The sequence below is a fragment of the Aegilops tauschii genome, chromosome 4 (genome assembly GCF_002575655.3).
Source record: "Aegilops tauschii subsp. strangulata cultivar AL8/78 chromosome 4, Aet v6.0, whole genome shotgun sequence".
NCBI lineage: Eukaryota > Viridiplantae > Streptophyta > Magnoliopsida > Poales > Poaceae > Aegilops > Aegilops tauschii.
The window spans coordinates 524,743,960-524,816,048 of NC_053038.3; the positions used below are offsets into that span (position 1 = coordinate 524,743,960).

A 72,089-nucleotide genomic window follows, 5' to 3' on the forward strand; every position below is an offset into this window, starting at 1 on the left:
TTAACATTTTTTCCAACATGAACTTTCATGCTTTTTGGAGTTAGGTTGCATTTCAAAATTAAAAAACAAAACTCCATGTTCGAGACGTATAGCGCCCGTCACGACGGCGCCACACCCTACGTTGCAGCGCCTAGCTCGGGGGCGTTGCACGCCAGTCCACCGTGGCAGCCCCTGGGCCCGCCTCCAGCAGTGCAGCGCCTCCGAGCTAGGCGTCACACGTGTAATGTGCAGCGCCTCCGAGCTAGGCGCCACACGTGTAATGTGCAGCGCCTAGCCCTCGGGCGTTGCAAATTGACTTAGATGCAGCCGCTGCGCGCTAGGCCTCCCCCACCCACCCCATTCTTCAGCAGTTACAGAAGCATCGTTGCAGCGGCTGGCTCCTCTCCCCCTCTCAATCCCCTCTTCAAAAATCTTCAGATCTGACGATTTGGCCCGTAGATTCCTTCACCAATCCATCCTAGAAGGTACTTTTCTCCGATCCCCTTCTTTTTATCCATAGAATGTATGCTATTTCGGAGATTTGGGGAACCCTTGTTTGAATCTTGCATGTATTATATTTGGGGAACTTTTGTTTGAATCTTGCATGTATTAGATTTGGGGAACCCTTGTTAGATTAGAATGTGGTTTGGATACATAGGTTGACATGTTATTTATATAGTTTGGATACATAGGTTGACATGTTATTTATATGGAAAAGATATTTGTATTGAATTTTGCATGAAGTAGGCCTAGTTTAGTTTATTGAAATTATATTTGTATTGGCAAGAATGCTTCGGATAGATATGCTTTGAATTTTGCATCTAGCAGCCGTACTTTAGTTTATTTGTATTCAAAAGATAATCGTGTTGACAAGAAAGCTTTCTTTCAAATTGTTAGGATGGTTTGGCTTCTCGATGATCACTGGGAGAAACAACACCGGTCGTACGCTATGTCGGTGGAGCAGCGGGTAATAATGAAAGTTGCCGGTGTTATGAATTTCGTGTTTTTTTCAAACACAAATCCCCCATATGTAATGATTTTTTTGTTTGTTTGTAGGAGCTTGCACCTCTGAAGCTTCGGTCTCACGGGGTCAACCTTGGGTGGATGCGCTATGACGAGTGGTACACACCGTATGTAAGGGAGACATGACTTCTCCATTTCATTCAGTTGGTCAGCCGGTCGACGCCATCCAACAATGCTCCAGCACTCACCGCGCTTATTGATCATTGGAGGCCGGAGACACACAGTTTCCATCTTCGGACCAGGGAGATGACCGTGACGCTCCAGGATATAGCTCTGATCACCGGTCTTCCTATCGATGGGAATCCTCTATGTACGAGCACCGATTCTGATGGGTGGCGCGAGCAGATGCATGCCCTTATCGATATGGTTCCTCCGGAGCCTCGGGAACCAGAAGTAGAAGGCAAGAAGAAGGAAAGAGTCGCAGCCGGTGCCCCTTTCACGTGGATTACATTTCACTTTGGTACTTGCCCTGAGGATGCTAATGAGGACACGGTCAAGACATATGCTCGAGTCTACATGTCGTTGTCCGGTCAAGAACGTGCCATCAATGGCGATGACCGGCCTACAGTGTTCGAAAGCCCTCACGCATTGCTCGAACGCCCAAAATGCACGGCCAAATACTCGGACTTTCCTTCCTTCATGAACCGTTGTTTGGTGCCCATGAGGCTCGACCACATGAACCATGCCCGGGTTTGTTGTGGCCATGGCTAACAACAACCTAGGGATTCAGTTGTATGCTTCCTCCCAAGTACCATACAACATCTTAAATGCGGCTTGCTTCGCCTTCCATGCCTTGCCGTACTTCACCTTGTAATGAAAGATGGCTTTCACAAGATCAATGACATGTTGGACGCTCATTGTTGGAAGTGTGGATATTGAGTTGGAGAGCCTGTAAGCGATAAACTCGGACGTGAGTTGTTTGTGGTCTTGGGACACGATCTTGCCATCCACCCTTTTGCCTTGGCACATGTGAGTTGGCACACAACTCACTACATGCCAAGTTGGACCTCCTTTCCATGGTCTTGCACGCACAATCCACGGACATATTTCATCTTCACTTGCACATGCAACCGTGTAGCGCACATTGACGTCCGAGTTCACCACCTTGTGTGGACGATAATGCGTAACCAAGTAGTTGTCGAGCCACATCTTCAATTCCAACAAGGTTTCGAAGTTAGACCCTTTAGCAATCCGGTTCTTGTCGTCTCCCAAATCATGGTGAGAGCTTGGCCTAACCCCAAGAGATACACATTGGCCACCATCTACCACGGCTTCATCCGCGAGACTAACATCCTTGAACAATGTAGTCCAATGATCCCGACCGAATACCTTCTCGAAAGCTTTGGCCTCCTTCACCGTGAACCCCTCCGCATCAACTTATTCATCGGGACCATCGTCATCCGAGTCCGATGCATATGCACGGGAAAAAGGGATGGAATGGTCCATTGTCTCTTGCAAATGATATTTGTCGAGATCACCCACATTGTTGTCATGGAGATCAACTTCATTGTCATCGTCCGCATACTCATCACTGTCCTCTTGCAAAGCTTCATCTTGGTTGTTTGTAAACGGACTCAATGTTGGCCCCACTTCTTGGGTCAAAAGAGGTTCAACAATTTCATCTCGCTTCAAGGGTGGGGGGCTACTATCAACCAAAGGGGAGGGGTTCCGGTTCAAGTCCAAATGCAAACTTGAATCAACCTTTTTCGTGGCAAATAACTCAAGAGCCTTGTCAAGTGATTCGGCCACCGTTTCCTTGTATGCAACCCAATGTTGCTCCGAGTTGACACGCATTGTCTTCCAACGGATGTGCATTCCAAAACCTACATTATGCCTTCCCTCCAACTCAACGATATCACTAGGGTCCATCCAATTCAAATCTTTCCTCACTTGTTGCAAGAGCTCCGCATAGCTAGGACTACTATCAAACACCATGTCAAGCTCATCCGGGTCCGGTTCAATATTGCCTTTCAAGAATGCGTCTTTGTCCCCATGATGAACAAACACACATGTTCTTCCCATCCCTATAAGCATTCAAACAACACAACGTAACATTGCTTCCATGAGTACCAATTCAAGGATTAACACGGAATACAAACCCTAAAATATATATCAAACAACAACCTAACTCTAACCATAACCCTAACCCTAACCATAACCCTAGCCCTAAACCTAACCCTAGCACCAACATAAGAACACCCATAAGAATAACCCTAACATACTAACAAAGCCTAATCATAGGAAAATTGGCAAACAAACATCTCACATCTCCATGCAAATCTCTAGATCCAAACAAAACTAGGGTTTCCCAAACTAGCAAAAAATGAGCAATTTGATAACATTACTTGGATCAAAACAAGGGGATCGGAGAAGATTACCTTGAGGGAGGGTTTGACTTCGAAATCCACGGACAAATTCTTCGAATATGCAAGATCTGGGAGAGGATTTGAGAGGAGGAGAGGGGCCAAAGCTCGGGTTGAGTGTGTGGGGTGGGGGGAGTGGGGGAGGGGAGCCAGCCAAGTGGCTGGATAAGTCACAGTGCAGCGCCTACGAGCTGGGCGTTGCACTTTAAATGTGTGGCGCCTAGCTCGGAGGCGCGGCACATTACACGTGGGGCGCCTAGCTCGGAGGCGCTGCACTGCTGGATGCGGGCCCAGGGGCTGCCACGGTGGACTGGCGTGCAACGCCCCCGAGCTAGGCGCTGCATCGTAGAGTGTGGCGCCGTCGTAGCGGGCGCTACACAAAAAGGTCAGGGGAGTGAAATAGTTTAACGGGCAGTTCATTCTGTGAATTGATTTCGTCCCGAGATCAAAATTGTCAAATTTGCCACATTTTTATACATGTATAACACTTTTTAAATACATGACGATTTTTTTCAAAATAGATGTCTGAATTTATTTCTCAAAAAAATGTTAACCATTTTTTTAAATACAAGTTGCCAAGTTCGAAGGTGCTAACCACTTAAAATTTATGTCTCAGGTTCGAGTTCCATTAATCTGGTGTTCTTTTTTTAATTAAAATATGTGGCATACCCCTATAAAATTGTCACATGTACTATAATAAATATATTTTCGTTTGTAGGAGTTTCAATAATTTTTTAGATGATTTAAATTTTCTATGGTTTAAATAAATTTATGTGTGCTTACTGGAGGTAGTGCAATTTGTTGTATATGTAAGTCAAATAAGGTTTAAACATTTCAAAAAAGATATTTAAGGAATTATTATTTTTAGCTCATATCCAAGAAATAGACAAAAATGTCAAAAGATACTTAGGGATAACTTCACTTCTAGTTGCAACCTATTAGAAAAAATGATAATAATATCAAAATATGGTAGACAATTCTTCCAAATGGACATGGAACAATGTTATTGATTCATAAGATGGGCACAATTTTTTTAGGAGATTTCGTAAATGTTTGCTATACATTGACATTAAGTTGTACAGTACATAACTATTGTTGTCTTTTCGCAAAAGAAAAAAAAACATATTGTTGCCTACACGTGAAAAGTACTATAAAAATCTTGAAAAAAAAACTTGGCTCGTTGTATGTAGGAACTTGGCTTGTTGGAACGTAGAGATTAGTGCTACGTGGTTCAAATCCCCGTTCAATCACCTTTTTTTATACTAAACAACTTTGCTAGTTTTATCTGTAAGTAAGATCTTAAAAAGGCATTTAACATAAAGATGGATATGCTCTAGCGGTATATAAGCGTGAGGTCCCCTAGTTCAATGCCTTCTGGGAGTTTTTCCTTTTTTTAATTTAAAGATAAAGGTTTATTAAAGAAATCACACAGTTTTTCTCTCAGTAAAAATATACTTAGCGCGGCCCAACGTCGGGACGACACAGCAGCAGTAGTCCTTTCCCCTCTAAAAAGCGAGCGCCAATTAGGAGAAGCGACGCTCGCTACAGCGCGACCTGGGCTAGCCCACGAAGGGGCACCGCACAAAATGGTGATAAAAAATGAGTGAAAAACATTCCAAAAATTACGTTACAGCGACAATTCAAACTCGTGACCTGCACTACCTACATTTGTCCAGCTAACCACTAGGGCATGTCTTTGCAACTGACAAAATGCAGCGCTAACACTTGAAAAAACTTTCATAGCCGCTCATATATGATTTTCTATAAGAAAAATGAAACTTCACAAATTTCAGACAAGGTTCATGAACATGCAAAAAAACGTTGCCCTATTAAAGAAAATTTCAATGATTTTGAAAAAAGTTCATCAATTTTTTTTAAAATAAATGCACAAAAAATTGAAAAATGTTCATAAAAAATTCGAAAAAAAGTTCACCAATTCGGAAAAAGTTCATCATTTAAAAAAAAATCACAAAACTTAAAAAAGTTCATCATTTTTGGAAAAAAAAGGTCATCCAATTTAAGAAAAGTTCATCCAATTTGAAAAATGTTCGTTGAATTTGAAAACAATTCATAGATTTTAAAAAAAGTTCATCAAATTTGAAAAAAGGTCATCGAACTTGAAACAACATCATCAATTGTTAAAAATAATTCAGGAAAAAAGAAAAAAGTTCATAGATTTTGAAAAGAAAAGATCATCAAACCTGAAAAAATACATCATCGATTTTGAAAATGTTCACATATTTTAGAAAAGAAAAAAAGAAAATCAATGAGGGAAGAAACCAGGAAGAAGAAGAAAAGAAATAACAGATAACGAAAAATGGAAAAATGAAAAAAGGAAAAAGAAAAAGGAAAAGTAAATAATAATTGAAAGAAAAGGTTGAAGCTTATTAGATCTTGTTGTGTGGCAGGATGGTTATACTATCGAACCTCAGTGCAGGAGGTCTCTGGTTCGAGTCGCGAGGGCACACTTATTTTTTGTGGAATGAAGTACACAGTAACAGGACGGCCCAGTGCGGGGCGCTGCAGGGGCCCGTTTACAGAATACACATTAACGGGCGCCTGCAACGGGAAATAGGATTTGCCAAAAAGAGCAACGTCGGGACACGCATCAGCAGCATTCCGTTTTCGTAAATAAAGCACCAGAAGGCCCATCACGTTTTTCTCTAAAGAAGGACTTAGAGCAGCCCAACCTCGAGACAACACTACAGCAGCAGTCCTTTTTCCCCCTAAAAAAAGCTACGTCAGGACATGCAGCAACATCAACACTCCGTTTTCGTAAAAAAAACACCAGAAGGCCGCCCGTGATGATTCAACAACTTTAGAAAAACTAAGGCTTACATATGTGAGTCGCACACGTGACACAGCAGCATGAGCCATCCATGACGGTATGTTTGGTGTACTACTGGTCGACTCGTGACGGTATCCGTGACGGTTCATCATAAGGGCGCCATTGTCGCTCGGTTTGTTCTCGTCACATTAATCTGTGACGGATTTCATGACGAACAGGAAGAATCCGTCATCGATCATGACGGTTCCTGAGAACGTCATCAGAAATCTGTCATGAATTAATACATTTCTTGTGGTGGATGCTTGGCCATCTCCAACTCACGAGCGTGTAAGAGAGTAATCATGAGACAGTAATGATTTAATTTGGTTTTGCAATGTTTTTATTTTAAAAATAGTTGGTTTATCTTTGTAAAATAGTTATTTACATGAGAATTATTGAACAAAATAGTTTTTAAAGAGTAATTTGCATTCAAACAGTCTTCATTCTTAATGAAGCTACGAGTTCACATTTGCTCTAACCAAACGGTCTTCAATTTTGGCCACCACAGGAGCCTTGTATTAGCTCTTTCGGTGCGAACGGGAGCTCGGATGTCCGTGCGACGAAGTTGATCTATGACAGTGGCCTTGGTGATCCTGTGCCCCGGTTGGTAAGTTGGGAGATAGCAGGGATGCAAACCAGCGCCAACGATGGGCGAAGATTGCACGACGGATGAGCGGCGCTAGCTAGAGATGGAAAATCTGCCGAAGCAGTTTAGGTGAAAGGATAAAGATGGAGTTTTCATTTTTTTTTTCTAATATAATAATGAAAGTCGGACTCACTATAAAGATCGACGTGGGCTTAGCTTTATGGAACTGGGCCTTATGACACGTAGGGCCCATCTGAAGCTTCTAGAGATGTTAATCGGTGGTTGAGAATGTGTGTGACAAAGCATGTGTTTGAGTATTTACTATCTAGGGAAGTATAAACAACAATTTACAATCTCACTGGACCCATAAGCCAATATCCTTGAATGTTTTTTTTTCTGTTTGTGTGTATATGTCGCAAGTTTTCTTGTTTTATTCTTGGTTTGGTACTCTAGCTAGGTCTAGAATTTTTTTTTGTTCTTTTTTTAATTTCAAAAAAATCGAGGGATGTCTCAGTTTTTATTAAAAGAAAGAAATATTTGATCCAAAGTTGAATGAGGGTGTCATGCAGGGTTAAATCACAAGATAAACTGATGAAACACATGATGCATTAGTGGATACATATGTAAATCTCACGGGTGATTTGAAGACAAATTGAAAAACATGATGTGTTAGTTAAATAAATAAATATCATGATACAAATATAAGTAACCATGCAATAAACTATATGTCCAATACTTCCACGCACGGGCATTTTTGCTACTATTAATAAATTGGTAAAAATCAGAAAATGCGAGGCGGATACACAATCAAACCTGGTCAAATGGGCCGGCCCGGCCCGGCACGGCACGGCCTGGGTTAAACGGGCCCTCCTATAAAAGCCGCCCGCCTCCGTCTCTCCCCCGCACTCCATCGCCTCGCCGCCGTTCCCCGCAATCTCACGGATATCACCCGACGCCTCGTCCTCCTCTCCAGATCAGATCCCTGCCCGAGGTGAGCACATGCTTGTACATCCCGATCAGCTTGGAGTTCGTTCCGATTGGTTGGTAGGCGCGGCGCTGGTTCGTAGGTCTCGGATCCAGCCAGCGTGGTCTCCCTCCGCCTCCGGAGTTGCTCGTTCCGATTGTGGTTGGTAGGCGCGGCGCGGGTTCATAGGTCTCGGATCCAGCGCCGTCTTGTATCCTTTCCTGCCTGGCTTTCATAGGTCTCGGAACCCTACCTCGACTAGGATAGTAGGATTTAATTAGTTAGGGTTTGTTTGTTTGGTAACACCACCTAGCTAGGGTTCGATTATCCGTAATAAGGAATCAATCTGACGTTTTAGTTAGGGTTTGCTTGGTTGGTTGTGGTCAGATTTTGGTTTCTCAAATGGTGTATGAATTCTTCAACTGTGCCTGTCGCGATTTTTGGGCGGAAATTGATGATTTCGGGGGCAAAATCCGAGGGATTTTGTGGATGAAAGATGGGGGGAAATGCTAGATCCACTCGAAACCAAGCAAATCCATGGATCAAAATCAACAAAACTTCATCATGCCAACAAATCACAAAAAAAAAATGGGGGCTATTTTTGGTGGGGAAATTTCGAATTAGGACGAAAAACAACAAAATCAAGCTAGAAAACGAATCTTAATTTGGATGGAATTCATGCTATGTTGTTCGATTTCAGTTTATGCCAGAATGTTAAATTTTTTGTTTTATCAACTGTGTTTGAGCGTAGTAGATTTGTTGCATATTCATGTTCTAGCTCTGTCTGTTTGGATAGGTAACAATATTTTTTGGGATCCTAAAATATTTATGCACAGGCAGCACTTAACCTGTAGTCATATGCGCTGCTTTCCAGCTCTGTTGTTTGGAAGTTTATTTATTTTATGTGATACTAATATTTGCCAATGATGATGTATCTTTTGCCAACCAACCAATCTCTAGTCTTCTTCTTGAGGAGTTCTGTAAATGCTGGCTGGTTTGGTTTTCTGTCCTCACTATGCCCTTGCACATGGGATGCAATTTTTTATTTCCCAGCTGTTTAGTTTATTGTTTCCTTTGATGGTGAGGCATTAATTCTGGAGATGCAATTTTCTTGCTCACAATAATACAATGAATGATGGCATCTCTATGCTACTTTGAACCAAATTATATTATATTCCCCCCTCTGTTAATTATTTTTCTGTTTTGGGTGATTGAGTGTATTCATTCATTTTGTTTAGTTGCCTATCAGTATAGTACATGGTTGAATTGCTGCTTTCACTTCATATTAATAACTATTCTGTCGCACAATGCAAATATATATATGCTGTCCTAACTAATTAAGTAGAAGCTTGGATTGGTGCTGTATGGTCTCTTCCTGACATTAAATCCTCCTCTGTTTGTGCTGTCTGTACCAGCTGGTAGCAGCAACCAACTGTTCTGCTGCTGCAGCCTTCTTCGCCGCCAAAAGGAAATGATGCTCTACGAAATCCACTCCCATGCCCAAATCCAAGACCTGCAGGCCCGCTCCGATGAGCTGGGCCACCCCGAAGGCATAATGGGTGTGGATCTTGTCTCTCTGGAGTCGGTGCGCATAGCGCGCGAGTCGTATGCACTCCTCTGCCCGCTGATCAAGGAGTTTGTGTTCTGGGGATGCCCGCAGCTGAAAAACCTCTCGGTCGTGGCACGCTTGTCGCTGGAAATCCAAATGCTCGAGCATGATGTGTTACCCCAGCTCAAGGTTCAGGAAGCCAAGCTGGAACAGGGCGCCCTGGAAGCCCTCCTACTCATGAAGAACTCAGCAATTATGCTCTTACATCTGAGGAAGCGCTTTATGTTAGCCTTGGGCGTATTGCTTGCCGAGGATGATCTGGTCTTAGCCCGAGTCAAAAAGCTGAGCATAATGCTAAAGGATACTGCTGATGCTGTACTCAAAGGTGATGGTAACATTGCCTGGCTTGAGGAGCGTGTCCTGTTGCTGGTCCAGCTGGTCACCAATGTGTTGGAGACCCCGGTTCGTTTCTATGATCCTGATGAGGACGATGAGAAGACCTATCAGCCAGCTCGAGGCTGTTGTGATGAGTATTTCTTAGGGGCGTGGCAAACAGTTTAGAATCAAATGTTGCGATGTATTTCTTGGACCCTCCTTTATGTTTGGATGTGTTATTAATGGATTTTAAATGATATGTATCTTGGGTAGTGTTTTCTCATTCTGTGCTAGTAGGGTACAACTTGCAATTACTTTCATTTTTTTTTTTTGAGAAACACCCATTCTGTGTTTTACTGTACAGTCACATGGAGGTATTCGCTCTTTTGGGGGAATATATGCCAGAAGAATATAGTATGTTAGAAAAGAAATCCCAAATATAAGTCTTTTAAGAGGTTTCACTAAAAGACTACATACATACGGATGAATATAGACATACTTTAGAACGTATGTAGTTTTCTACTAGTGAAATCTCTTAAAAGACTTGTATATTTAGAAACGGAGGGATCTGTGAGTGTTCATGATTAAAGCTTTGCAAATACCATAAACAAATCATGATTAAAGCTTTGCAAATACCATAAACAAATCATCACCTTGTACTTGAAGCTGAATTGAATTGAAATGTGATTAGCCCCCACCGTGCGCCATCATTTCATCCTCCATATCTCCATTTCCTCTTGTTGCGCCGCAATCCTCAACTAAACTAGGCTGCTCCACGTTGCTGTCACCAGCCCCTTCTCCGCCCACCTCCCCCTTCTCCTGACACGCAGATCTAGTTGCGTCGGTCGTCGCGCAACAACCCTAGCCACGACGAGCTCCACCACCGTGCGGTCCGGGAGCCGCGCCGCAGTCCTCAACTAAACTAGGCTGCTCCACCTTGTCGTCACCAGCCCCTTCTCCGCCCACCTCCCCCTTCTTCTGACACGCAGATCTAGTTGCGCCGGTCGCCGCGCAACAACCCTAGCCACAACGAGCTCCACCACCGTGCGGTCCGGGAGCCGCGCTGCAGTCCTCAACTAAACTAGGCTGCTCCACCTTGCCGTCACCAGCCCTTTCTCCGCCCACCTCCCCCTTCTCCTGACATGCCCTAAACCCTCTAGATCTTAAAAGCCCCCTATCTTTTATTCTGTTAGGTTTTTGGTGATTCTAAAAATCTTCAACGGGGTTCCCCCGGTTGAATTCGGATGTAACTTTTCGAGTAGATGATTTTTCATATAAAAAACTTTTTAATCCGAGTTCGTATGCAAAAGTTATGCCCATTTTACTAAATTCCAGAGAGATTTTGCAAATAAAGTCGAAATTCATATTTGTAAATTTTCCCAACAACTAGACCACATATCACATGGGAAACTTATATTCTTTTATTTTTTGACATTTCTATCATTTTCTTTTATTATTTTTAAAACTAAAAAGGCGGTCCCAGAGGGGTGCATTTAGTAATGGCGCACCTTCACAAAGTGCGCCATTACTATGTGTATGACTTGGTCAAAGTTAGTAATGGCGCACTTTGTATAGGTGCGTCATTACTAAGTTTGACATAGTAATGACGCACCTATGCAAAGTGCGCCATTACTAAGTTTGACCAATGTTTGACCCAATCATACACATAGTTATGACGCACTTTGTAAAGGTGCGCCATTACTAAAAGTGCGCCATTACTATGTGTATGACTGGGTCAAACCTTGGTCAAACTTAGTAATGGCGCACTTTTCACCTGGTGCGCCATTACTGTTTTGGTTACTAATGGCGTATCTACACATGGCGCGCCACATGTATAGTGCGCCATTAGTGTTCATATTGGCTATAGCTATTTTTCTAGTAGTGTGCTATATGCCTAGACTCATTGCAGCCTCGTCGGTCAAACTAAGCTGCCATCCAGAGGCTACGGATTCAAGTACACCGGTAGCAAGAACATATTGCAGAGAATCAAATTAAGCAAGTGGCAAGTAATGATGAATGAAATTCAGCAATCTTACCCTAAACATAGCTACGGCCGCCGTTCAGACGAGGAGAGCGGCGAGGGAAGCGTGGAGAACGGCGGGAAAGCGATGCCGCGACCATTGTCCTCCTCCTCTTGCGCTTCGGAGTCATCTCTGACTCGGTTGGAGGCTCCACAATCTGCAACGGCACCTCGTGCACCGTGGGTTCCTGATCCAGTGGATGCTCTACCTTGGATTTGAACGCCCACCACCTCCGCCTGGTCCACGGGCCGGACGAATCGGCCTGCTCCATCGCCCAGAGGAGGATCTCGACGAAGTGCATCGGTTGTGCGGGTGGGGAGGGGGGAAAGCTTTGCCTTCTCCCTACTCGTCATTTGCTTCAAAGTGGCCATTGCCGTCCAGTGCATCTGACTTGTGTTGTGAAACCAAGAACGGATCACCGTCGACCTTCTCATCTTGACCTGGTCGCCGCCGGCGATCTACTCAATCTGCTGCTCCATCGAGGTTTTTGCGTGGATGGAAGAGGGGGGTGGATGTGGAAGCTGAGAAGAGCAAAGTTGCGGCCGTGAGAAGGAGGAGAAGGCTAGGAGATGGCCGCGGTTGTAATGGTGATGGAAGAGGGGAAGTTTCACGGCGGTGGCCATTTGCATTGGACGAGAGGGGCGGCGGTTTTGTATTGGACGAGAGGGCCACCTTGTCATATTTTTCCTAGGACTAAAGTGCCCCTAGATTAAAAGGTGTCCCCACCCACCTTGTCATTAGTACTTTTGAGTACTTTCATCCGCGTATTTTCGAGTACCACGTATGTGCGCCGTTAGATCGAGGCACAAAAAACGCCAACTAGTGTAAAAGTTGTACTGAAGTAATTATCATATCTCATGTTCATGTACCCCTTTGTCCCAAAATAAGTGTCATGGTTTTAGTTTTAAATTTAAACTAAAAGCACGACACTTATCAGGGAGTACTTAGTAGTTAGTATAGAATATAAGCGTCAGCAAAGCTTTCTCTTCTTGTGCTTGGAGGTTTTAGTACTTCTTGTAGGCAGGCAGACAGGTGCGCTACCTTGTGAGTGAGAGTAGAAGAGTGGGCGGCGAGCTTGGACATCAACTCCTTCAACAGAGCATGGCAGCTTCTGGAGACATGTCGCCATGGCCTCGTCTAGTTTGGTGGGAGAGTTGATGAGCAAGTCAAAGCACGCGTCCTTGAGCCCTTGGCAGTGATGCTGCTCAGCGTGGTTGCCACGGTGCTCACGTCCATGTGCGGCCCAGTAGCGGATCTAGCCCAATAAGCCAGGGTGGGCCAACAGTATATATTTTTCCTTAATATTTTTTTACCATTTTTCCTATGCTATAAAGCTTTTCAAAAAATCCGCCACTGCATGTGCCTGCACAATCTATCCTCGCAAAATTAACCAGCTTGAGCCTCTCCATGCCGTACCTGTCCGCGGCCTCCATGAGATGTTGAGCCATGGCGACCCCATCCCCTTCTTCTTCTTCTTCTTCTGGCAGCGAGTCGGTGTACACGAAATGCAGCAGATGCCTGAAAACATCTGCTCGCATGCCGTCGATTTGCACGCCGCTCTCTTTCATTGCGCCGTACAGCTCCGCCCTGAGGACTGTGGACCGTGCCGCGAGCACGCACGCACCCGTGCGCGGCGAAGGTCTCCCCGCCGACCCGGAACCTCACGTCCGCGCCCTCGCCGCTCCGGAGGAGGCCACGGAAGTGGTGAGGCCAATCAGACGGGGGCACCACCACGCCCTGACCGACGACGGACCTTGGCGGATCGTATTCATATTTCATAATCATATATATGCGAGGACCTCGATGACCGTGAAGCAGTCGTCCTTGAGGAGGTGGCGCTCCAGGTCGGCCCTCTCGACCAAGTCGTCGCAGCTCCAGTAGGCGTCGGCGCCCACCAAGTCGCGCACCTCGCCGCTGGTCCTAGCGTAGCGCGGCACCGGGTTGGCGTGGTGGTCGAGCATGTCGAACTCAACCACGGCCTTGATGGCGGCGTCGAGGACGGCCTTGACAGACACGAAACCGGTGGTTTCCGGGGTGGTGCCGCTGGGGTAGAAGCTGTTGGGGTTGCTCTTCCTCATCCACGAGTAGCCTTGGATCTTCATCATGTGGCGCATCGTCGGCGTCGTGGCACAGAGAATGGAGGCTGAGTCGCCGTTCGCAGCAGCCATGACGGCGTACCTGGGTCCGGTTCGGCGGTCGTCCAGCTCTGACGACCTAGGACTAGGAGTGAGCGAGACAGCTTGATGAGGCCGCCGGACTTCTCTCCGATCGACGAGTCTCCCTTCGCTTATACTAGCTTAGCCCGCGCGGCGACACGCCACGCTCATCGATAAGTCGCGACTATGTAGACTATGGTCCAAACAAATAGAGTAATAAATAGTTATTCGCTATCAATTAAAGAGAGGCATAACAATATGTAAAAGAATTGAATATGACAACATTTATTATTACAACCATGCAAATGCATGGTCACAAACAGAGCGGTAAACATTGGCACACCTCTAATAAAACTATTTATTAAAACCATATGCAGTTCACCCTATATAATGGCCCGTATACGGGATACTAACGTACTGCAGTAAGAAGTCGCAAACATCATTCTGGTGTAGCCTCCTGCGGGATTACTGTCGATGTTGGTGAACTACCATGCGCTGTGGACGCCCTCGGTCCTTTGACAACGACCTCGATAGGAAGCTATATCTACTTTACCTTACTAGAGATGGGGACCTGGCAGTGGCCTCCGACGAAGAACTGCCGTGGGCGCAAATGAAATTTGAGAGACGGGCGCACTATGCAGGGGTGAGCGGTAGAAGCGAGATGCGAACCATTGATGAAGAAGGCGAGCCCTTTTATGGACCAGTACGATGGTGAAAAGGTGGGCAGTGGGAAGAAATCCGGCGTCGAGAGGCATCCAGATTGCACGAAATCAGCGGTGGCCGGCACGTGAGAATTTGCATGAATTATGTGGTCACATCAATCTACAGGAACTTCCTACATACACTAAAAAAACGAAAAATACAGAACATCAGCGTGAGTTTCAATTATCAAACATATTCCTGTTTTAGTTTACGCATGAGAGCCGCAATACAAACATTAAGTAGAACAGCATACCTGCGTATACTATGACAACCTTTTTACTACCATAAGCACATCATAATTTCCAAGACAACTATATCCATTAGGACGTTTTGTACTTGATACTGAAACTTAGCAAGAGAGTTGAAACAACACTGGTATCACTAAAAAAACAACACTTCATTGCTGATGACATTTTGTTTTAACCATCTGCCGAACATATATAATTTCTCAATATAAATCTGAAAAGTGCTTGAATTATCTAGCTAACATACTTTACAATTTCTAACCCCACTTTATAACTGTTTTTTTTTGCATCGCCTTTATAACTGGTTGGATAGTTATTATCTGCTCTAGCATGACCAAATATTAGTCAAATAAATCATGCATAATACTAAATCACAATGGAAACATTGAGAGGGGGAATAAACTTACCAACATGGAACAATACATGGCACCAGATCACATGCATGGATATGCTAACTTTGAGAACGGGAATAAATTAACTTAGGGTCTTTCTAGGCCGCATCTAGATGTGACATAACTATGTCACATCTAAGTATGACATCAACGCCACCTCATCCTAGCATAAACCCACTCTTCTTGTTTTTTGTTTGTTTGTTATTTTTCTTTTTGTTTGAAACAATTCTGTTTCCGCCTGGCACATATACGCCATGGAGTAGAGGAGTAGTACGTGTGTGTGTGGTTGCCTCGTTGGAGCCCCGCTGCTGCGCTGCTCACGATAACAACACGCGTTGTGCTGCCGCCTTTTTTTCGCATGGTACGCATTGTACTGTCTCTGCTTCACTTCATGCACGCATTGCGCTACAGCTTTTTTGTGTGCATGATACGCATTATGCTGCCGCTGCTTGACATGCATGTATACCTTGAAGAATCACACGTGTGTATCAGTGTACGTATGTATGTACGTACACGGGCGGGCGGCAATGTATGTCTCTCCCAGGCTGGGCATGCGAGGGTCATGTGAGTGGAAACTTATAAAAATGTCCATGAAACTTACAAATTCCCATATAACTATTACAACTTGTAAATTTACAAACTTGAGAATGAGAACATCTATTAAAATTCTGAACAACTTTTGGAAACCTCAATATTTTCTAAATTCTAGATTTTTTTAATTGATGAATGCAATTTTTGGAAAACGCGAACATTTTTCGAATTGGTGAACACAATTTTTGAAAATGCTATCATTTTTACAAAATTCAAAACAAATTTAGAAAAACCCAAACAATTGTTGCATTGCTGAACAAACTAGCCTTATCTACAAAAGGATATGCCTCAAAAAGGATGTGTCTTATTTGTATACAACTATGAGATTTCAACGAAAGATGGGGAACTAACTCAATGGGCTGGAACAAAATATCATATAAATGGTGGCTTTTTCAAAAGAAAATACACATGAAAACTTGGTTCCCTCTCACTCGGTTGCATGTCTTAAAAAAGGGTCGAAAATGGGCTTACAAGTGGGACAGTTGAAAAAAATGGTTTGGGTGGAAAAAATAAAAATGAAACAATGTTGAGCAGCTAAATAGGGAGAACAAAGAAAAAATAAAAAATATTAACTGTCAGGGTGAGGGCTCACATTTTGCGTATTGAAGATGGAATTGTAGCTCAAATAAAAATTGGTCGCTCACCCTAGTTGCAAGCAGATGTGAACTTGTAAATGCGACAAAAAAAATAGGAGCCCAATTTCAAGTCAATGGTGGACTTGCAATTGGGGCGAAGAATAAAAAAAGGTCTACAAGCCGAAGGTGGACTTGCAAAGTAGGACGAAAACAAACTACGAGACGAGTTGCGGGTCGAGGCTGGACTTGTAAATGGGACAACTACACAAAACTACGAGACGAGTTGCGAGTCGCAGGTGGACTTGCAACAGGGACAACTATAAGCCTAGTTGCGAGTCGATGGTGGACTTGCAACTAGGATGAAAAACAAACTACACGCCAGTTGTGAATCGAGGATGGACTTGTAACTGGGATGTAAAACAAACTATGAGTCTAGTTGTGAGTCGAGGGTCGCCTTGTCACTGGGACAACAACACAAATTCATGGTACCAGTTGCGTGTCGAGAGTCGACTTGCAACTGCGATGAAAAGAATTACGGGCCCAGTTGCGAGTCAGAGGGTGGTCTTGCAACTGGGACAACAACAAAACTATGGGTCTGGTTGCGAAGTCGAGGGTAGACTTGCAACTGTAATAATACGGAACTACGAGCCGAGTTATCAACATGCAATTGGGACCCTCGACACACACACACACATCCCCTAGTTGCGAGTTGATGGTCAACTTGCAACAGGGGGCCATGAATAAACACACACACACACACACACCCTAATTGCGAATCGATGGGCAACTTGCAACTGGGGGTCGTCAACAAACACACACACCGCTAGTTGCGAGCCGATGCTTGACATGCAATTGGGGACCCCTTGACAAAAAGACACACACACACCTCCCTACTTGCAAGTCAATTATAAACATGCAATTGGGGACCCTCGACACCCACACGCACAACCCCCTAGTTGCGAGTTGATGGTCAACCTTCAACTGCCAGCCGCGAATAAACACACACACACACACACACACACACACACACACAAACAAACACACACACACACACACACCCTAGTTGTGAGTCGATGGGCAACTTGCAACTGGGGGTCTTCAACAAACACACACCCCCCTAGTTGCGCATCGATGCTTGACATGCAGCTGGGGACCCCTTGACAGAAAGACACACACACACATACACACACACACACACTACTTGCAAGTCGGTTATCAACATGAAATTGGGGACCCTCGACACACACACACACACATCCCCTAGTTGCGAGTTGATGGTCAACTTGCAACTGGGGGCCACGAATAAACACACACGCATACACCCCTATTTGCGAGTCGATGGGCAACTTGCAACTCGGGGTCCTCAAAAAACATGCACCCCCTAGCTAGTTGCGAGTCGATGCTTGACATGCAACAGGGGACCCCTTGACAAAAGGACACACGCTCACACACACACACACACACACACACACACACACACACACACCTCTAGTTGAAAATCGATTATCGACATGCAATTGGGGACACTCGACACACACACACACATCCCCTAGTTGCGAGTTGATGGTCAACTTGCAACTGGGGGCCACAAAGAAAACACACATACAGACACGCACCCCCTAGTTGCGAGTCGATGCTTGACATGCAACTGGGGACCCCTTAACAAAAAGACACACACACACACTATAGTTGCAAGTCGGTTATCGACATGCAATTGGGGACCCTTGACACACACACACACATACCCTAGTTGCGAGTGGATGGTCAACTTGCAATTGGGGGCCACAAAGAAAACACACACACACACACACACCTAGTTGCGAGTCGATGGGCAACTTGCAACTTGGGTCCTGAACAAATACACCCCCCTAGTTGCGAGTCGATGCTTGACATGCAACTGGGTACCCCTTGACAAAAAGACACACACACACACACCTCTAGTTGCAAGTCGGTTATCGACATGCAAATGGGGACCCTCGACACACACATCCCCTAGTTGCGAGTTGATGGTCAACTTGCAACTAGGGGCCACGAATAAACACACACACACACACACACACACTAGTTGCGAGTCGATGGGCAACTTGCAACTGGGGTCCTCAACAAACACACCCCCCTAGTTGCGAGTCGATGCTTAACATGCAACTGGGGATCCCTTGACAAAAAGACACACACACATGTAGTTGCAAGTCGGTTATCGACATGCAATTGGGGACCCTCGACACACACACACACACATCCCCTAGTTGCGAGTTGATGGTCAACTTGCAACTGGGGGCCACAAATAAAACACACATACAAACACATACCCCCTAGTTGCGAGTCGATGCTTGACATGCAATTGGGGACCCCTTGACAAAAAGACACACACACACTCTAGTTGCAAGTCGGTTATAGACATGTAATTGGGGACCCTTGACACACACACACACACACACATACATCCCCCTAGTTGCGACTTGATGGTTAACTTGCAACTGGGGGCCACGAATAAACACACACACACACACACACACACACACCCACCCTAGTTGCGAGTCGGTTATCAACATGCAATTGGGGACCCTCGACACACACACATCCCCTGGTTGCGAGTTGATGGTCAAGTGGCAACTGGAAGGCACGAATAAACACACACGCACACACCCTAGTTGCGAGTCGAAGGGCTACTTGCAACTGGGGGTCGTTAACAAACACACACCCCCTAGTTGCAAGTCGATGCTTGACATGCAACTGGAGACCCCTTGAAAAAAAGACATCCACACACACACACACACACCCTAGTTGCAAGTCGTTTATCGACATGCAATTGGGGACCCTCCACACACACACACACACACACACACACGCACGCACGCACGGGCGCGCACGCGCGCGCACACACACACACATCCCCTAGTTGCGAGTTGGTGGTCAACTTGCAACTGGGGGCCACGAATAAAACTCTCTCTCTCTCTCTCTCTCTCTCTCTCTTTATCTAGTTGCAAGTCGGTTATCGACATGCAATTGGGGACCCTCAACACACACACACATCCCCTAGTTGCAAGTTGATGGTGGACTTGCAACTAGGGCCACGAATAAACACACACACACACACACACCACACCTAGTTGCGAGTTGGTGGTCAACTTGCAACTGGGGGGCATGAATAAAACACACACACTCTCTCTCTCTCTCTGTGTGTGTGTGTCTAGTTGCAATTCGGTTATCGACATGCAGTTGGGGTCCCTTGACACACACACACACACACATCCCCCTAGTTGCGAGTTGATGGTCAACTTGCAACTGGGGGCCACGAATAAACACACACACACACACACACACACACTAGTTGCGAGTCTGTTATCAACATGCAATTGGGGACCTTCGACACACACACACACACAGTCACACACACCAGGTTAATGATGAACTCCCTTAAGACAAAACAAACAACAGAGGAACAAACCAGCTGCGTACTAAGGGTAGACTTGCAACTTATAAAAAAGGCGGGCCATCAATTTCATGTCATATGTGAAGTTAGACTTGTAACCAAGACAAAAAAGGTTGGGCCCAGTTGCTTGTCGATGATGGACTTGCAACTGGGACAAGAAAAAATAAGGATCCTCCAACTACATGTTGGGGGTGGAGTTGCAATTGGACAAAAAATGGTCGGCTCCTAGTTGCGTGTCAAGGGTGGACTTGCAACTGGGACAAAAACGGGTCGGGCAGTTGCGTATTGAGGGAGGAGTTGCAACTGAGCCAAAATTGGCCACACACACACAATTGCATACTGAGGGTGGACTTGGAATTGGAACAAGAAAAAAAGTGGCCCCTCAATTGCATGTTAGAGGTGTAGTTGGACTTGCAACTAGGACAAAATTGAGTTGGTCCCCAGTTGCATGTCGATGGTGGAGTTGCAACTGGAACAAAAAAATGTGCCCCCATTGCATGTCGAGGGTGGAGGTTCAACTCGGACAAAACTCCCCCTGTTTGCATATCGAGGATGGACTTGCAACTAGGAGAAAAATGGGTCGGGCCCCAAGCTGTGTATCGAGGGTGGACCTGCAACTGGGGTAAAAAAACAATGGGGCCCCACTTGCATGTCAAGTGTATAATTGGACTTGCAAAATAGGACAAAGCTGGGCCGGGCCTAGTTGCGTATCGAGGGTGGACTTGCAATTGGGACAAAAAAGGACGTGTTCCGCAAATGCATGTCGGGGGTGGAGTTGCAACTAGGGACAAAAAAGAATTGTCACCCCTCCCCGAGTTGCGTCTCGAGCGTAGGCTTGCAACTGAGGGTGGGACCCAATTACGTATCAAAAGTGGACTTGTAACTGGACAATAAAAGTCCCCTCCGCCAGTTGCATGTCAGTGGTCGAGTGGCAACTAGGACAAATAAGGGCACCCAGTTGTGTGTCAAGGGTGGACTTGCAACTAGGGAAAATATGGGGTTTTGGGTCAAGTTGTGTATTGAGGGTGGACTTTTAACTAGAACAAAAAAAACAAGGCGGGCCCTCCCAATTTCATGTCGGGGATGGAGTTGCAACTAGTACATAAAAGGGTCGGGCCCCGCTGTTTATTGAGGGTGAACTGGCAACTATACAAAAATAGGGTTTTTGGCCAGTTGTGTATCGAGGGTGGACTTTTAACTAGGAAAAAAGGCAGGCTCCACCTCAGTTGCATATCGGAGGTGGAGTTGCAACCCAGTTTCGTGTTGAGGGTGGACTTGCAACTTGGAGAAAAATGGGTTGGGATCAGTGGCGTATCGAGGTTGGACTTGCAACTGGTACAAAAAAGATAGGCTCCCCAGTTGCATGTCGGGGGTGGATTTGCAAAAATGGGACAAAAAAGGATCGGAACCCCAGTTGCGTGTGGAGGGTTGACTTGCAACTAGGACAAATATTGGTTGAGCCTGGTTGCGTATCGAGGTTGGACGCAGTTACAACTGGGACAACAACAAACTATGTGCCCAGTTGCGAGTCAAGGGTGGACTTGCAACTGGGACAACTAGGATACTACGATCCCAGTTGCGAGTCAAGGGTGGACTTGCAACTGGGATGAAACAAAACTATGGGCCTAGTAGTGAGTCAAAGGCGGACTTGTGACTAGGACAATTACACAAAACTATGATACCATTTGCGAGTCAAGGGTGGACTTGCAACCGGGACAATAACAAACAAAAGCCCAGTTGCGAGTCGAGCGTGGATGTGCAACTGGGATAACAAAACAAATGCCCAATTTCTAGTTGAGGGATGGACATCCAACTAGAAGAGCTACGAGCACATTTGTGAATCGGGAGTGGACATGCAACCGAGACAACTACAAAACTACAAGCCTAGTTGCGAGTCAAGAGTCTACTTGCAATTGGGATAAACAAACTATGTGCCTAGCTGTGAGTCAAGGGTGGACTTACAACTATGATGAAAAAACAAAAAAACACATGCTTCAGTTGCTAGTCGAGAATGGGCCTGCAACTGGAACAACTATGAGCCTAGTCGCAAGTCATGGATTGACTTGCAATTGGGATAAAACAAACCACAAAATACAATTGCGAGCGAGGGTGAACCTGCAACTGGGAGGAAAAACAAAATACATGTCGAGCTGCAAGTCAAGGCTGGGCTTGCAATTGAGACAAAACAGACTATGGTCCTAGTTGCGAGTCGAGAGTGGACTTGCAACTGGGACAAGTACACTGAACTACAATACGAGTTGCAAGTCGAGGGTACACTTGCAACTGGGACAACTAGAAAAAACTACGATACAAGTTGCGAGTCGAGGGTGGACTAGCGACTGAGATGAAACAAACTACGGGCCTAGTTGCGAGTCAAGAGTGGATTTGCAACCAGGACAGCTACACAAAACTATAATACTATTCGTGAGTCGAGAATGGAATTGCAACTGCGACAATAACAAACTACGAGCCAGTTGCGAGTCGAGTGTAGATTTGCATCTTCAATGAAATAAAAAAATGCATGTCCATTGTTAGTCGAGGGTGGACTTGCAACTGGGACAACTACGAGACCATTTGCGAGTGGAGGGGGGACATGCAACTGGGACAATGACAAATTATGAACCCAGTTGCAAGTCGAGTGTAGATTTGCAACTGTAATGAAAAACAAAATACATGCCCATTGCTAGTCGAGGGTGGACTTACGAGACCATTTTCGAGTGAAGGGTGGACTCTGCAAATTCTCCACCAGATCAAAATGCATAGCGAAAACAAAGAAAAGAGAAATGGGTCACACCCCTCAAACAACAACATATATGGACTCGTGTCAAAAGAAACACGAGAACAAGCCAACACAAAACAAAATGGGGCAAAGAGGACGTGCGACAAAAAAACAAGCTGACATCGGCGCGCATGATCAAGTTTGTGCGAATCTTAAAGCAAACAAATCGGTCGGTTATGGAGTTAGATGAGACATCACAAAAGATGAGATTTAGCAAATTCGAAAGGGAAAAAATCTCTTTTGTAGCTACCCAGTTGAACCAAAATAAATAAAGACAGATAATAGAAAGACACATAGCCCTAAAAAGGCACACTAAAAACAGAAAATGGCCCACTAAAAAAGTCGTATCAGGCATCACTGCTTCACAAGGGGCAAACAAAAAATACGACACGACGACAACGGCACAACTCGGGAGCACGTATATCCAACGGAATATGAGTTAAATGAGACATTGTTAACTCCCATCTAAATGAGAATTAACAAAACCAATTCGAAACAGGACCCCTAGATCGTGTCGTGAAAACGTCCCAACAAAAGATACACACACGAGCAGACCGATAAGTAGACACAATACGCACAACACGACACGAGACATACATGACAAAACAACCCGACCAATATTTGCACGACATTTAAATTGAATAGATGACATAGTGAAAAAAATCATGATTTTGAAACAAATAAATAAATAAGAAAAAAGAAAAAGAAAAAGATACGAAAAAGAGAAAATATAAATAAAACAAAAAAATGGGAGTGGAAAATCACTTACTTTCATTCCACCCTTTTTACTTCCAACCCACTCCTCGCGTGAAGGACTGTAGGGAAAAAAACAGCAACGTTCTCTCAAGCCTCCACGTCGCATCTCGGCGACACCGACGCGACCGAAGCCGACATGTACGACATCATCACGGCCGGCTCGGCCGTCGCCACCGCGTCCCCCGGCTTTACTACCCAGGACGACACAGTGGACCTCAACGGCGACATGGACGACGACATGGAGGAGGAGGAGGAGGAGGAACCGGCGCCTACTCCGACGAGGAAACGGAAGAAGAGAAAGGGGGCGACCAGGACCGGCGAGCCGTGCATCAAGTGGGCGTTCAAGGAGGACGAGTGCCTCGCCGAAGCGTGGAAAGTCGTCTGCCTCGACCCGATCACCGGCATGAACTAGAGCATCGACACGTATTGGGACCGCATCAAGGCCGAGTTCGACGAGCGCAAACTCGTCGACCCCTACTTCAAAGGCGTGTACATGCAGCGCAGGGCGAAAGCAATGGCGAACTAATGGGGGCTCATTCAATCGGCGTGTAACAAATGGCATGGGATCATCGAGGAGATTGCGGCTCGCCCGGAGAGCGGCACTAGCGTCGAGGATCAGGTATGGATCGCCGGCCTCTCCTTTTCCATTTCGTCGGGCGCGCGCCGCTCACTGGTAGTACCTCGGCGAAGCTTGTGCGGATGTTCGGCATGTTCCGGCAGGACAGCAGCGACCAAGATTTCAAATACCTCCACGTCTTCAAACGGATCGAGAAGTGCGACAAGTGGGCGGATGTCTGGAGCACCCTCGCCAAGGACAAGGAGATGTACAAGCCGGACGCGCCGACGCCGGGCGCATGCGAAGGGCGCCCCGAGGGCAACAAGGGGGCCACGAAGGGGAAACACGCGTACTCGGCTACCGCGCGCGTGCAGGAGTCCATCGAGCATTGCCTCGCCGACGCACAGGCCCGGGCCGCCTTACGTGAAGAGAAGACCAAGGCGCGGTGGTCGGCGTTGATGACGAGCAGTGCCGTCAAGCTCGACCTACTCCGGACGAACGTCGCCGCGAAGAAGAGGAACACCGACCTGGCTTTCCTGCTGGGCGGGGCGGCCATGCTCCAGAGCAACGACGAGGCGGTCAAGGCGTGGTACTTGGCGGAGCACGGCCTCATCCTAAACCAGCTGCCGTCGACGGCGCCGCCAACTCCCACCCCCACGCCGACGAATCCGTCAAGCCCGAGCGATGATGCCTCCACGACGCCCAGTAGCACAGAAGCCGCGCCGACGCCGCCCAACACAGAAGCAGCTCCGACACCGCCTAGCCCGCGCACCCCCGCGCCGACGACGCCGGAGGACGAGCCCGCCCTCTCTTTTTTGTAAGCCGGACTTTTCCATTCAACCGCCGAACTATGGCAAGATGATCGCCGAACTGGGCCGATGTGATCGCCGGCATGTGGCGTTTTTTTGTAAGCGGGAATGATCAAGTTTGAATTTGCCGCGGCTTGGGGGACGCCACCTGGGGGCCTGGGTGGGAGCTAGGTCGGCCCCAGGGGCCAATCTAGCGCCGGTTCGCTTCCAGGCCGCTCTTTTTCGGCGCTCTGGGGGGCCGACCGGCTAGAGATGCTCTAACATGTGTTTGCTGGTTCTTTGTGAAGATAAGCTTGGTTCCTTTTTTTATCAACCAGGGGAAATGAAAGGATGCGCCGTAGATTTTAGGTTATTTATCATGTTAATCCCTATTTATAGCCACTGTAATTATCAATAGAGAAATATTTGCTGATATTTTTTACATGCGAGAGCGAGACCATAGTACTTTCCTGAGAACCTTCATAAGACTTATATATGTGTGTCCTCTTTATGCTAGGGTGCTATATGTGCAGTGTGCTATCTTCAGGAGTGTGCATTATGTCTTTGCAATGAGTACTCCTCAACTAGTGATTTCGCTGGAAGGCATGAACCACACAATTTTCAAATGTACTCCGGCTAAGTTTTTGGGGAGCTCCTATCCAGCGCTGCAAGCGTCCGTTAACGATCCGGCGCCTGCAGCGCTGTTAGCATGGCCCGGCCCACTAGCGTCTTGCCCCTGTTTTCTTTGATTTTTTTGTAATGAAAATAAAAATATGAAATAAAAAAGGATTAAAGAGTTAAAGAAAAAAGGTTCATCCATTTGGAAAAAAAGTTCATATCTTTAAAAAAGGTTCATCAATTTTGAAAAAAGTTCATCAATTTGAAAAAAAATTCATTCAAATTGAAAAAAAGTTCATCCAATTTAGCAAAGGTTCATTAACTTTATTAAAAAGTTCATTAAATTCGAAAAAAGTTCATAGAAATGCACAAAAAGTTCATGTATTTTTTAGAAAAAATTCATCGATATTCAAAAAACTTCATAAATCTGTTTTTTTTAAATATTAAAAAGTTCATATATATTCAAAAAAGTTCATAGAACTTTTAAAAAAATCGTCAACTAGCGCCTAGATGTGCCGGGCCATTTACGGACGCCAGAGGCGCCAGTTAACAAAAATGCACGTTAACTGGCGCCTACGGCGTCAAATAGGAAATGCCAAGTTTTTGTGGAGCTCCTTTACCGAGTGGGTTGGTTTTTCTCGAGATCCAAACTCTATGAATGAGATCCTCATGCTGCTCAGCTAGTGTCGTGGGCAGCAGCGCCGTTTGCGTGGAGGGTTTCGGAGCCCTTGCTTGGGTGCTTTGGACTACTCGTAACAAGTTAGCCATTGAAGGTATCATCCTATCTAATGCTGCTAAATACGTGTTCACATGGGCACTTTTTTTTCAACAATGGCGGCCCCTTGGGAGGAAGAAGGACAGTGAGGAGACAGATTCGATCCTATCCAAGATCAAGCAACTTTATGCCGAACTTCGAAGCGTTGAAGACTAGATAGTCTGTGCTCTTTTAATTTATCTATGCTCCTCCCTTTGTTGCGCTGTGTCTTTTTACTTATGTGCCCTTTGGTTGTGACCCGTTAACTTTGTCACTCTGTCGATGGTGGCTTTATTAATTTAAAGTCGGATGCTTCTTATGGTTGTTTCTAAAAAAAGTTTGAGTCATTTGCTATGGGGAGAAAAGTAAAATGGAGAAAGCCACCATTAGTGAAATAAAGAGCGTGAATATCTCAAACTTAACAAATACCCCCTCTCTAAACTACTATACTCCCTCCGTTTCTGAATATAAGTCTTTCTAGAGATTTCAATACGGACTACATATAGATGTATATAGACATATTTTAGAGTGTAGATTCATTTATTATGTAGTTCATATTGAAATCTCTAAAAAGACTTATACTCACTCCGTTCCTAAATATTTGTCCTTTTAGAGATTTCAACAAGTGACTACATACGAAGCAAAATGAGTGAATCTACACTCTAAAATATTTCTATATACATCCATATGTGGTACTCCATTTGAAATCTTTAAAAAAGGCAAATATTTAGGAACGGGGGGAGTATTTAGTAACGAAGGTAGTAAGATTAGGGAGTAGATGATATTTTAAGTCAGATAATTAATATTCCCTCCGTTCATAAATATTTGCCTTTTTAAAGATTTCAAATGGATTACCACATACAGATGTATATAGACATATTTTATAGTGTAGATTCTCTCATTTTGCTTCGTATGTAGTCATTTGTTGAATTCTTTAGAAAGACGAATATTTTGGAATGGAGGGAGTAAGTTTGGAAGTTTTCCATGGAAGAACAAATCAGTCCATGTGCATGCGCCCAAAGGCCAAATCATGTCTACTTAAGGCCCTCGGCCCGATGTCACCTTCACTTGCTATCCAGCTTGCTCCTACCCTATCAATGGCAGTGGCAGGTGCCTCACCTGTTCTTCATCTCCTTCTCCAACAATGGCAGCTGATTCTAGCCATCCTCCTCGTCCCACTCGCCTGCCTCCTCCTTCGAGGAAGGTCAGGCTCCGGCCTAAAGCGGCCACCGGGCCCCATGAGGCTGCCCATCGTGGGCAACCTGCACCAGATCGGGCGGCTGCCGCACCGGAGCCTGGCTGCGCTAGCCCGGCGGCACGGGCCTGTGATGATGCTGCGACTGGGCATGGTGCCGATGGTGGTGCTGACGTCACCGGAGGCGGCCCGGGAAGCCCTCAAGACAAAGAATGATGACTGCAGCAGCCGTCCCCTGTCGGCAGGGCCAGGGCTGCTGTCCTACGGCTACAAGGACGTGGCCTTCTCGCCGTGGAGCGACTACGTCCGTGAGATGCGGAAGCTGTTCATCATCGAGCTGCTCAGCAGGCGGTGCGTGCAGGCTGCCTACTACGCGAAGGACGCACATGTTTTTTTTCTTTTCTTTTTGGACAGCTGCAATGAGAAGATACAATGCAATGAGAAGATCTTGATTGAATGTTTTGATTGTTTCAGATTGACAAGCTGGTCGAGACCCTCACCGTGCTGGGGCCGAAACTGTTACCCCTGGACGCCCACATCTTTGCCACCATGGACCGGATTATGGGCTTGTTCGCGTTCGGCTAGAGCTACGCAGGGGAGCAGTTCAAGGGGCAGTTCGTACCCTTGCTCAACGCAACCATGGACATGCTGGGTGGCTTCTGTGCCCAAGACTTCTTCCCCAACGCCGTTGGCATCTGAGGGAGTCCTGGATTAAGGGGTCCTCGGGTGTCCGGCCTGTTATCCATGGGTCGGACTGATGGGCTGTGAAGACACGAAGGACGAAGACTGTACCCGTGTCCGGATAGGACTCTCCTTGGCGTGGAAGGCAAGTTTGGCGATCAACTATGAAGATTACTTCCTATGTAACCGACTCTATGTAACCCTAAATCCCCCAGTGTCTATATAAACCGGAGGGTGTAGTCCGGAAAGGATATACTCATTACCATAGTCATACAGGCTAGATTTGTAGGGTTTACCATTACGATCTCGTGGTAGATCAACTCTTGTAATACTCATATTCATCAAGATCAATCAAGCAGGAAGTAGGGTATTACCTCCATAGAGAGGGCCCGAACATGGGTAAACATCGTGTCCCCTGTCTCCTGTTACCATCGACCTTAGAGCACAGTTTGGGACCCCCTACCCGAGATCCGCCGGTTTTGACACCGACATTGGTGCTTTCATTGAGAGTTCCACTGTGCCATCTACAAAAGGTTCGATGACCCCTTCAATCATCAACAACAATGTTGTCCAAGGGGAAACCTTCCTCCCCAGACAAATCTTCGTGTTCGGCGGCTTTATACTGCGGGCCAACTCGCTTGGCCACCTAGAGAAGATCGACAGCTACGCCCCTGGCCATCAAGTCAGATTCGGGAGCTTCAATTACGTCGCGGACATCCGTGCAGATTTGATCTTCGCCGGATTTGAGACCGTGGCGACGGCTCCTAGTCATCCCGAGGGACATGACCTAAATCTGTCATCAGGCCGCATCCAGGAGATTGCTCCCATGACTGCTTTGGCCGTAGATCCGGAGCATATTGCGCCAACCGAGGAAGGAAGGCTCAACCCCACCGCGGAGGCCACAAATTCCACGGCGTTGAAGCCGAACATAGACCTAAAGCCACACGACGTCTTTGTCACCGGAACTCCGGACTCGTCTCTGGTTATAAATTCCGAGCCATGTGCATCTGCGGACGCCGAACATCATCGCTTATCGATCTTCGAGTTTAGCGCCGCAGACATCTTCCAACATTTGCCCTTGGGCGAGGTGCTAAATTCATTGAGGAACCTGTCCTTGGCGGGAGACTCACAACCGAATTATGTACGGTTCGAACTGGAGGCTGATGATGAAGGAGAATTTTGCTTCCCACCCACCACCCACTTCATAGCCACTATCGAAGACTTAACCGACCGCTCGACTATGACTCCGAAGACATCGACGGTATGGACGACGATGCCGGAGACGAGGAGGCCCAAAATCCACCGTTCAATGGACGATGGACGGACACTTCCTCATATGACATCTACATGGTAGATACGCCGAAAAATAATAGTGGCGATGACAAAGAAAACCCAGCAAAGGAGGACCCTCCTAAAGCACAGCCAAAGCACCGGCGTCAGCGGCGCCGCTCTAAATCCCGCCGCAGCAGGGACAGCAACACCGGCACAGGAGACGACAACACTTCGGATGGTGCCGAAGACACAGAAGAACCCGGTGAACAAACTGCCGAACAAGACAATCAGGAATCAGGGCACGCCAGCCCTGACGAACAGGCCACATAAGAAGACTCGGAGGACGGTAGTTACCGTCCACCCTCCGAGGAGGAGGTAAGCCTCGGTAACGAAGACTTTATCGTGCCCGAGGAGCCCCTGGAGCAGGAGCGCTTTAAGCTTCAGCTAATAGCCACTGGAAGGAGCCTGAAAAAGAAGCAGCAACAACTTCAAGCTAACCAAGACCTGCTCAATGATAGATGGACCGATGTCCTGGCAGCCGAGGAATACGGCCTTAAGCGCCCAGCCAAGAGTTACCCGAAGCGCAGATTGCTACCTCAGTCCGATGATGAGGCGCCAGATCCCGCACCAGCATCACGCAACGCGGCTGATCGGCCACCGCGCGGTCGGGATAAAAATGCAACCCGAGCCGAAAACCAAACTGTCCCACCTCGCCGTCAAGGCAGGGATAAGACAGCTCGGGGCTATACATATGACCTTCGTCAAGACCTGGACAGTAGAGCAGGACATACAAGATCGATCTACGGATCGCAAGGACGTGCCTTGACACACGACGACGGCTACCCGTTTGGAGGTGATAAACCTAACCACGCCCGGGCCGAATGCCGCAGACGGACTCCATCCGAGCTACGTCGCGATGTGGCCCGATACAGAGGCGCCGCGCACCCTCTTTGCTTCACCGATGAAGTACTGGACCATGAATTCCCAGAAGGGTTCAAACTCGTAAACATCGAATCATACGATGGAACAACCGATTCCGCGGTATGGATCGAGGATTTTATACTCCACATCCACATGGCCCGCGGGGATGATCTTCACGCCATCAAATACCTCCCACTAAAACTCAAAGGGCCAGCTCGGCACTGGCTAAACAGTCTGCCTAAAAATTCTATTGGCAGATAGGAGGACCTGGAAGAAGCTTTCCTCGACAACTTCCAAGGTACTTATGTCTGGCCACCAGACGCCGATGACTTAAGTCATATAGTTCAACAACCTGGAGAATCAGCCAAAAAATTCTGGACTAGGTTCCTAACCAAAAAGAACCAGATCGTTGATTTTCCGGATGTCGAAGCCCTAGCGGCCTTCAAACACAACATCCGTGATGAATGGCTCGCCCGCCACCTCGGCCAAGAAAAGACGAAATCCATGGCAGCCCTCACGGCACTCATGACGCGCTTTTGCGCGGGTGAGGATAGCTGGCTGGCTCGTAGCAAAAACACAACCAGCGAGGCAGGCCCCTCCGAGGCCAAAAACAACATCGGCAAGCTCCGTCGCAATAGACACAAACGCTGAAGCAATGGCGATAATACCGATGGCACTACAGTTAATGCCGGATTCAATGGCTCCAAGTCCGGCCAGCGAAAGAAGCCCTACAAAAGGAACAGTGAGGGACCATCCAGCTTGGACCGCATACTCGACCGTCCGTGCCAGATACATGGCACCCCTGACAAAACAAGCCAATCATACCAACAGAGATTGTTGGGTTTTTAAACAGGCTGGCAAGTTAAATGCCGAGAACAAGGAAAAGGGATCACAAAGTGAGGACGATGACGAAGAGCCCCGGCAGCCGAACACTAGGGGGCAGAAGAAATTTCCCCCTCAAGTCAAAACGGTGAACATGATATATGCTACACACATCCCCAAAAGGGAGCGCAAGCCCGCACTCAGTGACGTCTATGCGGTAGAGCCAGTCGCCCCAAAATTCAATCTGTGGTCGTCATTCCCGATCACCTTTGATCATCGAGATCATACAACTAGTATCCGTCATGGCGGTTCGGTCGCACTGGTCCCTGACCCAATCATCGACGGATTTCACCTGACACGAGTCCTAATGAACGGTGCTAGCAGCCTCAACCTGCCCTATCAGGATACAGTGCGCAAAATGGGCATTAATACCTCATGAATTAAGCCCACAAAGACTACCTTTAAAGGAGTCATACTAGGCGTAGAGGCCCGTTGTACGGGCTCAATCACGCTGGAGGTGGTCTTCGGTTCCCTGGACAACTTCCGAAGCAAAGAGCTAATCTTCGATATCGTCCCCTTCCGCGGCGGCTACCACGGACTGGTCGGACGAACCGCGTTTGCTAGATTCAACGCGGTGCCACACTATGCTTTTCTCAAGCTCAAGATGCCTGGTCCACGCGGCGTCGTAACAGTCAATGGAAACACGGAACGCTCCCTCCGTACAGAGGAGCACACAGCGGCCCTAGCAGCAGAGGTACAGAGCGGCCTTCTCAAGCAGAACTATAATCCGGCTGCCGAGCCCCTGGACACCACTAAGAGGGTCCGGACCACACTACAAAAGGACAGCTTGGCTCGTCAAGAGCTCGATTAGCAATTCGGCCTCCGTCCCAGTCCCGATGAGGTATTGGCATTCGTACCACGTGTACATAATTACGCACTCAAAATCCAATGGGCATCGACAGAGGCACAACTAGCTTGTGGTCCACAGTTCGGCTACACCGATCCCGGACTCACTTGTACCTTTACTATTCCGTTTTCCCGTTTTTTCAGGTCGCTTTTATACATGCCTCCTTCGATGGCCTGATCACTGGTCCTGTCAAAGGACAAGTACACCAGATTGGCACAGAGTACAGGCATACAGGGGAAGCCCTAGAGGACAATCCAACGATTACCCTACCTGTTTTCAGGACCCAAACGCAACTCGCCTTTGGTTATGGCATGTTAAATAGCCGGTGGCTTATCACACTATTTGTATCAATGCGCTTTAACGCATTAACCCAATTATAATCGAAACAGTGCACGACCCAAGTTCAAGGGCCCCAGATACTATCTCTGCTCTCTTTCTGTTTCCCTTTTACCATTAATTACTTATCTTCTAGCACCCGTGCACTTCGGTAAGTTTGGCACCCCGAATTTAGCACTATATGCATTGGCTCCGAATCATGTCTTTGGTCAATAGTTGGGTTGCCCGGCTCCTGTAATTGCTACCCTACGTTCCGCTACATCAGCTAGGGTAGTAAAGGGAGAACTACTGCGATTGTGCCCTGGTCTAAACCGGACGAGCACCTCAGTAGAGAAAGCCGAAAACTGACTGTCATGATACGGCGAGAGCCGGTCAGCTGTTCGGAGGTTACAAATTGCTGGAGATTTTTCCGCATTACGCAAAGGATCGGTACTTCCGATCAGACGCTGACAGCACTCTGGTTCGTATACCAGTGGCTGCGCCCATGTTTTATTATAAAACTCCTATGGCTAAGTAAGGGCGTTTAAGCCGCATAGTCTGATTGCCTGGTTCGTTGCGCAAAACAACTCCTTCAAGGACCATATAATTGGATCAAGATTGTTTAGATTCCATCCCGAACACCTCCGTACTACCTACGTGAGGGCAGAAGTCGACGACTTGCCAACCCTCATATTCCATATAACACGGCCGCACAGGAGGAAACAATTAAAACATAACAAACATCATATTACAAACTGGCTTTGTTTTCATCATACAAGGCAAAGACAACACGAATGTATTCAGTCGAACATAATGTCCTGACCGCACTGCGCTGCTGCAAGTCGAGACCCCTCTAGGACATCCGCAAAATATCGCTCGGGTGTGCGGTGCTCCTTGCCCTGTGGCGGCCCCCTGGCTACCTCGACGGCATCCATCTTCGCCCACCACATCTTGCAACGGGCGAAGGCCATGCGTGCACCTTCGATGCAGACTTATCACTTAACGATCTCTAGCCGTGGACAGGCCTCCACCACCCGCTTCACGAGGCCAAAATAATTGCTGGGTATAGCTTCGGCTGGCCACAGCCGGATTATTAAATCCTTCATGGCCAGTTCGGCCACCCTGTGCAGGTCGACCAGCTGTTTCAGCTGATCGGTAAAGGCCACCGGATGTTCTGGCGCAGCATACTGCGACCAGAGCAGCTTCTCCGTGGAATTCCCTTCTTTGGCTCGGAAGAACTCCGCAGCATCGGACACACTGCGTGGTAGATCCGCGAAAGCCCCTGGGCAACTCCGAATCCGGGTTAGTAAAAGGTACTTCCTCTCCGTATACTTGCTTTGCATGTTGAAAGCCTTATCCGCCGTGATCTTCTTGGCCTCCTGGATCTCCTGGAGAGCGTCCCGGGCCTCATTCCGCGCGGCCTCCGCGCTCTGGCGAGCCTTGGTAAGTTCGGTTTCTTGAACCGACGCCTCGCGCTCCAAGGCTTCGCACTTCTTCACCGCGTCCTGGAGCTCCTGCTCGATCTCGTTGACCCGGGCCTTGAGCTTCTTACGGGCGGCTTGCTGCTGGACAGCCTTCCCCTCGGCTTCGGCCAGGGCCTTTTTCAGGGCCTCGACCTCGGTCGCTACCCCTACAAATATTATGACACTCCCGTTGATACGCACCACTTATTCTTTCCGAATACACAGCAAGTCGTTACTCACCTTGCTTCTCCTGGAGCTGAATCGTCAGCTCGCCAAGCTCGTTCTCGGTCCGCTCCAGCCTCTGCTTCAGTTAAAAGACTTTGGCAGCATGCGAGGTCGCGGCCAACAATGACGCCTGCTTATTCATACATATTAATTTAGTTTCCTACAACAAGGGATTGATCCTCCGTCCGGTCTTTCTTTACGAACACCAGACAGTGTCTCAGGGGCTACTGTCTGCATGGGGTTTTTCTCTTTCTATGTTGCTTACCTCAAAACCTGTCAACAGGTTGTTGCAGGCCTCGTTTAGTCCGCTCTTGGCAGATTGAACCTTCTCGATCACCGTCCCCATAAGGACACGGTGCTCGTCCACAATGGAGGCGCCTTGTAGCGCCCCCATCAGGTTATCCGGTGCCCCTGGTTGGACAGGGACCACCGATGGAATTGGCGCACCCCCTCCTTCGAAGGAGGCTGCATTGGTCTCTGGAATCGTATTCGGCTGAGGGCCGAACTTAATACGGCCCTCCTCGCCAGTATCCATGGGGACTCGCTCCCCCATGTGTCCGGCAACGAAGGTCTCGCCTTATGGCACCTCCTGGACAGCGTCCCGGGCCCCTCCCTGGCTCGGAGCAGTCCTCCGAGACAACACTTCGGTGTCATCCTTGGCATTGGGGGAGTGAGCGGTCGGCGGTGACACGCTGGCCATTTCCGCCGGATCCAACGAACCTCCAGATGAGGATTGCTGGATGTTGTCGCGAGCCGGACTACAATAGCACAATTAACCACTTCAAAATGATAAAAAGGAAAGACCGGATATACGGGTATATGTGAGTCATGGTACTTACGATGTGGCCCGAGGCTTAGTGCGGGGGTGTCGTTCCGGACTGCTGTCGACGTCCCACGCGGTGTTGATCGCTGGGGTGCCCTTCCCCTTCTTGGGCGTTTCCGCCTCCAGATGCACGGGAGCCGCCCTCTTCTTCTTTCCCTCCTCAGGGGGAGGGTTGTTCTCCTCCCCCTCCTCTTCCTCGTCGTCATCCTCCTCGGGAACGGAGGAATGGGTCTCTTCGTCTCCGGACGTCACGTCCGAAGTACCCTTACGGCGGGGGCACTTATTTCGGTACTTGCAGAGAATACCTTGCTGAAAACTGCTTATCATTTCCTTCTGCTCCTCGTTGGGTTCGACACTCTTACTTATCGAAAGTACTATGATAGATCCCCTATACTTGTGGGTCATCACTTGCACACTTTGTTAGCATCCTTTGGATCGATAAAACCTTCAGGTTGCATCATATACAACTCTTCTTTCAGAAATCCATTCAGGAATGCAGTCTTTACATCCATTTGCCAAATTTCATGATCATAAAATGCAGCAATTGCTAACATGATTCGGACGGACTTAAGCATCGCTACGGGTGAGAAGGTCTCATCATAGTCAACTCCTTGAACTTGTCAAAAACCTTTCGCAACAAGTCGAGCTTTGTAGACAGTAACATTACCGTTAGCGTCTGTCTTCTTCTTGAAAATCCATTTATTCTCGATGGCTTGCCGATCAACAGGCAAGTCAACCAAAGTCCACACTTTGTTCTCATACATGGATCCCATCTCAGATTTCATGGCCTCAAGCCATTTTGCGGAATCTAGGCTCATCATCGCTTTCTCATAGTTCGTAGGTTCGTCATGGTCAAGTAACATGACCTCCAGAACAGGATTACCGTACCACTCTAGTGCGGATCTTACTCTGGTTGACCTACGAGGTTCAGTAGTGACTTGGTCTGAAGTTATATGATCATCATCATTAACTTCCTCACTAATTGGTGTAGGAGTTACAGGAACAGATTTCTGTGATGAACTACTTTCCAATAAGGGAGCAGGTACAATTACCTCATCAAGTTCTACTTTCCTCCCACTCACTTCTTTTGAGAGAGACTCCTTCTCTAGAAAGGATCCATTCTTAGCAACGAATGTCTTGCCTTCGGATCTGTGATAGAAGGTGTACCCAACAGTCTCCTTTGGGTGTCCTATGAAGACACATTTCTCCTACTTGGGTTCGAGCCTATCAGGTTGAAGCTTTTTCACATAAGCATCGCAGCCCCAAACTTTAAGAAACGACAACTTTGGTTTCTTGCCAAACCACAGTTCATAAGGTGTCGTCTCAACGGATTTAGATGGTGCCCTATTTAACGTGAATGCAGCCGTCCCTAAAGCATAACCCCAAAACGATAGTAGTAAATCAGTAAGAGACATCATAGGTCACACCATATCTAGTAAAGTACGATTATGACATTCGGACACACCATTACGCTGTGGTGTTCCGGGTGTCGTGAGTTGTGAAACTATTCCGCATTGTTTCAAATGAAGACCAAACTCGTAACTCAAATATTCTCGTCCATGATCAGATCGTAGAAACTTTATTTTCTTGTTACGATGATTTTCCACTTCACTCTGAAATTCTTTGAACTTTTCAAATGTTTCAGACTTATGTTTCATCAAGTAGATATACCCATATCTTCTCAAATCATCTGTGAAGGTGAGAAAATAACGATACCCGCCGCGAGCCTCAACATTCACCGGACCACATACATCAGTATGTATGATTTCCAACAAATCTGTTGCTCGCTCCATTGTTCCGGAGAACGGAGATTTAGTCATCTTGCCCATGAGGCATGATTCGCAAGTACCAAGTGATTCATAATCAAGTGATTCCAAAAGTCCATCAGAATGGAGTTTCTTCATGCGCTTTACACCAATATGACCTAAACGGCAGTCCCACAAATATGTTGCATTATCATTATCAACTCTGCATCTTTTGGCTTCAATATTATGAATATGTGTGTCGCTACTATCGAGATTCAACAAGAATAGACCACTCTTCAAGGATGCATGACCATAAAAGATATTACTCATATAAATAGGACAACCATTATTCTCTGATTTAAATGAATAACCGTCTCGCATCAAACAAGATTCAGATATAATGTTCATGCTTAACGCTGGAACAATTATTCAGGTCTAAAACTAATCCCGAAGGTAGATGTAGAGGTAGCATGCCGACCGCGATCACATCGACTTTGGAACCATTTCCCAGGCGCATCGTCACCTCGTCCTTAGCCAATCTTCACTTAATCCGTAGTCCCTGTTTCGAGTTGCAAATATTAGCAACAGAACCAGTATCAAATACCCAGGCACTACTGCCAGCATTAGTATGGTACACATCAATAACATGTATATCACATATACCTTTGTTCACCTTGCCATCATTCTTATCCGCCAAATACTTGGGGCAGTTCCGCTTCAAGCGACCAGTCCCCTTGTAGTAGAAGCACTCAGTCTCAGGCTTAGGTCCAGACTTGGGCTTCTTCACTTGAGCAGCAACTTGCTTGTCGTTCTTCTTGAAGTTCCCCTTCTTTCCTTTACCCTTTTTCTTGAAACTGGTGGTCTTGTTGACCATCAACACTTGATGCTCCTTCTTGATTTCTACCTCCGCAGCCTTTAGCATTGCGAAGAGCTCGGGAATTGTCTTATCCATCCCTTGCATGTTATAGTTCATCACGAAGCTCTTGTAGCTTGGTGGCAGTGATTGAAGAATTCTGTCAATGACACTATCATCAGGAAGATTAACTCCTAGTTGAATCAAGTGATTGTTATACCCAGACATTTTGAGTAAATGCTCACTGACAGAACTATTCTCCTCCATCTTCCAGTTGTAGAACTTATTGGAGACTTCATATCTCTCAATCCGGGCATTTGCTTGAAATATTAACTTCAACTCCTGGAACATCTCATATGCTCCATGACGTTCAAAACGTCGTTGAAGTTCCGGTTCTAAGCCATAAAGCATGGCACACTGAACTATCGAGTAGTCATCAGCTTTGCTCTGCCAGACGTTCATAACATCTGGCGTTGCTCCTGCAGCGGGTTTGGCACCTAGCGGTGCTTCCAGGACGTAATTCTTCTGTGCATCAATGAGGATAATCCTCAAGTTACGGACCCAATCCGTGTAGTTGCTACCATCATCTTTCAACTTAGCTTTCTCTAGGAACGCATTAAAATTCAAAGGAACAACAGCACGGGCCATCTATCTACAACAACATAGACATGCAGAATACTATCGGGTACTAAATTCATGATAAATTAAAGTTCAATTAATCAAATTACTTAAGAACTCCCACTTAGATAGACATCCCTCTAATCATCTAAGTGATCACGTGATCCAAATCAACTAAACCATGTCCGATCATCACGTGAGATGGAGTAGTTTTCAATGGTGAACATCACTATGTTGATCATATCTACTATATGATTCACGCTCGACCTTTCGGTCTCAGTGTTCCGAGGCCATATCTGCATATGCTAGGCTCGTCAAGTTTAACCCGAGTATTCTGCGTGTGTAAAACTGGCTTGCACCCGTTGTAATGTGAACGTAGAGCTTATCACACCCGATCATCACGTGGTGTCTCGGCATGACGAACTTTCGCAATGGTGCATACTCCGGGAGAACACTTATACCTTAAAATTTAGTGAGAGATCATCTTATAATGCTACTGTCGAACTAAGCAAAATAAGATGCATAAAGGATAAACATCACATGCAATCAATATAAGTGATATGATATGGCCATCATCATCTTGTGCCTTTGATATCCATCTCTAAAGCACCCTCATGATCGTCACCGGCTTGACACCTTGATCTCCATCGAAGCATCGTTGTCGTCTCGCCAACTATTGCTTCTACGACTATCGCTACTGCTTAGTGATAAAGTAAAGCAATTACATGGCGATTGCATTTCATACAATAAAGCGACAACCATATGGTTCCTGCCAGTTGCCGATAGCTCCGTTACAAAACATGATCATCTCATACAATAAAATTTAGCATCATGTCTTGACCATATCACATCACAACATGCCCTGCAAAAACAAGTTAGACGTCCTCTAATTTGTTGTTGCAAGTTTTATGTGGCTGCTACGGGCTGAGCAAGAACCGTTCTTACCTACGCATCAAAACCACAACGATTTTTCGTCAAGTATGTGCTGTTTTAACCTTCAACAAGGACCGGGCGTAGCCACACTCGATTCAACTAAAGTTGGGGGAACTGACACCCGCCAGCCACATGTGTGTGAAGCACGTCGGTAGAACCAGTCTCGCGTAAGCGTACGCGTAATGTCGGTCCGGGCCGCTTCATCCAACAATACCGCCGAATCAAAGTATGACATGTTGGTAAGCAGTATGACATGCTGGTAAGCAGTATGACTATTATCGCCCACAACTCAGTTGTGTTCTACTCGTGCATATAACATCTATGCATAAACCTGGCTCGGATGCCACTGTTGGGGAATGTAGTAATTTCAAAATTTTCCTACGCACACGCAAGATCATGGTGATGCATAGCAACAAGAGGGGAGAGTGTTGTCTACGTACCCTCGTAGACCGTAAGCGGAAGCGTTATGACAACGCGGTTGATGCAGTCGTACGTCTTCACGATCGACCGATCCTAGCACCGAAAGTACGACACCTCCGCGATCTGCACACGTTCGGCTCGGTGACGTCCCACGAACTCACGATCTAGCAGAGTGTCGAGGGAGAGCTTCGTCAGCACGACGGCGTGATGATGGTGATGATGAAGCTACCGGCGCAGGGCTTCGCCTTAGCACTACAACGATATGACCGAGGTGGATTATGGTGGAGGGGGGCACCGCACACGGCTAAGAACAATGTGTGTTGTGTCTTCTAGGGTGGCCCTTGCCCCTGTATATAAAGGAGCAAGGGGGGAGGCCGGCTGGCCCTTGGGGCGCGCCAGGAGAGGAGGAGGACTCCCCTTTCCTAGTCCTACTAGGAGGGGGAAAGGAAGGAGGAGAGGGAGAAGGAAAGGGGGGCGCCGCCCCCCCCCTCCCAAGTCCAATTCGGACCAGAGGGGGAGGGGCGCACGGCCTGCCCTGGCTGGCCCTCTCTCTCTCCACTAAGGCCCATGTGGCCCATTAGTTCCCCGGGGGGGGGGGGGGGGGTTCCCGTAACCCTCCGGCACTCCGGTTTTCTCCGAAATCACCCGGAACACTTCCGGTGTTCGAATATAGTCGTCCAATATATCAATCTTTATGTCTCGACCATTTTGAGACTCCTCGTCATGTCTGTGATCACATCTGGGACTCCGAACTATCTTCGGTACATCAAAACACATAAACTCATAATACCGATCTTCACCGAACGTTAAGCGTGCGGGCCCTACGGGTTCGAGAACTATGTAGACATGACCGAGACACATCTCCGGTCAATAACCAATAGCGGAACCTGCATGTTCATATTTGCTCCCACATATTCTACAAAGATCTTTATCGGTCAAACAACATAACAACATACGGTGTTCCCTTTGTCATCGGTATGATACTTACCCGAGATTCGATCGTCGGTATCTCAATACCTAGTTCAATCTCGTTACCGCAAGTCTCTTTACTCGTTCCGTAATGCATCATCCCGCAACTAACTCATTAGTCACTTTGCTTGCAAGGCTTATAGTGATGTGCATTACCGAGAGGGCCCAGAGATATCTCTCCGACAATCGGAGTGACAAATCCTAATCTTGATCTATGCCAACTCAACAAGTACCATCGGAGACACCTGTAGAGCACCTTTATAATCATCCAGTTACGTTGTGACGTTTGGTAGCACACAAGTGTTCTTCCGGTATTCGGAAGTTGCATAATCTCATAGTCATAGGAACATGTATAAGTCATGAAGAAAGCAATAGCAATATACCAAACTATCAAGTGCTAACCTAACGGAATGGGTCAAGTCAATCACATCATTCTCTAATGATGTGATCCCGTTAATCAAATGACAACTCATGTCTATGGCTAGGAAACTTAACCATCTTTGACTCAACGAGCTAGGCAAGTAGAGGCATACTAGTGACACTCTGTTTGTCTATGTATTCACACATGTACTAAGTTTCCGGTTAATACAATTCTAGCATGAATAATAAACATTTATCATGATATAAGGAAATATAAATAACAACTTTATTATTGCCTCTAAGGAATATTTCCTTCGGGGGGGGGGGGGGGGGGGTCACATGGTTTTGGTTCCAGAGTGAATGATGCTCGATGTTGCGATGGCAGGGGCATGTGCCAAGATTCGTGCGCCCTGATCCAACGGCTCCCAGGTTATTTGCTGGAAGTAACTTCACAGGGAACGTCAGTCAGATAAAAAAATTGTAAAGATTTTAATGTCATCTTGTTTAGATAGGCAGTATCCTGTAGGGAATGAGTAATCATCAGAAACTCTCAAATAATAAAAGAAACACTATGGCCAATTTTTAAAAGAGACTAAGAAAATGTGAAAAAAAGGATGGTGACAACAAGAAAAAGATATCAATTTTACTGCTCGTAAAAGCAAGAAACTAAGAAAATGACACACTTTTCATGACTGACCCCCCCCCCCCCCCCCCCCCCCCCCCCCCTGCCCCCTTTGCACCCACCTGTAGGTTGGTACAGACAATGAAAACAGAGAAGAGCCCGTTGAGAGGGAACAAAATCATACCTGGAATCTCGATTCGCCGATGCTTGTCCGTGCTAGTTCCTCCAGTCAGTCTCTAGAGGTCGGGACATCAACTAACGCAGACCACTTACAAGTGCAGAGCACTGAAATGAAGAAGACAGTGAGATCGATGAAGAAACAATAGAAACTTTTGTTGGGAATGAGATCAATGATCAATGAAGAAAATCAGGATGAGCTTGACCACAGTGCACTGCACAAAAGGTTTCCTGGAAATCATTCTCAACTAAGTATTACATCAAGAGACAAGCACACGGCCTGTACAACATAACATCTTCAGAAAATTTCAGCTCATTCTCAATGATGTAACAAGAATCTAAATCCGAGAAAAGGAGCAAAAAGAAGTAGTACACGGTATTCTAGGCAAAGAGGACTACAAACAAGAACATAGGAGAAGGTTTTATGTGGTGCAAGTTCATACCGAGAAAGAGGATTACTCCGGCATTTGTTGCAAGTTCGAAAAAAATATGACATTTTGTGCTCTCATATTCTGAAAGTGATGCTGCACTTTGAGGTAGATAAGATACCAGATAAATGCATAACAGACAGATGGCGGAAAGAAGGAAAGAAAATGAATAAACCCAAAGATTCCACTTTGGTCAGCTCAGGTACAATGTCCTTGGAATGAAGCTAATGCAGCTGGGCTCGAACGGATCAAAAAGCCAAAACAAATATGAGTACCTGTGAGCAGAAATGGACAGAATTAAACAACATTCTAATACTATGGACAGGGATGAAGAAGAAGAGATGGATGGACAGGTATGCAAATAGAGGAACGAAGCAATTCCAACAGGACAATAGGGACCCTGACCACTATGGCGCAAAGCGGAGGCGACAGTTCGACTATTGAGCTATCGAATCCTATGAATCCTGACGAGTCACACACAAATACTACCACAACTTAGCAATTTGTCTAAGCTCCCTGATTGGATAAGTGTTTTTCAGGCACTGTAGTTAAAAAAAATGAAGTGAAGTTTGCAGAAGTTGAACTTCATTTTAAACGATAGCCTTTGCTAGAAGAACTAAACAAAAAGTAGGCCCTTTCGTCTTTGAGACACATCGATCTTTCACAACTGGCGCACAACCTAGCCGACCCGTCTCCTGGTAGATGTCGATTTCTTCATGTGTGTTGAGAGAAACTAATTCAGGGGTGCTCTGACTTTTTTTACTGCTCGACTGATCCCTGAAAATTTTGACTTTGAACACACCTTAATTGAAGGCACTACAACGCAAAAGAAAATCGTCTACTGAAAAATGAACACCCTTGAACCTGCACTACAGCCAAAAAGAAACCTGCACCAACAACCAGTTCTCATGCAGGAAAAATGCCTGAACATAAAGAAAGCATACTGAAAAATTATAATAGCCAATACATAACAGGTAACGGGAAAAATTCAGGTTCGTCCGGGTTTTTTTTTTGCGAGGCAGGTCCGTCCCTTTTATAGTGTGAATAAATCACACAAAAAAACTGTAAGCTTGATCCCAAAACTCGGGCCTGAGAAGCAAAGCCATCTCCATAATGAAGGAATTACTTAAGCTGAATAATGTACAGACCATGCTAAAAAACTGAATAATCTAGCACCAAAAACTAGCTCTCATTCACTAAACTGAAAAATGATAGGTAGAGAAAACATAGATTGTGGGCATGTTTTCATGATGGAAGATGCTGACTAAGAAAAAGGATTCAGAACATTCCTTCGTCCATGCTTACATCAACAGAAAGCAGCCGAAAATGCCGCCTGAATCATTACTAACATTGCATAGACCCTCCCACAAAAAATCGAATCACCGGCAAATGCCTACTCCCACACCATCTGCTTAGTGGTGAAATTGAAACTCAATACTTGGTAGAACCGGAGATCTACATCCAGAAAAACAATGAGGCGGACTTGGCGATGAAATTTGGGGACTGACTGACACGCGCGCATAGGTGGCTTCAAAATATTCGCGATCGTTTCTCATGAACCACTCAAAATTACAGGGGTGAACTAAGCTATCGCAAAAAGTTCCTACCCAAAAAGCAGCTAACTGAACAACCCCTGCGACTACAAATCAAACAGGAAAGAGGAAGATCAGATAGAACAGACAAAAATGACCGGAGACGAATTTAACAAAAAACTGATCCTTTATTTGTATACACTAGCACATATGCCCATGTGTTGCAAGGGAAGAGATAATTGGCATGTCCACTGAAATACCCGTCAGCACGGCCCAACAACATTCAAATTGGGCCCGGCCATGGCGGAGAGGCGCACACTAAGGTCTAGCAGAAATTCATGTCAGTAGTACATTAAGAAGCATGCTACGCATACAATAATTTTGGTACTTTATTTTTACAGTGTTTCTGGTCTTAAAGAACTTAATTTTCAAAGAAAATATCATACCAACGCATTATTTCTAAGTTGAAGCAATGTTTGAAATTTGCACCAAGTCATGAGAAAAATCTCAATAAAAGGATTCTATTAAATACGTTTTATGCCATCTTTACATACGCTTGAAGATGATAAAAAAAGAATGTATACGTCTTAGCAAAACTACCCTAGTTCATTGCATGCAACTCGACACTCATATAGCGCCTCGCACCGTTTGGTTGTGTTATTTCTGTTGCACATAACGGTCACACACTGCATAGCAACACATATATGCGTCCCCCTCCCATGTCCCTCGGTATTAATTCCTTCTCATTATTGCATTGAATGCATGCCATGTTCTTGGTCTTAATACCAATTTCTTTGCGTTATTCTCTCCTCCATATTCTTTTCGAATATCCCATCCTTTTTTTATCCCCACTGGTCACACCCTTTATTCTCTCCTTTTCTTTATTACTCATATATGCCCATTGAAGCCGATCATTCATGCTCCCTCCAATCCATATAGGCCCTCCTAACATACTTCATATATATAAAGGCTATATATTAGTTATATTGTGGGTTAGCATTTCCCAAAATACACCATTGCAATTAATTAGGTTAATTAAGGTTATGCATTAAAGAGAACTTTAAAGTAGTTAACATGAAAAAATAATAGCACGGTTGGAAACTACGCATTTTGTGATCAACTTACATATATAAAAATAATAATCTGAGCAAAATTATAGTATGATAATATTTAACATCTCTGTAAATAATAAAAGTAGGGACCTAGACAGACTGAAAACATAGTGAATTGGACCTACTGAGGCTAAACGCGAAATACTAACCAGCGCCTAGGGCGTGAGATAGCGGCTACCGCAGTTGAGCCAAAGCCCAACAGAGAAAGGGAATTAATATTGAACCGTGGGTTATTAAAATAAAAAAATCAAAAATGCTGACGGTGAACGAGTAGGAACGCTCCGTCGCTCTTACAGATGCATGACATTGAAACGCTTCTTGATATGAATACAAAAGATACAAAAGAAATAGTTGCATCACATAGCCTTGAAATTACTAGAATCAATTCGAGGAGCACAACATGATGAATTCGAACTACACATAGCGACTGCACGACGCCCGTGGTGTAGCGTGGACGTGAAGGGGAACCCTCTTTCGCGAGGTGATCCCAGGCGCCTCCTCCATGTCCACCACCTCCTCCGTCGCGCCCTCCGGCAGCGCCCAGTTGAACTGGCCGAGGAGGTTGGCAATCGCGATCTCCATGATGGACATGGTGAAGTTGATCCCCGGGCACACCCTCCTCCCAGAACCGAACGGTACGAGCTGGAAATGCCGGCCCCGGAAGTCCACCTCGCCGCCGGCGCCGAGGAACCTTTCCGGCCGGAACTCCTCCGGAGACTCCCAGCTGTCGGGGTCCCTTCCAATGGCCCACGCGTTGACGATCACCATGGTCTTGCTCGGCACGTCGTACTGCTGGATCGTCGTCGGCTCCATGGCCTCGCGGGGGATCAGCAGCGGCCCCGGAGGGTGCAGCCGCATCGTCTCCTTCATCACCGCTTTCAGGTAGACCATCCCCTGTAAATCTTCTTCGGTGATCATATCGGAGTTGGTGCTTACGGATCTACTCCTTAGCTCGTGTTGTAGCTTTTCCATGGCTTCCTTGTTGCGGAGCAGCTCTGCCATGGCCCATTCGAGCACGATGATGGTGGAGTCTGCCCCTGCCCCGAAGAGATTCTGCGTGCCCGGCCAGAACTACGACATGAATTTTTAGGTAAAGTCACAGTCAGTCAGTGAGTGATTCATTCAGTGCGCGTACCGCTAGGAGCCCCTTGACGTTGTCCCTCGTGAATCGCCGCGCCGCCGTCTTCTCCGTGGCCGCACTACCGGCGCCGGAGGTATTGTTGCCGAGGGACAGAAGCACATCTACGAACGTGCTGTCGTGCCGCCCCAGCGCCTCGCCTCCGTGGACTCCACCCATTCGTCTCTCCGCGGCGTCGACGATCTCCTCGAGAACCGCGTCGATCCTGTCGAACGCCTTGCCGACCTTGGCGTCCGTGCCGTCCAGGGCGCCGAGCCACGCCAGGCTGGGAAAGTAGTCGCCGACGTGGAACGTGCCGAGCAGCGCGTTGCCCTCCTCCAGCAGCGCGTCCACCTTGGCGCCCCACCCGTCGGCGCGCGTGGCGGCGCTCGCCCCGAACACGATCCGCCCGATCACGTCCTTGGCGAAGCCGGCGAGGAGCTCGCTCAGGGGCACGACGCGCGCCTGCCGCCGGACCTTGTCCAGGAGCGCGCCCACCTCCTCCTCCCGGACGGCGCGGTAGGCGCGCACCCTGGCGGGGCTGAGGAGGTGGAGCACGCAGGTCTTGCGGGCGCGGAGCCAGTAGGGGCCGTGCGGGGCGAAGGCGACGTCGGTGCAGCCGTAGAAGAGCTTGGAGGGGATGGCGAGCGAGGGGCGGGTGGCGAAGACGTGGTCCTGCGCCAGCATCACCTCCCGTGCGGCGTCGGGCGAGGACAGGACGACGGCCGGGACCTGGCCGAGGCGGAGGAGCATGACGGGGCCGTGCGCGGCGGCGAGGGCGGCCAGCGCGCGGTGCGGGAGGCGGCCGCCCGCGAGCTGGTGCAGGTTGCCCACGAGCGGGAGCCGCCACGGGGAAGGCGGCGGGACGGTGGCGAGCTTGGAGCGATGGGGTCGCTTCTGGGGGTTGGAGCGAGCTGCACGCAGGAGTAGCAGGATGGACATGGTGGTGGCCACGGGGAGGAGGAAGAGGAGGATGGCGTCTTCCATGGCCGCTCTGTCGTGGATCCGTGGGGTTGGTGCGGTGCAGCTTGCAGACGAGCGGCTGATGCCCGGATTTGACGGATCTATCTTGCATGGGGCAGCAGACAACTACTCTGAGAAGAAAGGTGGGAAGCAGAAGCTCGATAATGGCCAGACCGATCGGGCATGTGGCATTTAATACTCACTCTACGTGGGTAATGATATGATTTTCAATGTTACAGTCTGATCATCGATCGTGTGCATGGGGACGACCATGCACATGCATGCATTGCAGGAATCAGGACTCATCTTAAATACGTACTAATCTACCACAGCGCTAGTGTCAAAAACATTGTTACATTATGAATGAAGGAAGTAAATCCCAGAGATTAAAGACTAAGAGCAACTCTAGCAGATCCCGCAAAAAGCCCCGACCCGCAAAATAACCCCTAAATTACGGGTTGGCGCGGAAAATCCCGCCCGAACAGACCCCGCAAACGCGGCCGGCCCGCAAAAAATTTTGAGGGCGCGGCAAAAACTTGACCCCAACGCGCGAATACGCGGGTTTGCCCCCCGGCTCGTCAGTGGCCTGCATATAGCGGTAGCGGTTGGTGGGGAGGACATTTCAGCCCGCGCTTTTCCCTACCAACCACCTCCCCTCTCCCCCTCGCCCCGCCGCCGGGCCGCCGCCCAAGATTCCGGCGGGAGCACGACGAAAAGCCGCCACACGCACGAGGTTGCCCTCTGCCCCCCCCCTCCTGCGTCGGCGGGCCGGATAGTTGCGGATCTGCGGCCCTTCATCGCGGGCCGCCGGATTTGGCTTTTCCGGCCGCCGGTGGATGCGCCAAGCGATGGAATGGTCGGGGAGCATCTCGCGCAGCCCCGGCAAGGTCGCATCGCCGCATGCAGGTACGGGTCGTCCTTCCGCCGTCGCCGACGGTTTGCGGGCATGGATTCGGCCGGTCGTCCACCGGGCTCGGCGCTCGCGCAGCGGCTCTGTGGCTCGCCGATGCCGCTCATACAGTGCGACGACTGCACGCGGACAGTGCTGCGGCTAACTTCGGGCATGCCCAAGCACCCCGGATGGGTGTCCTTCAAATGCGAGAACGACGGGGTACGTGCTGTTTTCATTCGGCTCATTTTGATAGCTCATTCTTTGGTTCAATTGCGGTAGCTCATGTCGAACATCATTATGTGTGTAGGAAGATGGATGCTCATTTTGGTTTTGGGAAGGCGAATACATTGATTTATTGATAGAAAGAAACTTAATAGACGTTCGCGCACTCCTTTGTAGAATCGAAGGTAATGATGCGGCTGCATGTGCAACTAGAGGGGAAGCAACGTCTACTTCTTTCGAACCAAAGATGAAGAAAGAAGAATGCAAAATCAAGAATCCGCAGATCAACAACGAAGGCATGGAGAATATATTAGTTCAACTAGTGGGAGCAGTTATGGAAGTTGAAAATCTTCCAAAATGCCTACTTGTGGTTCTTGTTTTCTTTGGTCTTGCTATTCTAGCAAAGATTTGATGATGTCTTATGTATCCAATGTTGTTGAAAAAAAGCAAAGAAATGCATTATGTTAAATCAAATTAAGATGCAAATTTAGGTTTTCCAGGCCGGGAGGAGCGGCGCCAGACCAGACCCCGCAAAGCCGACCCGTAAAAAGCATATTTCGCGAATATCCTTTTTTACGGGTCCGTTATGCGTGGTCTGCATCTGCGGACGTCCGCGCCAGCCCGCTAAGCCGTTTTTTCGCGAACTGCAAACGCGTTTTGCGCGCCGATGAGATGCCGGGTCTGCTAAAGATGCTCTAAGGGGCAACTCTAATGTGGATAATCAAAACGGACACCACAAAAATATTCGTGGACACCTCCTGAATGTGTCCGTGGACAACTTTAAGGATCCGACGTTAATCTTGGGGTAAAGAGGCAATGGAGGCTGTCCAACCGGAATTATTATATTAAATAAAAAGAGGATACCCAATCTCTACTTCTAATGGACGAGTTGGTTGAATAATCCCTCATTTTCGACTGGTTTTTTTTCGACTGGTTTTTTTTTAACCGGTTTTTTTCATCAAATTACCCCCATCCCCACGCCCACCCACCGAACCCCACCGAGCCGATCAGGATCGCCCCCCACCGAGCCGATCAGGATCGCCCTGACGCCCTGACGCCCATCCCAGTACCCCGCTGCCGATCAGATCGCACGACGTCTGGATCGCCGCGCACTCCACAGCGCCGCCGCCGCCGAACGACTCGACAGGGCCGCCGCCGCTGGCAGCTTCTAGATCGCGGGGCGCCGCCCGCCGAACGACTCGACTGGGCCGCCGCCGCTGGCAGATTCTAGATCGCGGGGCGCCGCGGAACGTGCGATCGGCGACGCTGTACGGTTTCAACCCCAGGTATAAACACACAGGTTTTCTTTCTTTGTTATGTCTACGTGTACAGATCGTGTTCAAAATAGATGCAGCCATGTCAGACTTCCGTGACCTAAAACGCCTCATATTAGTGTACAAAGGATCGTGTACAAAGGATGCCAGACTTCCGTGACCTAAAATGCCAGACTTCTGTTATGTCTACTTTTAACAGTCACTGAAACAGTACAGCATAGTTGCATCAATCAACATATCACAAATTCTTTGGCCGACGATATTTGAGGTTCAGAGCAGTCCTTGAGAGTAGTTTTGACTGGATTCCAAATTGATTTGGAATTAACAACCTAGATCACATGCCCGCGACAGCGCATTAGTAATGAAACAATTCTCGGATTAGTAATGAAACAATTCTCGGAAACAATCAGCAAAGTAGAATTGTGTCCCTCCAAACCTGTCAGCGCATTAACACAGCAATGGGAAGATAAAGAATTATTGTGAATAGCAAAGAATAGGTAAGTTCGCATGAAAATATGTTACCTTTCTAGATTCTAAACCTGTACAATAGCAAGCTGCGCTTGTGATCTTCGACGGCCTTCATCAGCCTGCAGGAAGATGAACATGACATCTTAGCATCTTGGATTCTTAACATGTATCCAGCAGAGTCAGTTCACAAAAAATGCAAAGTAGCAAAGTCTGACAGGTTTGGAGGGACATAATGAAACCTCACGCCCACCAAATATGTTACCTTTCTAGATTCTAAACCTGTACAATAGCAAGCTGCGCTTGTGATCTTCGACGGCCTTCATCTGCCTGCAGGAAGATGAACATGACATCTTAGCATCTTGGATTCTTAACATGTATCTAGCAGAGTCAGTTCACAAAAAATGCAAAGTAGCAAAGTCTGTTCGACATGTCTTTCTATTTTCATATATATAGCAAGACTCATAAATCTGTAACATCCTGCCCTTATGGACTGAATCTGTTGGACATGTCTTTTTTTAGTAGTTACATATGGGGACTCCACACAGCAAGCCAGCGGAACAGACAACTTCATCACATGTACCTGCAGGTATATGTTCACCTATAAATTGTGCTACACAAGTCAAACATATATATGTTCAACTATATATGTGTTGCAGGCCCGATGGAGGGGACAAGTGTTGACGACTCTAATGAAGTGATTATACCCGTAGCCGATGATGTTGACAAAATTTACCCACGTAGTCCAGGTATAAGGTTTATTTTTATCCTTTTTAGTTGAAAAATCATACCTAACAGACTTGGGCACACCCGATTCTAATGTATCAACATCTTTACTTCTAGGAGTCCATATTACTCCCTCCGAACGGATGATACTTGAGACCGATGGTGATAGCACATATGATACTCCAGGTATATATCAACCTCCTTGTATATGTTGAGCTACATATTTTGGTATGCATGTCAAACACCATCACAGGAGATGTTGCAGGCCCGATGGAGGGGCCAAATGGTGACGACTCTATACAAGGAGTTATACCTGGAGCCGACGATGTTCACAAGAATTACCCAAGTAGTCCAGGTACTAAGGCTGTGCATATATACTGAGATTGCTTTTATGCTTTTTATTATGTGATAAATCAAACCTAACAGACTTGGGCAGAACCGATTCTAATAGATCAAGCGTGTTACTTGTAGGAGTCCATATTACTCACTCGGACATGACGATACTTGAACAGGCCGATTGTGAAATGACATATGTTCATCAACCTTCCCATCTGATTTCGGGTACGTATTATGTTGTATAAAGGTTAAGACCATGTGCCTACAACTTTGCCTTGTTTCTGCGATGATATTATATATACTGAGATTGCTTTTATGCTTTTTATGTGATAAATCAAACCTAACAGACTTGGGCAGAACCGATTCTAATAGATCAAGCGTGTGACTTGTAGGAGTCCATATTACTCACTCGGACAGGACGATACTTGAACAGGCCGATTGTGAAAGGACATATGTTCATCAACCTTCCCATCTGATTTCGGGTAAGTATTATGTTGTAGAAAGGTTAAGACCATGTGCCTACAACTTTGCCTTGTTTTCGGTTCAATATATTGTTATGTTAACATGATGCAGACAACCCTCCAATCTCATTCCTATATAATGTAGATTCGTTGCCAGCTCTTAGTTATCTGACAAAATAACTAGCTAGCATGCAACGTGACAGTTGGCAAGAGAGGCCGCATAATGTTCCACGCCATCCTCACAGTGATATCACTAATGCAGATCAACCATCCTCTGTGGACCTTGACGAAAAAAGAGAGTTGATAAAAGCTCGGAGGCGAGCTGCTTATAGAAAGAAAAAAGAGGAGGCTACCGTCAAGCAACAAGAGGAAAATCTGTCTGCCCTTACGATATCAGGTAAGAATGCTTTATGGGAAGGCACCGCGATGATATTATATATACTCCCTCCATTCCAGAATATAATTTTAATATCATTTCACATGCAGATATGCTGAATGTGGGTGGGTTACCTCTCGGTGATATCACTAATGTGTGTCAACCAACCACGGTGGACCTCGACGATAAAAAAGAGCAACTAAAGTCTCGGAGAAGAGCTGCTTATCGAAAGAAAAAAGAGGAGGCAGCCAGCAAGCAAAAAGATGAAAATCTGACTGCCCTTTCGATATCAGGTAAGGATGTTTATGTTTCAGCAATATGATGACCGTATGTATACTTTCTTAGTGAATAATGTAGGCGACATATGTTTCCTCACCCCAACCCCACGGATAATTGACCAAGAATAGAGAATAAAAATAATTGACCAATAGTTGACCACTGTGTTAACATACAATTCCTGATCATTTAGCTATACATCATTGTTTAACCTGACCGTGCATATATATAAAGTAAGCGTTTGTGTAGTACATGAAATATTCTTGGACAATGAAGACCCTAAACCCTACGTGCAGATATGCAAAATATTCCCCTGCTACCTCTCGGTGATATCACTAATGGGTGTCAACCATTCTCGGTGGACCTTGACGAGAAAAAAGAGCAAATAAAGGCTCGGAGGAGAGCTGCTTATCGAAAGAAAAAAGAGGAGGCAGCCAGAAGCAACTAGATGAAAAACATGTTGGGGAACGTAGCAGAAATTAAAATTTTCTACGCATCACCAAGATCAATCTATGGAGTAATCTAGCAACGAGAGGGAAGGAGTGCATCTACATACCCTTGTAGATCGCGAGCGGAAGCGTTCAAGTGAACGGGGTTGATGGAGTCGTACTCGTCGTGATCCAAATCACCGATGATCCTAGCGCCGAACGGACGGCACCTCCGCGTTCAACACACGTACGGAGCAGCGACGTCTCCTCCTTCTTGATCCAGCAAGGGGGGAGGAGAGGTTGATGGAGATCCAGCAGCACGACGGCGTGGTGGTGGAAGTAGCGGGGATCCCGGTAGGGCTTCACCAAGCACTAACGGGAGGGAGAGGTGTCATGGGAGGGAGAGGGAGGCGCCAGGGGCTAGGATATTGCTGCCCTCCCTTCCCCCCACTATATATAGGGCCAAGGGAGAGGGGGGGCGCAGCCTTGGCCCTTCCTCCAAGGAAGGGTGCGGCCAGGGAGGAGTCCTTCCCCCCCAAGGCACCTCGGAGGTGCCTTCCCCCTTTAGGACTCTCCCTTTATCTTATCTCTTGGCGCATGGGCCTCTTGGGGCTGGTTCCCTTGGCCCATATAGGCCAAGGCGCACCCCCTACAGCCCATGTGGCCCCCCCCCGGGGCTGGTGGACCCCCTTGGTGGACCCCCGGACCCCTTTCGGCACTCCCGGTACAATACCGATAAGCGCGAAACTTTTCCGGCGACCAAAATAAGACTTCCTATATATAAATCTTTACCTCCGGACCATTCCGGAACTCCTCGTGACGTCCGGGATCTCATCCGGGACTCCGAACAACTTTCGGGTTACCGCATACTAATATCTCTACAACCCTAGCGTCACCGAACCTTAAGTGTGTAGACCCTACGGGCTAGTCAACTAGAGGCTTACTAGGGTCATGGTGTTGTCTATGTATCCACACATGTATCTGAGTTTCCTATCAATACAATTCTAGCATGGATAATAAACGATTATCATGAACAAGGAAATATAATAATAACCAATTTATTATTGCCTCTAGGGCATATTTCCAACAGGCTCCCACTTGCACTAGAGTCAATAATCTAGTCCACATCACCATGTGATTAACACTCATAGGTCACATCACCATGTGACCAACATCTAAAGAGTTTACTAGAGTCAACAATCTAGTTCACATCACTATGTGATTAACACTCAATGAGTTCTGGTTTGATCATGTTATGCTTGTGAGAGAGGTTATTAGTCAACGGGTCTGAACCTTTCAGATCCGTGTGTGCTTTACGAATATCTATGTCATCTTGTGGATGCTACCACGTGCTACTTGGAGCCATTTCAAATAATTGCTCTACTATACGAATCCGGTTTACTACTCAGAGTCATCCGGATTAGTGTCAAAGTTCGCATCGACGTAACCCTTTACGACGAACTCCTTTTCACCTCCATAATCGAGAAAATTCCTTAGTCCACTAGATACTAAGGATAAATTCGACCGCTGTCATGTGATCCATTCCCGGATCACTATTGTACCCCTTGACCAACTCATGGCAAGGCACACTTCATGTGCGGTACACAGCATAGCATACTGTAGAGCCTACGTCTAAAGCATAGGGGACGACCTCCGGCCTTTCTCTCTCTTCTGCTCTGGTCAGGTCTTGAGTCTTACTCAATACTCACACCTTGTAACACAGCCAAGAACTCCTTCTTTGCTGATCTATTTTGAACTCTTTCAAAATCATGTCAAGGTGTGCGTTCTTTGAAAGTATCATCAGGCGTCTTGATCTATCTCTATAGATCTTGATGCCCAATATGTAAGCAGCTTTATCCAGGTTTTCCTTTGAAAAACTCCTTTCAAACAACCCTTTATGCTTTCCAGAAATTTTACATCATTTCGGATCAACAATATGTCATTCACATATACTTATCAGAAATGTTGTAGCGCTCCCACTCACTTTATTGTAAATACAAGTTTCTAACAAACTTTGTATAAACCCAAAAACTTTGATAACTCCATCAAAGCGTATATTCTGACTCCGAGATGCTAGCTCTAATCCATGGAAGGATCGCTGGAGCTAGCATACATTTTAGCATCCTTAGGATCGACAAAACCTTTCTGATTGTATCACATACAACCTTTCCTTACGAAAACTGGTAAGGAAACTTGTTTTGACATCCATCTGCCAGATTTCATAAATGCAGCTAATGCTAACATGATTCCGACGGACTTAAGCATCGCTACGGATGAGAAAATCTCATCGTAGTCAACTCCTTGAACTTGTGAAAATACCCTTTTTCACAAGTCGAGCTTTCATAGACGGTAACATTACCGTCCATGTCCGTCTTCTTCTTAAAGATCCATTTATCTCGGATTTCATGGCTTCTAACCATTTGTCAGAATATGGGCCCACCATCGCTTCTCCATAGCTCGTAGGTTCAGTATTGTCCAACAACATGATATCTAAGACAGGATCACGTACCACTCTGAAGTAGCACGCATCCTCGTCGTCCTACGAGGTTTGGTAATGACTTGATCCGAAGTTCCATGATCACTATCATAAGCTTCCACTTCAATTGGTGTAGGTGCCACAGGAACAACTTCCTGTGCCCTGCTACACACTAGTTGAAGCGACGGTTCAATAACCTTATCAAGTCTCCACCATCCTCCCACTCAATTCTTTCGAGAGAAACTTTTCCTCGAGAAAGGACTCGTTTCTAGAAGCAATTACTTTTGCTTCCAGATCTGAAATGGGAGGTATACCCAACTGTTTTGGGTATTCTATGAAGATGCATTTATCCGCTTTGGGTTCGAGCTTATCAGCCTGAAACTTTTTCACATAAGCGTCGCAGCCCCAAACTTTTAAGAAACGACAACTTAGGTTTCTCTAAACGGTGTCGTCTCAACGGAATTGCGTGGTGCCCCTTTTAAAGTGAATGTGGTTGTCTCTAATGCCTAACCCATAAACGATAGTGGTAATTCGATAAGAAACATCATGGTATGCACCATATCCAATAGGGTGCAGTTATGATGTTCGGACACACCATCACACTATGGTGTTCCAGGCGGTATTAATTGTGAAACACTTTCCACAATGTCTTAATTGTGTGCCAAACTCGTAACTCAGATACTCATCTCTATGATCATATCACAGACATTTTATCCTCTTGTCACGACGATCTTCAACTTCACTCTGAAATTACTTGAACCTTTTAATAATTCAGACTTGTGTTTCATCAAGTAAATACACTCAGCATCTACTCAAATCATCTGTGAAGTAAGAACATAACGATATCCACTGCATGCCTCAGCACTCATTGGACTGCATACATCAAAATGTATTACTTCCAATAAGTTGCTCTCTTGTTCCATCTTACTGAAAACGAGGCCTTTCAGTCATCTTGCCCATGTGGTATGATTTGCATGTCTCAAGTGATTCAAAATCAAGTGAGTCCAAACGATCCATCTGCATGGAGTTTCTTCATGCATATATACCAATAGACATGGTTCGCATGTCTCAATCTTTTCAAAAACGACTGAGTCCAAAAATCCATCTACATGGAGCTTCTTCATGCGTTCTATACCAATATGACTCAAATGGCAGTGCCACAAGTATGTGGTACTATCATTACTATTTTATATCTTTTGTCACGAACATGTGTATCACTGCGATCGAGATTCATTTTAGGTGCAAGACCATTGAAGGTATTATTCAAATAAACAGAGTAACCATTATTCTCCTTAAATGAATAACCGTATTGCGATAAACATAATCCAATCATGCTCAACGGAAACACCAAATCTCGATGGTAGAGGGAGCATGCGATGCTTGATCACATCAACCTTGGAAACACTTCCAACACACATCGTCATCTCACCTTTATCCAGTCTCCATTTATTCCGCAGCTTTTATTTCGAGTTACTAACACTTAGCAACCGAACCGGTATCTAATACCCTGGTGCTGCTAGGAGTACTAGTAAAGTACACATTCATATAATGTATATCCAATATACTTCTGTCGACCTTGCCTGCCTTCTCATCTACCAAGTATCTAGGGTAGTCCCGCTTCAGTGACCGTTCCCCTCATTACAGAAGCACTTAGTCTCGGGTTTGGGTTCAACCTTGGGATTCTTCACTAGAGCAGCAAATGACTTGTTGTTTCATGAAGTATCCCTTTTGCCCTTGCCCTTCTTAAACTAGTGGTTTTACTAACCATCAACAATTGATGCTCCTTCTTGATTTCTACTCTCGCGGTGTCAAACATCGCGAATAGCTCAAGGATCATCATAACTATCCCTGATATGTTATAGTTCATCACGAAGCTCTACTAGCTTGGTGGCAGTGACTATGGAGAACTATCACTATCTCATCTAGGAGATTAACTCCCACTCAATTCAAGCGATTGTGGTACTCAGACAATCTGAGCACATGCTCAACGATTGAGCTTTTCTCCCTTAGTTTGCAGGCTTAAGAAACTTGTCAGAGGTCTCATACCTCTTGACGTGGGCACTAGTCTGAAATCCCAATTTCAGTCTTCGGAACATCTCATATGTTCTGCGACGTTTCACAAACGTCTTTGGTGCCACAATTCTAAACCATTAGAACTATCACGTAGTCATCAAAACGTGTATGTCAGATGTTTCGCAACATCTACAGACGACGCTGAGGTTCAGCACACCGAGCGGTGCATTAAGGACACAGCCTTCTGTGCAGCAATGAGGACAATCCTCAGTTTACGGACCCAGTCCGCATAATTGCTACTACCAACTTTCAACTAAATATTCTGTAGGAACATATCTTAAACAGTAGAACTAAAGCGCAAGATATGACATAATTTGCAAAGACTTTTTGACTATGTTCATGATAATAAAGTTCATCTGATTATTGAACTCCCACTCAGATAGACATCCCTCTAGTCATCTAAGTGATACATGATCCGAGTCAAACTAGGCCGTGTCCAATCATCACGTGAGACGGACTAGTCATCATCGGTGAACATCTCCATGTTGATCGCATCTACTATACGACTCATATTCGACCTTTCGATCTCTTGTGTTCCGAGGCCATGTCTGTACATGCTAGGCTCATCAAGTCAACCTAAGTGTTTCGCATGTGTTCCGAGGCCATGTCTGTACATGCTAGGCTCGTCAACACCCGTTGTATTCGAACGTTAGAATCTATCACACCCGATCATCACGTGGTGCTTCGAAACAACGAACCTTCGCAACGGTGCACAGTTAGGGGGAACACGTCTCTTGAAATTTTAGTGAGGATCATCTTATTTATGCTACCGTCGTTCTAAGCAAATAAGATGTAAACATGATAAACATCACATGCAAATCATAAAGTGACGTGATATGGCCAATATCATCCTGCGCCTTTGATCTCCATCTTCGAGGCGCGGTATGATCACCTTCGTCACCGGCATGACACCATGATCTCCATCATCATGATCTACATGCTAGGCTCGTCAAGTCAACCTAAGTGTTTTGCATGTGTTCCGAGGCCATGTCTGTACATGCTAGGCTCGTCAACACCCATTGTATTCGAACGTTAGAATCTATCACACCCGATCATCACGTGGTGCTTTGAAACAACGAACCTTCGCAATGGTGCACAGTTAGGGGGAACACTTTCTTGAAATTTTAGTGAGGGATCATCTTACTTACTACCGTCGTTCTAAGCAAATAAGATGCATAACATGATAAACATCACATGCAATCAAATAGTGACATGATATGGCCAATATCATTTTGCTCCTTTGATCTCCATCTTCGGGGCACCATGATCATCTTTGTCACCGGCATGACACCATGATCTCCATCATCATGATCTCCATCATTGTGTCTTCATGAAGTTGTCACGCCAACGATTACTTCTACTTCTATGGCTAACGCGCTTAGCGATAAAGTAAAGTAATTTACATGGCGTTATTCAATGACACGCAGGTCATACAAAAAAAATAAAGACAACTCCTATGGCTCCTGCCGGTTGTCACACTCATCGACATGCAAGTCGTGATTCCTATTACAAGAATATGATCAATCTCATACATCACATATATCATTCATCATATCTTCTGACCATATCACATCACATAGCACATGCTGCAAAAACAAGTTAGACGTCCTCTAATTGTTGTTGCAAGTTTTTACGTGGCTTGTATAGGTTTCTAGCAAGAACGTTTCTTACCTACGTAAAACCACAACGTGATATGCCAATTTATATTTACCCTTCATAAGGACCCTTTTCATCGAATCCGTTCCGACTAAAGTGGGAGAGACAGACACCCACTAGCCACCTTATGCATCTAGTGCATGTCAGTCGGTGGAACCTGTCTCACGTAAGCGTACGTGTAAGGTCGGTCCGGGCCGCTTCATCCCACAATGCCGCCGAAACAAGATAAGACTAGTAGCGGCAAGAAGAATTGGCAACATCTACGCCCACAACTACTTTGTGTTCTACTCGTGCATAGAAACTACGCATAGACCTAGCTCATGATGCCACTGTTGGGGAACGTAGCAGAAATTCAAAATTTTCTACGCATCACCAAGATCAATCTATGGAGTAATCTAGCAACGAGAGGGAAGGAGTGCATCTACATACCCTTGTAGATCGCGAGCGGAAGCGTTCAAGTGAACGGGGTTGATGGAGTCGTACTCGTCGTGATCCAAATCACCGATGATCCTAGCGCCGAACGGACGGCACCTCCGCGTTCAACACACGTACGGAGCAGCGATGTCTCCTCCTTCTTGATCCAGCAAGGGGGGAGGAGAGGTTGATGGAGATCCAGCAGCACGACGGCGTGGTGGTGGAAGTAGCGTGGATCCTGGTAGGGCTTCACCAAGCACTAACGGGAGGGAGAGGTGTCATGGGAGGGAGAGGGAGGCGCCAGGGGCTAGGATATTGCTGCCCTCCCTTCCCCCCACTATATATAGGGCCAAGGGAGAGGGGGGGCGCAGCCTTGGCCCTTCCTCCAAGGAAGGGTGCGGCCAGGGAGGAGTCCTTCCCCCCCAAGGCACCTCGGAGGTGCCTTCCCCCTTTAGGACTCTCCCTTTATCTTATCTCTTGGCGCATGGGCCTCTTGGGGCTGGTTCCCTTGGCCCATATAGGCCAAGGCGCACCCCCTACAGCCCATGTGGCCCCCCCGGGGCTGGTGGACCCCCGGACCCCTTTCGGCACTCCCGGTACAATACCGATAAGCGCGAAACTTTTCCGGCGACCAAAATAAGACTTCCTATATATAAATCTTTACCTCCGGACCATTCCGGAACTCCTCGTGACGTCCGGGATCTCATCCGGGACTCCGAACAACTTTCGGGTTACCGCATACTAATATCTCTACAACCCTAGCGTCACCGAACCTTAAGTGTGTAGACCCTACGGGTTCGGGAGACACGCAGACATGACCGAGACGACTCTCCGGTCAATAACCAGTAGCGGGATCTGGATACCCATGTTGGCTCCCACATGCTCCTCGATGATCTCATCGGATGAACCACGATGTCGAGGATTCAATCAATCCCGTATACAATTCCCTTTGTCTATCGGTATGGTACTTGCCCGAGATTCGATCGTCGGTATCCCGATACCTTGTTCAATCTCGTTACCGGCAAGTCTCTTTACTCGTTCCGTAACTCACATCATCCCGTGATCAACTCCTTGGTCACATTGTGCACATTATGATGATGTCCTACCGAGTGGGCCCAGAGATACCTCTCCGTTTACACGGAGTGACAAATCCCAGTCTCGATTCGTGCCAACCCAACAGACACTTTCGGAGATACCTATAGTGCACCTTTATAGCCACCCAGTTATGTTGTGACGTTTGGTACACCCAAAGCATTCCTACGGTATCCGGGAGTTGCACAATCTCATGGTCCAAGGAAATGATACTTGACATTAGAAAAGCTCTGAGCAAACGAACTACATGATCTTGTGCTAGGCTTAGGATTGGGTCTTGTCCATCACATCATTCTCCTAATGATGTGATCCCGTTATCAACGACATCCAATGTCCATGGTCAGGAAACCGTAACCATCTATTGATCAACGAGCTAGTCAACTAGAGGCTTACTAGGGACATGGTGTTGTCTATGTATCCACACATGTATCTGAGTTTCCTATCAATACAATTCTAGCATGGATAATAAACGATTATCATGAACAAGGAAATATAATAATAACCAATTTATTATTGCCTCTAGGGCATATTTCCAACAAAACAGCCTGAGGAAGAACACAAGGGTGACTTAACAGACGAGCAAACTGAGCAGAGAAACGCGCGGAGGCGAGCAAGTTATCGGAGAAAAGTGGGGGACGGAACGATCGATCTTCAAGAAAAAAATCAGAAGTTGCAAGAATGGCGCGTGCAACACCCTAAAACCATGACTGAGGATGAAAGGGGGGAGTCAAGTGCAAAGAGAAAGGCAAAGTATGCTGCAAAGAAATACATGCCATGTGCTGAATCGATCGCAATGCCACGTCCAGATCTAAGTAGCACATTGTCCAACCCTCACACACATTGTCCGACTCTCACACTTTCAGCCCTCACGCAACAATTCGACAGTGAACAAATAGATCATGCTCCTACGGTCAATGCGGCCCCCACATACATTCGCAACACCGAAACCGATGGTACATATCCTATCAACCATCATCTTTCATCATGTAATAATTCATGAGATATAAATAATGATGTATAGTGTTGTAGGTGCATACCTAAGCAGAACCTTCGGTGATGGTGCTGTAGATGGCGACCTGATCGAAGGTACAATAGCGGATAATGGAGTGGACGGGCAGAGTCATGAGTCCAGAGCAGCGCCTGGGAGGGGAGAGCGAGCTTGCAAGGGTGGTGTGGTGGCAAAGAAGCGTCAACAGAAAATTGTGAAGCAAAAAAATGTACGCAGGTAGCGCATGGTGAAAGGAATGTTCTACGCGATCGACGTAATGAAAAGTTTGCAGGTAGGGTGATGACCCCAACCGTCAGGTCCATCTCCATTCCGAAAATGAGCTCAACTGGACAACCTACCGTAGTGGAAGCACATGGTGCCTCGACCTCATCTAGCACGCCGGAGTACACGATCAGAAGTGAACGTAAAACTCCCATCCTTACTCTCCTTGCGTCCCTTGAGACTGAACCCTCATTTATTGGTTCCGCACCTGAGCAGACGACATGGACGCTTACCTTAGTCGTTTCATGAATGATAATGTCAACCCTGATAGCCTCTTTGACGACGAGTATTACCTGTTTGCTGGTGAAGGTATGTACACCCACTTGAGCAACATGCACCCGTTTGAAATATCACACTAATTATAAAAATTGTTTGCAGGCTCAGATCCTGATGACGTGGAGCACGACGAATTGGAAGACTCAAGACACAATACCTATGTCGACCATGATCCATTGGACTATGTCTACTCAAACCTCCCAGACCACACACACATCCTGAAGCACGCCGCAAATTGCGATCACTGCAAGGCCAAGAAGTTTGTGTCTGAGGCCCCGGGATTCTGCTGTCGCAGTGGGCAGATCCAGCTGAAGCAACCGGAGCCCGTCCCGGAGCTAATGAGGCTTTGGTCTAGCATGGATTCGGACTCAAGGCATTTTCGGGATAACATACGATTCTTCAACGGCCACTTCTCCTTCACAACCCTCGGCGTCAGCCTTGATGAAAGCTACACAAACATGAAGTCTGGGGTGTACACGTTCCGAGCGCACGGCACCATCTACCACAACGTTCATTCCTTCAGGCCAACATCACGTCCAGATCATCTACAGTTGTACTTCTACGACGACGATCCAGGCCTAACCCATCGCAAGGCTGCCACCGAGCAATTAGACCAAGATGTCGTCAAAAAGTTAGTGGACATACTCAGGGAAAACCCGTACTCCCAGCAGTTTAGGAGTTTGGGTGCGCACAGGGACAACCTCAACGATTACAGGATAGACCTCAACACAGACCAGAGACTAGACCAACGGAAGTATAATAGACCTCTGTCATCGGAGGTCGCTGCAATTTGGGTGGAGGGCACTGACCTAGCAAAGAGGTTCGATCGTAGGATTACACTTTGCGGGAATGACAACCAGAGGCACAGTATACATGTGACGGCTGGCTCGTATGACCCTCTCTCTCTTACCCACTCTTCTACCCAAGGGGGGAGCTCGGTTGGCACCCAAAACTTCCTAAACGTGATGTCCCTTGGCCGGTTGTGCAACAACCAAGAGGTAGAGGTGATGATGATGATGATGATGAGGATGCAGGTAAGCCTTATGCATATTCTGTCGTTTAGATGAATTGTATACTTCTCATATGAATCCTAATGTCTGCGTTACTCATCCATGTGCAGAGGGGAATAGCAGGTTATGCGTCTCGGTGAGAGACTACTACTGTTACATGCTCCAGACACGACCTGGGATATTCAATCCCATACTCTGTGGAGCACGATTGCTCCAGCAATGGGGGGTGGACATGTACATCAAGATTGAGAGTTGTAGGTTGAAATGGTACAGGAAGAACCAAACAAAGATCCGTGCCGACCTGTATAAAGGAGTTGTTGATGCAATTACATCCGGGGAGACCCGGGCAAGCGCTGTTGGAGTAAGGATAGTGCTACCTGGAACGTACCCAGGTGGCGACCGCGACATGAAGCGGAGGCATATGGATGCCATGGCAATTGTCCATACTTACGGGAAGCCTGACATCTTCTTGACCATGACCTGCAACCCTAACTGGGAAGAGATAACAAATGAGTTGTTTCCTGGTCAGACAGCGCAAGACCGACCTGATCTTGTGGCTCGTGTGTTCCATGGCAAGCTAGAGGCTATGAAAGAGATGTTGTTCAAGAAGAATACCCTGGGTGTTGTTGTTGCACATGTATACGTAGTCGAGTTCCAAAAGAGGGGCCTCCCCCACGCACACTTTTTGTTGATCATGGATTCTGCCTATAAGCTTGTCGTTCCAGAGCAGTACGACCGACTCATTTCTGCCGAGCTCCCAGACAAGCAAAAGTATCCTGAACTCCACGCCTTGGTGGTGAAACATATGATGCATGGACCATGCGGTGCTCTCAACCCCAAAAATGTTTGCATGCAACAGAACGAGTGCAAGTGCAGATACCCGCGGTCGTTCAATGAAAACACGGCACAGGGCAAGGACTCATACCCTGTTTATCATCGTCGAGATAATGGTCGGCAGGCTAAGGTCCGGGGTAAAATGTTGGACAACAGATGGGTTGTGCCGTATAACCCTTACCTGCTGCAGATGTTCAATTGCCACATAAACGTTGAGGTTTGCTCCAGCATAAAGGCCGTCAAATACCTTTACAAGTACATATACAAGGGCCATGATAGGGCTTCTTTCAGCATCGACCAACCTGACGCTGATGGTAACATTGATGATATCAAAAGATACGTAGACGCGAGGTGGGTTACTCCTCCAGAGGCGATGTGGAGGATATTTGGCTTCCCCTTGTGTGCCAATGACCCGTCTGTCCTACAGTTGCCTCTTCATCTCCCGAATATGCACAGGGTGGCATTCAATGAGCAAGCTGACTTGACCGACGTAGTCGCCTCTGAGAAAGCTTCCAAATCCATGTTGACAGAGTATTTCAAAGCTAACCAAAACCACCCGTGGGCTAGGAATATATTGTACAAGGATTTTCCTAGAAGGTTTACATGGCAGAAGGGTAAGAAGTATTGGAAAGAGCGGGTGGAGCGTTATCAGATAGGTCGAATTGTGTCTGCCAATCCTGCCGAGGGGGAGCGATACTATCTGCGTGTGCTGCTAAACCATGTTGCTGGCAAGACGTCCTATGAGGACCTGCTCACCGTGGACGGTAGGCTATGCGGGAGCTTTAGAGAGGCTGCCGAAAGGTTGGGACTCATCGAGGCAGATAACACGCTCGACGACTGTCTTACTGAGGCAGAGCAGTGGGCGATGCCATGTTCGCTCAGGAGGCTCTTCGCAACAATTTTGGTGCACTGTGAGCCAGGCGACGTGCGTGGTTTATGGGATAGGCACTTCGATCCTATGTCTGATGACTATCGGCGATCACACACGTGCCCGATTGAGGTGGAACAGATGGTGTTGCTTGACATTAGGGGTATGTTGCAGTCCATGGGCAAAGACATAGCTGATTTCTCTCTTCCATGCATTGACGATGCATTCGACCCAGCCGAGGGAGAGGCCAGAGAAGTGATCGAGGAATCCAACGTCGATTTTGACATCAACGACACTAAATTGGCTTCGTCGCTAAACTTGGAGCAGAGGGTTGCATACGAGGAGATACTAGCTTCTGTTGAACGCGTTGATGGGGGTGTGTTCTTTGTTGATGGACCGGGAGGTACAGGGAAGACCTTCCTATACAGGGCGCTGCTCGCCAAGGTTCGAAGCGAGGGAAACATCGCTATCGCTACCGCGACGTCAGGCGTCGCGGCTTCTATCATGCCTGGAGGCAGGACTGCCCACTCGAGGTTCAAGATCCCATTGAGCTGCGACGATGGCGCCTCATGCACCTTCACGAAACAGAGTGGTACCGCCAAGCTACTGAGGATGGCCTCATTGATACTATGGGACGAGGCCACCATGACTAAGCGACAGGCGGTCGAGGCACTTGACAACAGCATGCGCGACATCATGGGAAGACGGGGCCGACCCTTTGGAGGAAAAACTGTTGTGTTTGGCGGGGACTTCAGGCAGGTGCTTCTAGTCGTCAGGAGGGGGTCCCGGGGTCAGATAATCAATGCAACCCTTCGAAGTTCACACCTCTAGAAGGGTATGCGCCAGCTAAGGCTCGTCACCAACATGAGGGCTCATAATGACACCTGGTTTGCGGATTACTTGCTAAGGGTAGGCAATGTCACTGAGGAAGTTGACGATCAAGGAAACATACGACTCCCTGAAGATATTTGTGTGCCGTCTACAGGCGAGGGTGATGACCTGGAGAAGCTGATTGACCATGTGTTTCCCAGACTAGATGACAACATGTCCGATCCGAATTACATGACTTCACGCGCAATCCTCTCCACCACGAACGACAACGTCGACAAGATAAACATACGCATGGTAGAGCGTTTTCGGGGAGAAGAAGTAATCTACCATAGCTTTGACAGTGCAGAAGACGACCCGTATGGCTACTACGCTCCCGAGTTCCTAAATGGATTGACTCCCAACGGTCTGCCTCCGCATGCACTCAAACTGAAGCTCAACTGCCCCGTCATACTTCTGAGGAACATTGATCCGGCTAATGGTATGTGTAACAGGACGATGCTTGTGGTGCGAGGTTTCGAGAGGAACGCCATCGACGCAGAAATCGTGATCGGACAACACGCAAGTAGGAGGGTATTCCTTCCTCGAATACCCCTATGCCCGTCTGACAACGACATGTTTCCATTCAAGTTCAAGAGGAAGCAATTTCCTGTAAGGCTTAGCTTTGCTATGACGATTAACAAGGCTCAAGGCCAGACGATTCCGATTGTTGGCGTGTACCTACCTAATCATGTGTTCTCTCATGGTCAACTCTATGTCGCACTGTCTCGAGCCACCGCAAAGAGAAACATAAAGATCCTCATTGAGAAGGAGAAGGAGAAGGAGAATGCCAAGAAGCAAAGCGGTAAACCTAAGAAGCGAAAAAGACCTGCCTTGTCCTTACAAACCTCGATGAAGAACATCGTCTATAAGGAAGTCCTTACAGGCTGAAGTCCGCTCTTAAGAAGCTGGCGGGTTTTGAATAAGATAAAGGATTTACTCTTTTGCTACAGACAATTTGGTGCTCTTCCGTGTTCTTGTACAAATATTTATCTTTCGATGTTAGCAACTGATTATGTTTATTCAACAAGTCAAATATTAATAATATTGCCTCGGATTTGTGACTTTGCAAGTTGCCAATTTTTCCTGTATGTGACATTATTTCTCCTTTAGCCGGATTGCATGTATATTATTCTTTTGTTGTTTTGTAATCAATCATCTACTCCATCTAAACTAGGCTTTGTTTTCCTACATAAGTATTGCACACTGCCTGGGTCACTCCGTTGTTGTAAAATTCACTGGAGTGTTCTACATTAGAGAAATATTTATGATGCGGCCCCAAAGCAGGCTCAGTCAATGTTATTTATTTTTGTCCTGTATAGTCTCTTATTTGCCCCTTATTTGAATTTTATAATCCTGGCTTTTCAATACATATCTAAACAGACATGATGTGTTTCTAACTACTTAGTTGCAGGTTTGGCACAAGTAAACGGATGGATGCGTGTTGACATCTTCATGATCTCACAAATATTTCCAGTAGTATTATTTTCCTTTCATTGTGCCATATTCTGTCAGTTGCTTTTCCTATTGCGTGTATCTTGCAGATAAATAAGAGTTTTAATGAATTGTTGGAACCTGGACAGTACCACAATTTATAACCACCTATTATTCTGCCACGAAATGTCCATTTTATAGCTTATCAGGTGCGCTTCTTTCTGTTCGTGCCTTCAAAATATCAAACCAGAGGACATCTACTAATATATTTTTGTAGCTCTGTTGCTTCCGATGGTACATGAGCTATCACTGTGGTTCATCTACTAATATATTTTTGTAGCTCTGTTTTCATGTGAACATTGTATACATGGCATGTACTATGAAAGAACAGTATGTACATGTCGGTATATTTTTTTTCTATGTCACATGCATCTGATCCTATCGTTCTCCCTATATGTCGTCCAAACACATCTATATGAACCTATATGTCGTAAAAGTGCATATGTACTTCTCAATTCTTATAGAGAACGAAAACTGGGTGGCACGCATTATCAGAGTTGTGTATAATCATTTAGGGAAATGTCAAAAAGTAAAAATCCCGTGAATTGGGAATACAGAAATTCAAGTAGGTAGGAAGTAATGACATACCAAATGATAAAGAATAGCACCACTGCAGCTACAAAATCGCAATCGGGTGCTCAAAGCTCTGAACTCAATTCACCCTGAAAAACATAGTCATCTGAAGTCAGACTGCATGATAGTCGGATGGGACAAAATCAATTGACTGTCTAAAACCTTCCATAGGGGACATACAAATATTTTGCGGTATATAGGTTCCTACTGACAGTTCAAGAAATGCAAACATATAGCACTATTATGTTAAATAGGTCACCCTAAACCATGCTATAGATTAACCATGGTCATGAGCCCAAGCATAATGACTACCCGTACAAAGCAAAAAAGAGGACCTTGGAGATATGTAATGTAAAGTCAAAAATAATAATTATCATGCTTTCCTTTTGTTCCCTGAATCGATATTTTTAGAAAGCAAAATGGAAATACAAGGCACACATCGTTAAGAAAGAGATGGTCATATTCTAATATTAACTCTTGCTCATTGTGGACGGAAGGCTATGTGGTAGAGCCAGCAGCCGACCAAAACACCTGTATTAGGAGGGGATTTGTTACCTCGATGTGTTGATAAGGCAATGGATTGGTCATGTCCCACAGGATCATGCAGTGGACGTAGTCATTGACACATTGGGGAATCGGCTCGGGGTGGCCACTTCGTGGAAATCGACGGCGCGGCAGCACATAGAAATGTTCAGAAAGAAGAAAAATGTTATTATCGACAAAATGAAATGTCGGAATGAAATATATTCAGAGCTCGAATGAAATCAGCAAAGTAAATAAACCCCTTTTCTTTAGATAATCAAAAAGGTCAGAGTAATGGACCACACATGACAATAACCAGCATAGTTAACTTCTACTATTTCATCTATCCCCAACGTATATATAACAAAACAGTATAGAGAGGTCGGATAGGACTGATATATTAACTTCCACATCAAAGATCTGTGTCAACACACACATCCGATTGACCTTGTCCAAGGCCAAAAGAACAGTAAGAAAATTGGGGAATGACAATATAACTGATTTGAACATGCAGGACATTGTTACGTTCCTCACACGCAGAGGAACAGACTAACAATCAAGCGGGCAAGTAAATATAAATATAAATATATATATATATATATATATATATATATATATATATATATATATATATATATATATATATATATAGCAGCTGGTCTGATAAAAAAATAGTTCAAGAGTTCAGAAGAATATATATCCACTTGAGAGTAATGTTAACTATTTTATTCGGTAATAATATAGTAGGTTATCTTTTTTGTCTTGTAATAATATAGTAGGTTCTACTCACCGAATCACAAAATTGATCCCATTAATTAATATTTGATTGTGACCAAATCGGTCGATTTGTTTACCGATTTCGTATTCAGAGCTTCCTAGAAACGCTTATATATAGATCAACCGTTCCAGCGACCTTACCCGACCTCTCCATCCTCCTCTCACATGGCGTCATCCAACAGTTCAATTCACATGCTTCGTTGGCAGGAAGAAGAAAGTGAAGATTTCGGTGAACTGGAAGATCATGACGGCGCTACGCCGATTCGTCCCTTTGGTAAGGGTAACACACCAAAGCCAAAAAGGCTTAGGATGCATAATCACGTCGAGCCTATTAACCTGCCTATTAGTAGTACATATCCCGTTACGAAAGACGATAGGAAAGAAGGTTCGGGGGACGGTTGGGGTACTAGCAACGATCAAATTCTGCAGGCAACCAAGGAGAGCAACAAGCTGATGCAAACTCTCATACAAAAGATCAATCAGTTGGAACATATGGTTGTGAAGCACATGCAAACATGCGAGAAGAAGACGGAAATGCCTTGAAAGGAGCAATCATGAGGAGTTATACAATATTCTTTACAGGTTTGATGTTTTATGTTTCAACGCTCCTTAAGAGCATTTTGCATTGTAATCGATTTGGAGTCAAACTATGAAAGTATGAATAAAGAACAACTATTGTTTCATGCTTGCTTTCTTACTCTCTGTTTTTGATCTTCCCTTTGAGATTTGTCGCCGAACACGCTATTTTTTTCTTTTTCTTATATGAATACGCGGTACAAATGCTGGTATCCGTACTTCCATCGAAATATTCTTTTTATTACAAATGTCATTTACTGCGTTTGTGCTATATTAACTAACTTACGTCACAAAACGCACACGCTTCTCAATTAAGCATGCTGGTTTTGAAAGTGCGGCTTTTACTACACTGTGCATATAGAATCAAATTAAAAAAGAGACGCTAATTAAAAAAAGATCGAAGTTAGCTTTTCACGCGCATACTCAATTGTGCATGCAACCGCGACCGACGAATCAAGCCATCAAAGACCGACTGAAAAAATTATTACTATTGCTAATAACTTTGATTTAATTTTTTGTTATTATTTTAAAATGCCCGTAAAATAGTCGTTGCAAAGTAACACAACGACGTCTCATCACATGTTATAAAATCAAATATGTTGGGATTTTTTTTAAAAACATATAGTATAATAAAAGCTGAGTAAATAATCGATTTTTGAAATTGATTACATGTTGGTAATTAATGGTAATATATTAATTGCGTGACTACACTTACCTTAACGCACTATCACCTTAATTATTTTGATATATCCAATTATTGCGTTCCTAACTAAAAATCTGAATATATGGGATTCACAGGCGAAAAGGAAACAATGATACTGGTGAGATAATTGGCATGATTTCGATCAGATTAAGAATCTGAAATATCTATAAATAATTAATTGATTCAATAAGTTTTAGCAATAAATTTTTTGTTGCCAAAGAACTCTCATAACTTACTATTTATAATAGTTTCGATAGTAGAGGTTTTTGATTTTCCCGCCTGTGGGCCCCTTGGACTATATATATAAATGGCACTACCCGTGCCCGTGCGCCTCTCTATCTTTCTTTAACACTTCATCCATTAACTCCCTGACCATGGTGATACCGTACAGCTCGAGGCCCTCGAGGAGGGTGATGGCGAATCCACCGGATCCCATCATGCCTCTGCCTACCATCCCTCCAATGAACAGGCAAGTGTACAGATCTTCATGCACGCTTATCTGACATCACCGTTTGTTTATCCCATCATTTTGTATTATTTTATGTAGGTACCTGAATTTTCAAAGCGTACAGATGGAACATATCTATCAAAGATGTTGGATAATTCGAGCTAAGGTGATGTGGAAGTCCCATATCAGGGTGCATGCAATGGGAAACCCATACTTTCGTTGCATACATCTGGACCAGGAAGTATGAGATTAGTTATCACTAAATATAGCAACCTTTTTTAATGTATATACACATGTGTTCTAAAGTCGAATTATCTGAATTTTAAAATATTTCTAGGGAACAAAGATTGAAGCAATTGCCTTCAGCAACCAAGCTTATCGATTCAACGACATTCTGCAGACTGGGCTAACATATGACTTCAGTAACGTCAGGATAAACCCCACGGAAATGCTAGATGGTCACTTCTGGTATCTATGCATGGAGTTTGTCATTGAACTAAATGCTATAACCATGGTTAGGACATCGGTGCACAGTATTGCATCGACAATCTGTCCACCATTTTTCCCACAACTTGGTGCCATATCCTTGCTACGGGACAAAACCATTACCGGTGCAACATCTTTTAGTTTGTTTTTGCATATTTATCGATTTAACATTTTGTCTCACCCAGACTTAATTTTTTCCAGATGTTCTTGGTATTCTTGTCTATGCTGGTAGGATACAACATTGGTGGGATTCAGTATATAGACGGCGGGTCCATTTTGTTGAGATAGGCATCATGAATTTTCGGTAAATTCCAATCAGTACTTGAGGTTTTATATGATTATTAATATTTGATAGTTGCCTACCATCAACATATCTTTATCATTCCAGACGGGAGATACTGTTTATACGCCTAAGTCAAGAGCATGCTGGTCGTCACTTGTACCACTTGCAGAGCACTGAAAATTTGTTCGAGAAAATTGCAGTTACATACATACAGGTAAACCGGAGGGATAAGTGCATGGAGACTATGAGGGAGAGCACATTCTTGTTCTCCCCCAACATTAATGATGATGTTCATCATCTTCAAGGTAAGTTATATAAACTATTTCGATTTTTATGGCTTTTTGTTCTTTTCTGTATTACGATGTTATTAGTACTAACAAATTGTTTTTACGTAGATATCCACGAAGCCTGCTTAATGACACTTGACGAAACACTATCATACGTCAATGCTGCAGTTGCAGCCAGGAATAATGGACAGTAGATGACTTTGTTTTTCAACACGGCTCAATCAAAAGCTCGTTTCCCTCGGTCCTTTTATCTACATTTGGAATAATAATGTATTCACACAGAACAATCATTTCTGTTAAAGTGTGTTTTCTTTTTGCTTGTCAACTCTAAGTGTAGCCATTATGGCAGTATGTATTATTTGTACGCATACTTAATTCAGGATATCTGGTTTTATACAAAGGTTGATTTTTTTTTCGATTCGTTGAGATTGAACTGTAAATATGTCATGCTTTAGGAACAAAATATTCAACTAAAAAAAGGAGAAAGATCTGATACGCCCCCGTCACGTTTTTTTATAGTTAGAAAGAATCATCTACGTCTTAAAAACGACTTGATATATTTGGCAGGCAATAAAAAGCATTAAAAATATATCCGTTTATATATATGCTGCATCGACATCCTAATTGCCAAGACACCTCAGTGAACGATCACTCACGCGTATCGATCAGCGATGGAGCCCATCATTGGAAACAATGCGCCGGCGATCCAGGTTGTGGCAGCGCGCACTTACCAGGAGGTTTCTGTGCCCAGGCCCCTGGATGCCGCTGCCCCCGACCCCAATGAGTCTGCCGTCCAGCTCCACGATGCTGTGGCCGACCCCCAGGAGTATTTGCCCGCACCCCTGCATCTTCTGCCCCCACCAAGGCATTTCGTGGAAGATGCACTCGAATATATATTCGGCTTTATGAACGGCGTTCATGACGAGCAGACACTAGAGTAAGTTATGCTATTGTATGTTTATTTTCTCTAAAGAAATCTCATTAGAACTAGGTCGTACACAGCAGACTCTGTTTGATATAGGAGTATGATATTGCTTGATTTGTTTTTCTTTAGATTAAATCTTACTTTTTGCGGCCAGCAGTACAAAATTATTTTTGTTAAATGTTTTGGCAGTATTTCCATTGCACATCTACCGTATGTAA

The 72,089-nt window shown here is 46.1% G+C and overlaps 5 protein-coding genes, 1 long non-coding RNA gene and 1 pseudogene across 7 annotated transcripts; 4 read left to right on the forward strand and 3 right to left on the reverse strand.

Moving 5' to 3' along the window:
• The first annotated feature begins 7,663 nt into the window (after window positions 1–7,663).
• LOC109748528 (uncharacterized) lies at window positions 7,664–9,949 on the forward strand. Its single transcript, XM_020307552.3, has 2 exons — window positions 7,664–7,769; window positions 9,158–9,949. Exon 2 carries the CDS (start codon window positions 9,214–9,216, stop codon window positions 9,850–9,852), a length of 639 nt encoding a protein of 212 aa, XP_020163141.1. The 5' UTR covers window positions 7,664–7,769; window positions 9,158–9,213; the 3' UTR covers window positions 9,853–9,949.
• A 2,689-nt stretch (window positions 9,950–12,638) lies between these two features.
• LOC141022080 (BTB/POZ and MATH domain-containing protein 2-like) lies at window positions 12,639–13,466 on the reverse strand (annotated as a pseudogene).
• A 13,621-nt stretch (window positions 13,467–27,087) lies between these two features.
• LOC109732956 (2-methylbutanal oxime monooxygenase) lies at window positions 27,088–27,812 on the forward strand. The gene is made up of 2 exons (XM_073497961.1): window positions 27,088–27,615; window positions 27,702–27,812. The coding sequence occupies exons 1-2, from the start codon at window positions 27,088–27,090 to the stop codon at window positions 27,810–27,812; spliced, it is 639 nt and encodes a 212-aa protein (XP_073354062.1).
• A 16,903-nt stretch (window positions 27,813–44,715) lies between these two features.
• On the reverse strand, window positions 44,716–46,640 carry LOC109732954 (cytochrome P450 71A1-like). Of its 2 annotated transcripts, none has more exons than XM_020292165.4 (2): window positions 45,561–46,640; window positions 44,716–45,478 (listed from the first exon to the last, which is right to left on the reverse strand). In XM_020292165.4, exons 1-2 carry the CDS (start codon window positions 46,527–46,529, stop codon window positions 44,840–44,842), a joined length of 1,608 nt encoding a protein of 535 aa, XP_020147754.1. In that variant the 5' UTR covers window positions 46,530–46,640; the 3' UTR covers window positions 44,716–44,839. The 2 variants fall into 2 exon arrangements, with proteins under 2 accessions (XP_020147754.1, XP_040253433.1); XM_040397499.3 differs by having other exon boundaries at window positions 44,716–45,496.
• A 2,344-nt stretch (window positions 46,641–48,984) lies between these two features.
• LOC120970299 (uncharacterized) lies at window positions 48,985–51,284 on the reverse strand. Its single transcript, XR_005765023.3, has 2 exons — window positions 49,416–51,284; window positions 48,985–49,222 (listed from the first exon to the last, which is right to left on the reverse strand). It is a non-coding gene; the product is annotated as an uncharacterized lncRNA (long non-coding RNA).
• A 9,879-nt stretch (window positions 51,285–61,163) lies between these two features.
• On the forward strand, window positions 61,164–64,761 carry LOC120970298 (uncharacterized). Its single transcript, XM_040397496.2, has 4 exons — window positions 61,164–61,251; window positions 61,321–62,038; window positions 62,146–62,252; window positions 62,339–64,761. The coding sequence occupies exons 1-4, from the start codon at window positions 61,164–61,166 to the stop codon at window positions 64,759–64,761; spliced, it is 3,336 nt and encodes a 1,111-aa protein (XP_040253430.2).
• A 6-nt stretch (window positions 64,762–64,767) lies between these two features.
• On the forward strand, window positions 64,768–65,688 carry LOC141022081 (uncharacterized). The gene has a single exon (XM_073497962.1). The coding sequence runs from the start codon at window positions 64,768–64,770 to the stop codon at window positions 65,686–65,688; it is 921 nt and encodes a 306-aa protein (XP_073354063.1).
• Window positions 65,689–72,089: the final 6,401 nt, after the last annotated feature.

Excerpts from the sequence above, each read along its gene's own strand:
- LOC109732956 (XM_073497961.1), top strand. The coding sequence starts at position 27,088 with ATGTCACCTTCACTTGCTATCCAGCTTGCTCCTACCCTATCAATGGCA. Across the intron at positions 27,616-27,701 it reads ACTACGCGAAGGACGCACAT|ATTGACAAGCTGGTCGAGAC; the intron begins GTTTTTTTTCTT and ends TGATTGTTTCAG.
- LOC109748528 (XM_020307552.3), top strand. The coding sequence starts at position 9,214 with ATGATGCTCTACGAAATCCACTCCCATGCCCAAATCCAAGACCTGCAG.
- LOC141022081 (XM_073497962.1), top strand. The coding sequence starts at position 64,768 with ATGCGCCAGCTAAGGCTCGTCACCAACATGAGGGCTCATAATGACACC.
- LOC109732954 (XM_040397499.3), bottom strand. The coding sequence starts at position 46,529 with ATGGAAGACGCCATCCTCCTCTTCCTCCTCCCCGTGGCCACCACCATG. Across the intron at positions 45,497-45,560 it reads ACGTCAAGGGGCTCCTAGCG|TTCTGGCCGGGCACGCAGAA; the intron begins GTACGCGCACTG and ends TTCATGTCGTAG.
- LOC120970298 (XM_040397496.2), top strand. The coding sequence starts at position 61,164 with ATGGACGCTTACCTTAGTCGTTTCATGAATGATAATGTCAACCCTGAT. Across the intron at positions 62,039-62,145 it reads GGCACTGACCTAGCAAAGAG|GGGGGAGCTCGGTTGGCACC; the intron begins GTTCGATCGTAG and ends CTTCTACCCAAG. Across the intron at positions 62,253-62,338 it reads TGATGATGATGAGGATGCAG|AGGGGAATAGCAGGTTATGC; the intron begins GTAAGCCTTATG and ends ATCCATGTGCAG.